The 72,089-nt window shown below is 34.1% G+C and overlaps 2 protein-coding genes across 2 annotated transcripts; one reads left to right on the top strand and one right to left on the bottom strand.

The window, feature by feature from the left end:
* Window positions 1-21,122: 21,122 nt before the first annotated feature.
* Window positions 21,123-26,261, bottom strand: LOC145130188 (protein FAR1-RELATED SEQUENCE 9-like). The gene is made up of 8 exons (XM_079065029.1): window positions 26,195-26,261; window positions 24,671-24,705; window positions 24,146-24,248; window positions 23,389-23,817; window positions 23,013-23,202; window positions 22,635-22,830; window positions 21,824-22,393; window positions 21,123-21,671 (listed from the first exon to the last, which is right to left on the bottom strand). Exons 1-8 carry the CDS (start codon window positions 26,259-26,261, stop codon window positions 21,123-21,125), a joined length of 2,139 nt encoding a protein of 712 aa, XP_078921155.1.
* A 1,329-nt stretch (window positions 26,262-27,590) lies between these two features.
* On the top strand, window positions 27,591-29,532 carry LOC145134898 (glycerol-3-phosphate acyltransferase 5-like). Its single transcript, XM_079069705.1, has 2 exons — window positions 27,591-28,317; window positions 28,443-29,532. Exons 1-2 carry the CDS (start codon window positions 27,763-27,765, stop codon window positions 29,388-29,390), a joined length of 1,503 nt encoding a protein of 500 aa, XP_078925831.1. The 5' UTR covers window positions 27,591-27,762; the 3' UTR covers window positions 29,391-29,532.
* Window positions 29,533-72,089: the final 42,557 nt, after the last annotated feature.

The following is a 72,089-nucleotide window of genomic DNA, read 5'->3' as shown; positions in this document are numbered from 1 at the left end:
TGTCCTTGAAAAATAACTAAATAAAATCGACGAAGAGAAGGCCACTCCTAAAGAATTAGCCTCCTACAAGAAAAATTAGGACGATGAGACAAAAGTTGCTTGCATCATGGTCGCTACTATGACCCCTGAGTTGCAGATATTTTATGAAGACTATTAGACGTATGAGATGAATAAGGACTTGTGGAAAAGTTCCACAAGCGAGCTCGTCAAGAAAAGTACGAGGTGGTCAAATACCTCATGGCTTGCAAGATTAAGGAGGGACACTCTGATTGTGCCCACGCACAGAGAATGCAATGATACGTGGAGCGCCTTGTTAGGCTAAATGTGCACTTTGATGAGGAGTTGGCTATTGCATAGTCCTAAACTCCTTACCAAGTTGTTATGATCAGTTCATCCTGACCTATCATTTGAACAACACTGAGACCACCTTCGCTCAATGCACAACCTTCTACAGACAGCTGAGGCAGGGATGAAGGGAAAAGGTTTAGCCTCCACTCCTACTAGTTCTCCCATTCTGGCTATTGGATAGGGAAAAGGGAAGAAGAGGAAAGGTCCTCCAAAACAGAACTAGAAAGGAAAATCTCATGTTGGGTCGTCAAGCAATGGACCCAAAGGAAATCCCAATTCTAGCATTCCTCATACTTCTGATCCCAAAGAAGCCACTTGCTTTTACTGCAATGATAAGGGGCATTAGAAACAAAGTTTCCCAAAGTATCTGCAAGACATCAAGGATGACAAAGTGAAGCCATCTTCTACAGGTATACATACTATTTCATCTAACAGCTCATCATCTTCTCATTCTTGGGTCCTTGATACAGGATGTGGTTTTCACATTTGTTATGATTTGCAGGGTCTAAGAGAAAGTGAGGAGGTGGAGTGAAAGAACCTCTTTCTAAACTTTCGTATTCATGAAAGACCGAAACTTTCATACTTCACAATGTTGTTACTCCAAAACATGCTACATGCATATTTATAAATATGTTTTTACATTGATAGTGTGATTACAAAAGACTGGATACAAACCGACTAAGTTTTAGTATATTACAAAGTGTTATATTTATTACATAACTACCCAGCATATTATAGTTTTATACATACGTGAACCCAATACAAAAGTAATAGTATAAACTATTCTAAATCTTCCAACAGTATATGACTATACTGGATTCTCATTACCTGCAATTGTTAAACAATGAGAGGGGTAAGCGGTGACGCTTAGTGAGTTCAATAATAGATACAATATAACGTTATGCCATATATATATATACCTATATGACTGAAACAAAGGGAACAAGGAACAATAAAGGCATATGTGAATCATGCGACAGGATTTCCATAACAATCAATGAGACATAACAATTTCAATACTTGATATACATCAATAACGCTTCGGCCCAAATGGCACAGATGACATACAATTTCTGATTAAACATTTTGGTAGATTTCAGGCTTTCAGCCCTATCTAACCTTCTGCCAATGTCATAGTGGTAGAAGTCACTCTCTTACTAGACATGCTCTATACGGCCAGAGGCTACATACCAATACCACTGTGAATCTAAGTCCTTTCACTGATCACATGGCCAAAGGTACAGCTTTGCTATCAAAATAGCAGAAATAATAACATAAGATGATAACACGGAAAAGCACAAAGCACATATAACACATAACATACAATTATTCCTATATATTGAACTCACCGTGAAATAACCGGGGATTAAAGTATTAATTTGGGCAGCACTTCGACTTTAAATATGACTTTCTGTGACGAAACCGGGGATTTTAATTGAAAACCGGGCTTTGCGCGGGCAGAGTTTCAACTTGAAAATATTATTTCTTGGGTCTTCGGGGCGTCGGGACTTGCTTCGGGTGTCGGGAATGATACCGGGTCTTCGGAGGGTGTTAGCAGAGTTTGAAAGAGAGTAAAAGGGTGAGAGAGAGTGAAATTGTAAACCAAATTCGGAAGCCTTCGGTTTCTATTTATAGTGGCTGAAAACCCTCCGTACGCTGGGCGTAATTCCAATACGCGGCGCGTACGCAATGCGGCTCTGTACGCTGGGCGTACACTGAGTACGTTGGGCGTACCCTGATGCGTGGCATCATACGTGTCGAACCTGCATGATACGTGTCGTATGCGATAGTTTGGGCGACGTGGCCAATCTTGGACCGTGAACACGAGTACGCTGGGCGTACTCCGAATTTCGAAACTTCAAAAATTCGTATCTTTTGAATACGAGCTCCGTTTTTGACATTCTTTATATCCACGCATAGGTGAGATGATACTCTACAACTTTCATTTAGACTCCGTCGGCTAATTTTGAGTTTATTTTTAAAGTTATATTTTTAACGGGCCGAGACAGGAAAAGTCCGTTAAAAATTCATAACTTCTTCATCCGATGTCTGTTTTCGTCTGTCTTTTTACCGTTGTACTACTATTGACGTGACCTTCGATTTTCGTTTAGGTTGCGTCGGCTAAAAATCACTCGATCTTTATTTCGAGTTTTTAGCTGTCTACTGCTATACCGAAATTTTGAAAAATCATAATTTCCTCATACGAAGTCAGATTTGGACGTTCTTTTTATGAAAACTCTCGGTTTAACGAATACTACGACTTTCGTTTAGATCATAAAGGCTAAAAAGTAGTTTATCGAAAACTCACTTTTTACGTCATAAGGCGTTATGCCGGTTGTGTCGCGAAACTTTAAGAAGTCATAACTTCTTCGTTATAACTCGGATTTCGATGAGGTTTTCGCCTAAATGTTTCTAACGATATTATCTACAACTTTCAATAATAAAATTTTACTTTTTTCAAATTTTATATTTTCGTTAATTTCAATATTTAACATTAGATTGGAATCTCATAAGACTTCCAATATTTTCCGAGTGATTCTAAACATAGTTTTACTTCATTTCTAGTAGAAACTATCTGTTAGAACTCAACACTCAAATTCATATAATATTTCATTATATTATTCACTTTTAAAATTACATAACACGATAACTGAACGTGTATGTTACATGGAGCATGGAAGAATGAACATGATCATGGGAAATATGCGATCTTCTCCTGTTACCAAGATTGGAGCTTATAGTCTAGTACTTAGTAATGGTGTTTGTTTAGATTTAATAAATTGTTGCTACTCGTTAGAGATGACACGTAACATTATTTCTTTTCTTGCTTTATTCAGACAAGGTTTTAGATATTCATTTAATGATTCGAATGGTTCTATTTCTGCTTATAAAAATGGTGTTTTTATATTTGAAGCTTTACATTGTGATGATGTGTATGAAATTGTGACGTGTGTTGATAATTTAGGAAATAATGTTTTTCATATTGATTCGCATAATGGTATAGACAAAGCGTGCTTGTGGCATTGTCGTCTTGGACACATTAATAAGAAACGCATTGCCCAACTCTAAAAGGATGGAGTGTTGGAATCATTTGACCTAAGTTCAGATGATACATGCGAATCTTGTCTTTTGGGAAAGATAACAAAATCACCCTTCACTGGGTCTTGTGAAAGAGGTGAAGGTTTGTTGGATATCATACATACAAATGTGTGTGCACCCTTCAGGTCATCCATAAGGGATGCTAATCGATTCTATGTGACTTTTACAGATAGTTATAGCAGATATGGTTATATCTAATTAATCAAGCATAAGTTAGAAACATTTGAAAAGTTCAAAGAGTTTAAACATGAAGTCGAGAATCAGTTGGGCGGGAAGATAAAGATGCTTAGATACGACAGAGGCGAAGAGTATCTTATTATCGAGTTCAACGAATATCTAAAGGAATGTGGAATAGTTACACAGTTGACTCCTCCTATGACACCACAATTGAATGGTGTGGCTAAGAGGCGTAATCGGACCTTGTTAGACATGGTTCGTTCCATGATGAGTCGTGCTTCTCTTCCTATTCACTTCTGGGGGTATGCCTTAGAGACAGTCGCCCACATCCTCAATCGTGTCCCTACAAAGAAGGTTGCCAAAATAGCTCACGAGATGTGGACATGGAAAGTTCCCTCGTTAGCACATATCAAAGTATAGGGTTGTGAAGCTTTCGTGAGACGAAAGACTCATGACAATCTAGCAGGTAGAATAGAGAAGTGTATTTTCATTGGTTACCCAAAGCAGTCATTTGGATATTTGTTCTACAGACCTAGTGAAAACGTGGTCTTTTTAGCACGAAGAGGAGTATTGCGAGAGAGAGAGAGAGAGAGAGAGAGAGAGAGAGAGAGATTATATTCAAAGAGTACAGTGAGAGTACCATTAACCTTGAAGAAATTCAAGAGTCAACCAATGAAGGAACCTTAGAATATAATAGCACTCAACCATAGGAAGAAGTTCCTGTTGAACCGATAGACCAGACATTACCTCTTAGGCGTTCCAGTAGAGTTAGCATGCCACCTGAGTTCTATGGCTTCCATATTACTACAGATGGTGACACATTTGTCAGTGATAGGAAACTAATAAATTTGGATGATCTGGCTAGCTACAAGGAAGTAATGGCAGGCCCTGAGGCTGCTAAATGGAAATAGGCAATGGACAACGAGATCAAGTCCATGCATGACAACCAAGTTTGGAATTTGGTTGATAATGTACCAGGTCTAAAGTGTTGGATTTGGTGTCTAAGCCCATAACTATTACTGGGATGTACTTGACCCGATTATAGCATGGTCCTTTTGGGTTGCCTTCACCAGTGCAATTTGATAGGATGAAATTTTGAGAATAAGGTTATTTATGGTTTATTAATATATTACAAGTATAATATATTAATATGAAATTATTTAATTAGTATTGATCAAGAATTAATTTGGAATTAATTTGGAATTAATTTTGTGGTCAAAAGAGATTAATTAAATATATGGGGATTGATTATGTAAATCAATGATTCTTGTAGTGTGGGCCAATGATCCATGATTATTTAGATGGGCTAATCCAATGAGATAATCCATGGATAGTCCATGGAGGTTAAATCCATGGAGCATGAGAATGTGGAAAGTCATGGGTCATTAGGGTTTACAAAGTGTAAACCTAACATGTGCAACACTATAAATAGAACCCTCATGAACCAAAATCGGTTACACATTCTTTTTAAGCTAAGTAACTTATTCTATTAAGTCTCCTTTTTCATATTGGTGTTTGTGAACCATTAGAGGCATCACACTTGGGGTGCTTAAGCTTTCAAAGGTCAAGAACTACTAGTCCTTCTAAAAGGTATGTCATCTAACTAGATGTATTATTCATTTGACAATTTATATGCTAGTTAGTACAATGCTTTGGAAAAATTGAAAATATGCATGTATAATTAGAGAAAACATAGATCCAAAGCATTTAGGGTTGCATGTGCACCATAGGAGAAAACATAGATCCAAAGCATTTGGATGCAAATGGATCTTCAAGAAGAAGACCGACATGGATGGAAAGGTACACACTTTCAAGGCTCTACTAGTTGCGAAGACTATGATGAGACCTTCTCACCAGTAGCCAAGATAAAATCTATTAAGATAATGCTTACCATAGCTACCTTTCATGACTATGCAATATCGCAGATGGATCTCAAAACTGCTTTCCTTAACGGGAAGTTGGCTGAAGATGTTTACATGAGTCAGCCAGAGGGTTTTGTAGATGCAAAATTTCCAAATAGACTGTGCAAGCTTGAGAAATCCATCTATGGATTAAAAAAAGCATCTTGCAGCTTGAATCTTTGCTTCCATGAGAAAGTCAAAGAGTTTGGTTTCTCTAGGAGTGAATATGAGTCCTGTGTGTATATGAAGGCTAGTGGGAGTATAGTGACTTTTCTGGTGTTGTATGTCGATGACATACTACTCATGGGAAACAACATTCCAACCTTAAAAAGAAGTTAAGTCGTGGCTTGGAAATTGTTTTCCATGAAAGACCTTGGAGAAGCGGCCTATATTCTCGGGATAAGAATCTTGAGAGATAGAAAGAGGAGACTAATTGGACTTAGTGAAAGTACATACTTGGATAAAGTACTAAAGAGGTTTAGTATGGAAAATTCCAAGAAAGGATAGCTACCTATCCAAAGAAATACCAAATTGAGTAAGACTCAAAGCCCTAGTACAAATGAAGAGATAGGTGACATGAGTCGGGTACCTTACGCTTCGGCTGTAGGTTCGATCATGTATGCTATCATATGTACTCACCCTGATGTGTCTTTTACCTTGAGTCTGGTCAGTCGCTATCAGGGAAATCCCGGTAAAGCTCATTGAATAGCGGTTAAGAACATTCTCAAGTATTTGCGGAGGACGAAGGACATGCTTCTAGTCCTTGGTGTCAGTGATACATTGAGAGTGAGTGGGTACAGTGATGCCAGTTTTCAGACAGATAGAGACAACTTCCGTTCTCAGTCAGGCTATGTGTTCACTCTAAATGGAGGAACAGTAACTTGGAAGAGCTCTAAACAGGATACGGTGGCTGATTTGACCCGCGAATCAAAGTACATAGTTGCAAGTGAAGAATTTAAGGACGCAGCTTGGTTGAAGAACTTCATCGGTGATATTGGAGTTGTCCCAACCATTCAGGAGCCAATGGAACTTTTCTGCGATAATGAAGGAGTGGTTTCCTTGACTAAGGAACCAAGAGATCATGTAAAGTCTAGACATATCGACAGAGAGTATCATTACATCAGACATAGGGTAGAATAAGGTCATCTCATCGTGAAGAGGATATCATCATAAGAGAATCCTGCAGATCCTTTGACGAAGGCTCTGAGTAGGGTCAAGCACTGTCAGCATACCAGGAGCATTGGTCTGAAATATGATATTAGTTTTAGTAGTTAGATAGTTAGTTTGAAACTTGTAACAAAATAAATGTAATTGATTTTTGGTGATTAAATAATGGGGGATTATTTATGAGTTTGTTTATTGCCTTTTGTCAATTGTTTATTCTTATGTTTCGTTTGCATGTTTTACTTCCTGGATAATATGATTATTCAAATTCCATAGTTGTTCTCACTTTTGGAAGTAAGTAGGGAATTAAGATTGTCATGAATTGGATTGTAGATTATCTAAGGGAGTTAGACATAGCAATAGTATTGCTGCAATATTCATGAGTACTTAGAAATAGAGATTTAAGTATTGGATAAACCCACTCTCAGAGAATTACTTCATGGATTCTATCATGAGTAATTCTGAGACGATAATATCTTATAATTTTAAAATGGAGATATATGAGTTGTAATTTACAAGTCGGTTGTGTATTGGTAATACGTAAACACATCAGTAACTTGATGTTATAAAACGTATTGTCATGCATGATTTGATGAGTAAAAGATGCAAGCATATGAGTCAAAATTTATTCGTTCCTTTTTCCCTAACGGGAAAAGCGATATCTTTGGTCTCTTCGGTGATTTGGTGTTGACTAATAGTGTCGGGCCCGGCCAGGACTAAATTGATGTGTTCAATTAGAAGTTCTATGTCATCACAAATCAGAAATCGGGAAACAAAGTCTTGGACAATGAGATTGATTCTATTCCATGTCTCATGTCTGAATGATATCTAGCAGAACGGAGGATTATATGAACACTTATCTTAGGACACATAACTGACTGGGTCAAAGTTCGGTAGCAGCTTTTGGAAGCTACAATTTGCTAATCAATTCAGAAGTTATGCTAGCAGTTATCGTTACAGACTTATCCAAGTGGGAGACTGTTGGATTAGGTGATTAAGCCCATAACTATACTTGGTACATACTTGAATTGATGGTAGCACAGTCCTTTTGGGTTGCCCTCAGACCTAACAATTGGACATGATGGTTTTTAAAGAGAGAGGTTTTATTATTATTTGATTAATAAATTGAAATAAAAAGTTTATTAATATATTATGAAAATAATATATTAATTAGAAAAGTTAGTATTTAATTAATTATTAATCAGAAATTAATTGTTTAATTTTGGGATTAATTGGATTAATTAAAAATATAGTGACTGTTTGGTTATTTATTGGATTAATTGGGATTAATTGGATTAATTAATTATGAAAAGAACCTCAGGGGATGAGGTGGACGAAAATCCTCTAGGGCAAGCCTAGAAGATTTCGTCTAAGGTTCCTTGGATAAGGAGATTGGGCTGCTTGGTCACCAAGTAAGTCAATCTAGGGTTTATCCCTTAAACCTTAGCTTTGGCCCTAAGATTCCTCAACTATATAAAGCCATCACTAGCCTTATATTTCGTCCACTCCTCTCTTCCCAAAGGCTTGGACGAAAATTGTTCTCTTCCCTCTCCCCTCTCTTAAGTCATCCTCTTGTTAGCTTGGGTATGAACCATTAGAGGCACGACACTTGTGGTGCTTGCTTCCAAGAAATCTATAAAAAAGAATCATTGTTATTTACTACAATAACAATTAAGGTATGTAATCCTAAACCCTAATTTGTGTTTTTCGAAAAATACCTAGGGTTCTTAGGGTTTCTTATTTGATGTTCTTAGTTATAGGTTCAATAGAGAAAACATAGATCCTATTTAGGTTGCATGCAAACTTAAGGGTTTTAAGTTTTTTTACCTAAATCCTATCACTAGTAGCAACAGACGAGATTTCCAAAAAACCATGGCCAGGGCGATTCGCGCCCCTCTATAGGCGTGTCGCGCCTTCTTTAAAAATCCCTGAATTGCACGTTTAATGAAGTACGTTGCTATTTCAGACACATATCTAAAAAACACGATCATGATTTTTGAGAAACACGATCGTGCTTTTTGGAGAAACACGATGGTGTAAGTGCTTCGAGGTCCCGAAAATCAATTTTTGGCTTGGAAAAGTTACGAACATGAAACACGATCAAAAACACGATCGCAGACTAAAAACACGATTGTGTAAATTTGTAAACGCGCGTTTCGAACCTGAATTCTTCAGTTTCAACAAATTTCCCAGATTCCAACTTCCTCAGGCATTTTAGCTCTATTAAGATTCAAGTATGCATCCAAGCTGCTTCCAAATTACTGCTCCACTCGAAATACCTGAAAACGACATAAAAACATGAGCAGTACGAGAATTCAGATGAAAACATGAGTTGAACATTATTTAAACTAATGCGTATGAAAAAACATAAAATATGATGTAAAACAATAATAATAACTAATATAAAAGATGTACAAAATGACGTCTAACAGGTTCAAATTTTTTATGCCAAGGGTCTCTATTTATAACCGGTGGATCTCAAAGATAAACCCTAATTTGAATAATTAAATATTAATATTTAATCTATTCAAAGCAGTTATCCTTATCAGTTACTAGGAGTGTTCCAAAACCCTTCTGGAACCCTAGAACCGTCCACCCCTTAGAGATGTTCTAGAAGTGTCTTCCTTGCTTAATTATGAACAATTAACCCCTATAACTTTAATTAATTCTAATTAATCCAAAATTAATTTATAATTATTACTAAATATTTGTAATAAATTATTAATCATATTATAAATTAACAAATTATTTCCTCTCTCTCCTAAAATCATTTCTAGCTATTTACAATTATTAAGACAACCTAAAAAGGGTTTTGCTTTTATTTCATAAAGTTATACCAATTTAGTTATGACATTTGACCCCTAATCCAACACTATGAACATAAAGCAATGAACTTGAATGCTCATAGAGATCCAAAGCAAGAAGAAGAAGATTGTTAGCTATTGGAGAGTACTGAAACAACACCTTCAAGCTACACCAAAGGAAAGAAAATCACATCAGAAAACGGATGTTACATCAACGCTCTATGTTTATCATTATAGGTGGAATGACAGTCGAGCTTGTAAACAGTTTTCGACCAATTCTTTGGTGGAGAAGAAGAATGCGATATTTTTGTCAATAAATAAAAGTTTATGTTTTCATTGGAGTTAGAAAGTTTGATATGAAATTGTCATGAGTTTACATTCTTTATATATAAGTTTGATGTTGTAGTAGGTGAGTATTAGATGAATAATTAATAATTAAATATCATTGTAAATAGATATATTTAAATCAATTGTGTTTTATAAAAAAACTAACAACTCAGAAAATAAATAAAACAAGCAACTCTCATATATATATATATATATATATATATATATATATATATATATATATATATATATATATATATATATATATATATATATATCGACCATAATTCACATAAAAAATAGCAGTCAACACTTACATATGAGTTGTTAGCAAACTCAAAAATACATATATATTCCAATATTCATACACTAATGGCATTTTAACTAAAAAATCAAATACATATCCTCAATCTTTTTATCCCTATTTATCAATGTTCTAAATAACGTGAGACGTGGGCTTGACGACAAGGTCAAAGTTAAGTCATGGCGAACCTTGGCGAGTCACGTTGTTTTTCAAGACGTGACTATTTTATATACATTAAAAAGATAAATCATATAATTATTGAATTTTATCAAATATATCAAGTTTTTAGAAATGTTATATTAATATTTAATATAAAAAAGTTAAGAAAAACACAAGTATTTTAGGCCCGATCAGAAAAAAAAAACAAAAAAAACATACGCCTTGTAAAAAACTCACGCCATAACGCGATAATGTGCGCATTGACACGTTACTTGGGTGTCACGCTTAACAAACCTGTCTTCGACGTTTTCGTAACGGCTACACCACGCTTCGCGCTATGGCACGCCTTGAGGCGCGCCATGACGTACTTTTTAGAACCATGTTATTTATCCATTCTCAGGCCATCAATTATAAAGGTTGAAATGATATGTTTACTTCTTATTTGTTGGGGAGGGTTCTAATAACACATTTTTCGCGTATAAATTTGGAACTACCATAGATTTCTTATCCATCCTCACTTAAACCACCCATGTGTTTGTTGGGACTTATAGAAGCAATTTTTTCCATTGGTTAACAACACATATGTCTTAAAAACCTAAAAAAAAAAACAATAATTTATTGGCAAATTAGTAGATATCAATTCTCATTTTTTTCTTCTGAAAAATGACATTTTTATATATATATTCTACGAAAATGACATTTCTCTCAACAAAAAATTATATAAGAAATGTCATTTTCACAAATGATACATATGAAAATGACATTTTTAGCCATTTTTTTCTTATAAAAAGAAAACTCCCCATTCAAAAAAATCAACAATAACATATATCTTAAGGATGTACAAAGAATGAATATCCTTAATATAAACTTCTAAGAACCTTAAAATGTGATATTTGAAATAAGATTAGTGTTTAGGAGTAACATAGTTATGTTTTAAAGTTTTTTTTGAAAGATTAATTTGTTTTTCATTGTTTTGATAAAGGATAAAAATTAAGGTTTTTATAATCTGATATGTGGGATCCTTCATTTTGCATATAACATTTGCTGATGAATGGGTCTATATGCAAAATTATGGGGGGCTTGTCCATTTCGAAAACCTCATATTAGAAAATTATATGTAAAAATTGTGATTGTCTCGGTGATTCAAATATATATATATATATATATATATATATATATATATATATATATATATATATATATATATATATATATATATATATATATTGGAAAGGGAACTATTTTAACGAGGATTTCGGGCCAACTTTTACGCACCGACTTATCTCTTCCACTGCAAACATGAGGCTATGTCTCATTCCCTGGAGTCATGGCAGACGAACCTCCATGGCTATAAAGGTTGAGAAGTGTCAAGATTTAAACATGTGTTAATAGGTTATCCACCAAATCTTTCACATGTCTTACCAAATCACCATAACCCAAGTGATTTATTTGTTATTTTTTTAGTATTTAAAAAAAAGTGATTATTTTTATAAGACATATTTGTTTTTTTTTTCTAAAAATAAAACTTTATTGATATTTTTTTGAGGAAATTGAAAACTTTGTTACCAAGTAGACACTATATAATGTAGTGATACTAGATGAACAAATATGTAAATTTAAGCGTAGTTTTTTCGATTTGACATATAATATTATTTAATATATTTTTTAATGTTAAATGTAACAAAACTCACTAAGTTTATATAATCATTTAATTTTGACACTATGTTATTTTTTGTTTCAAATTAGATACTGTGTTTTTCAATTTGTTAAAATTTTGACCATTTGACCGGTCAACCCGGTTTTCTGCTGATGTCGTATGATGACATGTCAGTTTTGATGATGTGGCATGCTAACGTTTCAGAATTGAAAAAAATTTGCATAAAAGACACTAGGTTTTCACTTATTTTTTTCAAATTTGACACTAAGTTTTATTTTATTTTTATTTTTTAATTTTGACACTCCAATTTTTTTCCAAATCGAACATTTTTTCAAAAAATTTCAATGGTGACTATTTTTCATTTGAAACCGTATAAATAATTATTATTTTTTACATTTGAAACTATATAAATACATTTTTTTATATATTTGAAACCATATAAATACATTTTAAATTTATCAACTTAAGTATCATTAGTTTTAATACTGGCAAATTGATCTAAAAATCATAAAAATAATATAAAAATATCAATTAAGCGTTGTTTGATTCATACATATTATACATAAACAATAAGGCTTACTTTCTTTTTAAGTTTTTTACATTTAGAAATTTTACTTTTAGAAAAATTGGTTGAGTAAAAGATGTTCAAGATTTAACTTGCATAACATTGTCATAAATAATTGTACAAATAATCAATCAATACTCAGACAAAAATTAATATCATATTGAATCATTAGTCAAAGAAATATGCACATAAAGATCATAAAAGATCATAAGATGGAAAAAAATACATCAAATTCATTCGTATCATTTAATGAAAAATACGATTATAATATAATTAATATATATTTATGAATAAAATTATGGTTTGAATATAAAAATACCTTGTATTTATATAAAATTGTGGTTTTTAAATAAAAAAAAATATTTACACGGTTTCAAATATATATATATATATATATATATATATATATATATATATATAAGTAGGTTCATTCGAAAACATAAATATCTTGCGAAAACAAGAAAACAAATTTTATCTTATAAAAATCAAATACATGTACTATAAAAAAATAAATTTATTAGCAATAAATTAAAGATAGTAAGTTTACTTTGGATGGTGTTATGGTAATATAGATTTAAAGACAGTTTTAATAATTTTTTTTCAAGTGCCTAATCATTTTTAAATTCATGTTTTCATAATAAAAATGAATTATATATATATATATATATATATATATATATATATATATATATATATATATAGAGAGAGAGAGAGAGAGAGAGAGGAGGGTTCAATTTAAAAAAACGTGCGGTGGCAAACTTGTAAATAATCCAAATACATTATTGAGCGGTGGCAAATTTGTAAATAACCCAAAAACATTAAACCGTTAGGGCACTTGAGTAATTTTAATCACACTTCAAATTTCGAAAGAAAACCATCATTTCCCTCTTCGATACCCCATAACACAAAAACCATTTGCAGAAACATTCAGTAACATAAAGGATTCTCAACATCGATAAGAGTAAAAACGAAGAAAAATGTCTTCCGATGAAAACATGAACGAAACCATTTCCTCACTCTTGACTATGAAAGGTAACCATCGGCGTTTTTTTCTTCAATTTTTAACGATTTCTAATCATTTCTAAAATTATCACTTGATTACTTGAAATTTTCCGTAATCTTCGTTCATTATTACTTGATTTAGAACTAAAAATTTTGTTTTCACACTATTCATTCTTCAAACTACGTTGTTTACTTCAAATTTTGTGATAATCGTTCATTCTCGTAACCCTCCTTCGTTATTACTTGATTTACTTGAAATTTTTGTAAGAATCATCCATTATTAGTTGATATATAAATGATTTTACATCTTCTCTTCATTTTTCATACTTATTCACAACTTTTCTGTCAAAATATAAACGTTACTTCACATTTCCCTTATATTTTCCTAATATTAACTACTTACCATTACAGAAACAATACCAACAGTGAAGCATACATATAAACGAAAAACAAAAACAAATCAAAAAGGTAAATAAAATAGTTATTCCATTTAGATCTGATTAACTTAGATATGTTTTGTTTACTTCTGAACACAAGCAAAACTAATATTCAAATATGAATACAATAAAAATGACTTATATATGTTCTATTCACATATGAATAAAACATACAAAATCATATGTGAATAAAAAATATGAATATATATATATATATATATATATATATATATATATATATATATATATATATATATATGTTTTATTCAAATATTCATTTGTGAATATGTATGTTATATTCATATATGAATAGAACATAATTTGCTGTCATCTATACAATATTCAAATATGAATACAACAAACTTATATATGTTCTATTCACATATGAATATAACATACATATTCATATGTGAATAAAAAACATGAATATATATGTTTTATTCAAATATTCATTTGTGAATATGTATGTTATATTAACATATGAATATAACATAATTTGCTGTCATATATACATTATTCACATATGAATAAAAAAATGACTTATATATGTTCTATTCACATATGAATATATATGTTTTATTCAAATATTCATTTGTGAATATCAAACTCATTTATCTTCTACTCACTATTGAATGAAGGTAAGAAAACTAACATTTCCGATAAAGATTCACCAACAATGAGAGAAACACGATCAATGCAGAAAAATCAAAAAGTTATAAAATACATATCATATCTTTTATATCCCTACTATAATTTATAAATAACTTGTATATCCCACCGATAATTTTCTTCTATTAACATACGAATAATTCAATCTGTATATGTTTTATATTAAAAAAAACTATTGAATTCTTGTATTCATATATGAATAAATATATGGCTTAGCTTTGTTTGTATTCAAAAGCTAATCATATGTGAATGGAAACAAGTATTCATACCTTTATGTTGTTTTGTTTTGGAACAACATAAATATGTATACATCTGTTATATTCATTTACGAATAACTTATATATCCCAACTATAATTTTCTTCTATTAACATATGAATAATTCAATCACAATCTAGATATGTTTTACAATAAAAAAACTATTGAATTCCTGTATTCATATGATAATAAATGTATATGGCTTAGCTTTGTTTGTATTCAAAAGCTAATCTTTATTGAAACAATTATTCATACATTTATATTCATATGTGAATATATAAATATATAACTGTTATCTTCATTTATTCATTTATGAATATAAAATATTTTCTTTGTAAAATGTATTCCAAAATTATTTATATTCTACCCACTAATTCATGAAGGTAAGAAGATTTGTATTTCTTATAAAGACCCCACAACAATGATAGAAACAGATTTGAAGAGGAAAAATGCGAAAGGTACAAAATTCCTATCATATCTAATATATTCATATATGAATAAAATTGTATATACTAGTTATATTTTTGTAATAAATAAATATTAATAAATCAACGAGCATATATCATACTCATATATCAATAACTTATTCAAATATTATTTGTTTTCATTTACCAGATAAAAAAAACAAAAACACCAAAGAAAAGAAAGCATCAAAGCAGAAAAAGTCCATCAAAAAGGAAAACTCCTGAAAAACGACAACTACATGATTCAGAATCAGATTTTGAAAGTAGTCGTCCATCAAAGAAGGCAAAAAAAAAGGAGTCACCAATCAAGAAAGAGAAAAAAAACTAGTGGTAAAGGAATTTTACTCGATGAAAAACAGATGTTCACCAGAGGCATTACTATCTATAATCCTTGGCTTGAGCAAAAAACAAAAAGAGTGTGTAAGATCTATGGGTTTCGGAAGTTTGCTAAAAATGAAAATCACAGATATACCACTGAAGCTGGGATTTTATATTCTTCAAAAATTTGATTATGAGAGAATGCTGATAGATGTTGAAGGAAAGGAACTGAAAGTAACATCACAGTCTGTTCATGACATGTTGGGCATTCCAATAGGTGGAACCATACTTACACAACTGGATCAATGGCCTAAAGATGATACTAGTTATGATGAATGGAAGCAACAGTTTCAAGAAGGATCAATCATCCGATTGAATGCGATCAAAAAAGTTATCGTTAGTACCACAGAAGCTGATTTCAATTTCAAATTGAACTTCTTAGTTCTTTTTGTCAACACATTTTGTGAGTCAACATCAATGGGAAGATGCAACCTGTTTCCTTTGAGTTATATTTCAAGAGAAACATATATCAGCAACATAGATTGGTGCAGCTATGTTTTGGACTGTCTTGTCAGAACAAAGAACTCATACATACCATACTCAGATAACAGCTACTTTGTTGGACCTTCAGCTTTCTTAGTAGTAAGTTATTATAATGTTTATACTCAATTTTTAATAATATTAATTATTCATAACTGAATATCACATATTCATATATGAATAAGAAAAATATACTTGTTCACATGTAATTCTTTACATTACTTATTCATATATGAATAATTAAAAAATAATATTACTTGTTCATATATGAATATATATATATATATATATATATATATATATATATTCATGTATGAATAAGTAATGGTTTGAATTACTTATTCATATATGAATATCAATTAGTTATCATTTATGTGCAGTTGTTCTATGCTGATAACATCCACTCAGAAACTTTAACAGTAACACGTAAACGTCCAACAACTTGTTATTGGAGTTCAGAGAAGATTAGATATCGAGAGACATTTGAACAAGAAGAATGTAGATTTGGACTTGGAGAATTAAATGAAGAATTTGTTAATGAACAAGATGAAGGAGATACACATCTTGAAGACAGTGATTCTGATAAAGATGAATATCATTATGTTGAGGTAATTAGTTTGAACATGTTAATAATATATGATTACATTAAATTCTTATATTAATCTCTAATCATACTTCTTTTTATTACATAGGCATATGAATCAAAAATATCTAAAATGTTTAATAGTTTTGAGAGGATGAAGGAAAAGCTGAATTCAAATCTCAATGATGCGATAACAAAGTTCCTTGAAAAGGAAAGTTTTAGGATTTTCAAAGAAAAGATGACAAATATAATTGTTGGAGAAAAAACTGAAAGCACAACACTTTTTGAATTTCCAAGTAATGAAACTGGAGTTGAAGGTATCAATTTGACACCAATAATGGGTCAAAAAACAAATGATCAAAAAGAAAATGAAGATGAAGAAGGAAATCGTGAAGAAGAAAATGATAATGATGGAAGTCAACCGGAAGTGGATTACTTGCTTGATTCAAATGAAGCAGAGAATGAAGCAATAAAGAATGATGGAGATAAGAATAAAAAAGAAGGTGAAACTGAAGTAAAAGAGAAAGATGGAAAGAACAATGAAAATGACAATGATGAAGAGAAAAAAGATGATGATGCTGAAGAAACAAATAATCATGAAGAGACTATTCAACAAACTGAAAATGAAAATTTGTTGAATAAAGTTGTTGACAACATTGTGGATAATGTCCTTGGAACTGGATTTTCAAGTTTAAATAGTCAATAAGATGAAATCTGGAATGACCCTGAAATGAAAACTATTTTGGATAATATTGATATAGGTAAATTTTGTCTTACTTTTATTTTAAAAAAATATATAAAAATTTTAATACACAATAACAATTTTGTTTATTAAATTTTGACCAGGGTCGCCAAAGACTAGAAGTAAACTAATACTCTGATCAGTCAAGTTATTCAAGGTATGCTACTATCAACCTATTATTTATTCACTAATTCATTAATTAATTATATTTAATAAATAACATTAAATGGATCTTGCAGAAAAGGAAAAATCAGAAGGTGTACATAAACAAGGAAAAGAAGTTGAAAAAAGAAAGGGAGATGATACAGGTAAATGAATGATTTAAAATATATTACAATATTTATATTGATTTTTTTAATAATATTTTTTATTCATAAGTGAATAATACACTATATAAATGAGTAAAAAATATAAAATATTAATATATGATGTATATGATTCAGGCAAGGAAAACTTTGAACATGGAAATAAAGGAGGAGCAGAAGCTAAGAACACGAAAGATGCAGGTGAAGATAAACAAACAGAAATTAAGAAAGGAAATGCAGAAGATAGAGGTAAATAGTTGATTCACTAATAAATGAATATAATAAGTTTTATTATTCACAAATAAATAACACAATATACGAATAAATACAAAATATAGTATTACTTATTCATAAATAATGGTATGCATTACTTATTCATAAATGAATACATTACTTATTCACAAATGAATTACTTAATCAAATTTCTTTATCTTCCAGGAAAGAAAAAGTCAGAAAATGAAAACAAAAGATGACAAAAAGCTGACAAGACAAAAGGAAATGAAGGAGGTAACAATTTTGAAAAACATTTCAAAATATAAAAAAAATATTATAATTAACTTACAACTATTTATATGATAAATCTCCTGGCATGCAGATACTCATTCAAGTTTTAGTCTAGGTCTCAGTCAAGATTCAGATCAAACTTCAAGTAAAAAATCTAATGAATCTTCACCAAAAAAAACCACTTACAAAGAAACAAATCAAAGACGACCATCGCAAGGTTGTTATCAGATTAGCAAAAAAAAGTGTTCTTAATCCAAAACCAATCTCTGTAGCAATTCCTACTGACATAGGACCATCAAATCATGATCTGGATGAACCAAGAGAGAAGAAGCTTGTCGATGCTTTCAAATCACCTTTCAAATGCAGAATAATAGACACAAAACCTAAACTGACACATCAGGAGAGTATTGTCTGTGAGTGGTTGTTCAACTTGCAAGGGAATACATCGTAAGTAACTTTATTTTATAGACATTCATATATGATTATTATATAAATAATAATGTATGACATTTTGATTATATATTTGCAGAGATGTGGTTGTCCAGACAAAATATGGTCAGATAATAGAAAGAGCAATTATGGAAAGTCTATATGCAAGCACAGAGATTTTTGGAGAAGCTTTAGACACTTGGGCTGATTTACTTAACCACCAAGAACTGGAAAGGGATTTTGGAAATTCACCATACAGACTCTTCTTGAAAGTTGCAGTTTCTGTAAGTTTATGTTCTAACCTTAATTTCTTCTTTATTGATAAATGAATACACCAATATGATGTATTCATTTATGAATATTATATTTTTTTACAACTGAAATTCACATATGATTATACCAATATGATGTATTCTTTAATATAATTATGTATATTCAACTGAAATTCACATATGATTATGTATTCATCTTTGAATAAAAAAATCAAAAATAAATATCTTTAGTATATACTTATGATTATTATACCAACATGATATATTCATTTATGATTAACCATTTACTAATCCTTTAAAATTATATTGGTTGCAGACTGCTTATCTAACTTCAACAATGTCTGATGAAAGAAAGTATGAAAAATTCAAGGAGCACTTTCATGACAGTACCGATGGGTACAAAAAAATCTTGAACATAAAAGATATTGACATGGTATGTTAATTAAACTTGTTTTTTTTATATATATTTTATCAACAAAATACTTACCATTATATAAATAAAAATAGGTATTATTTCCAGTTGTTAGAAGTGCTCACATTTTTGTGATTGTCTTCAACTTAAAGAAACCATCAATTGAAATTCTGGACAACAATGCAGTTGAGGGGGATTATGAAGGGAAATACGGAGTGCTATTGAAACCTTTGGTATGTACCCAATTCACAACAACATAAAAGAACAATTTATTACATATCTAACTTTTATTTTATTTAATTATCAGAAAAATTTGTTTGTGAGATACTTTAAAGAAATAAACCATCCAAGAGCAAATGCAATCTCAAAAGAAAGTATCACACCCCAACGACTTGAAATGCCATGGAGAACAGTTAAAAACAAAGTTGATTGTGGGGTTTTTGCAATGAGACATATAGAGACCTATATGGGACAACCACTCTCAAAGTGGAAACCAGGTCTTCATAAAGAAAGTGCAATTCAACAAACTACTTTAGAGAAGATCAGGCAAAGGTATGCACACCGAATGCTAACTTCTGAAATTAACATGATGAAGGCTAAGGTGTTGGATCTTGCTGAAAAATATCAAAAAGTTGAATTCAAAGTGCGTACTGATCATGCATACAAGGCTATGAACAGGTTTTATTATCTTGTGTTGAAGATGAATGAATTTGAAGTACATGTAAGATGATTCTACGAAACAAGTTTTAGATGGTTTGTTAAATGTTATTGAACATCGTTTAAACAAGTTTTAGATGATTCTTGTGTTGAATGATTATGTAATAGAAACAAGTTTGCTTATTTCTGTCATTTTTTTATATTCAAATATTTTTAAAGTTTATTTCTGTTTATTCATAAATGAATACGAATATGATATATTCATTTATGATTAAGTTAGGAGTAATATGTCAGTATAACAAAGTTCATATATGAATATAACAAATTTCAGATATGAATATAACTTATTTATTAGTAGAAACAAGTTAGCTTATTTCTGTCATTTTTTTATATTCAAATATTTTCAAAGTTTATTTCTCATTATTCATAAATGAATACGAATATGATATACTCATTTATGATTAAGTTAGGAGTAATATGTTAGTATAACAAAGTTCAGATATGAACATAAAAAATTTCAGATATGAATATAACTTATTTATTAGTATAACAAAGTTCACATATTTGTATTCATTTATACTAGTTTTCAATTTTATATAAGTTTATTCATAATTGAATACCAACATTGTATATTCATTCACCTGTAATATGTAAATAATAACATCTTCAATGATAAATGAATCCACATATTATGTATTCATTTATGAATAATTTACAAATAATATGTGTATTTCACATATAAATTTACCATATTAATATAACTTATTTAATATAACTTATTTAAAAAACAAATATGATATATTCATTTTAAAAGAACATATATTTCAAATCTCAATTTACCATATCAATATAAATGTGTATTATTCATACATGAATATTATTGTTTATGGTTATTATATGCATATATTCATAAATGAATAAAACCATAAAACATTTAAAAAAAAAAATTCTAAATGTCGTTTGTTGATTGAGCAGCTGCAATTCTTACTGGATATGTACGTAAATTGTGAGGAACTCGTTTTCCACATCATGAACACATTCTATGTTCTTTTTTAGAATTTTCATATACTACTTCACCTGCACTTGGAATTCTTTTCTTGATTCCAGAACCTTTATTGCTTTGAACTTGAGGAACATTAATATTAATCTCTTTTGGAATAGGAATAGAAACACCCATAAGCTTGCATACGACTTCACCATCCGTCTTGCTTTTCAATCCAGCAGATGTATAATCACTCTCACTCTCAAATTCCTTCAACAACATCTGTTGTTTCTCAGCAAACAAAGCCAATTTCTTTTTGTCATCTCTTACAATATCCAAACATGATTCAAAATTATAATATGAATCATTGACTAGCTTCACATTCTCACAATCCCCTGAATCAGATTGAAGAGAACTAAAACGATAATTTCTTGATATCACATCCTTTCTCCATCTTTTCAAAATGTACCTTTCAGGAATTTCTTTCACACCACATCTCATCATTATTGTAAAAGCATGTATGCATAAAACACCCATACGCTTGAAATGTTCACAACTGCAATTTATTTCTTTCTCTTCAGCTTTTATTCCAACCTGATAAAAAAACATAATAAAAAAATGAAAAAACAATTTAAACAAAAATTAAACATTTACATTCATATACTCATATATGAACAATCATATATAAGTATTCATATATGAATATATATAAACATTACATTTTTCATAAAAAACTATTAAATTACCTTAAATTCATTTTTAAATTCGCTTTTAGTGTTGTTGTGTTGTACAATATAAACTTCCCACCCATCTTCAATACCAACATACGAGTATGTACAGAAAAAACTTGCTTTATATATTTCCTTTTGCACCTCAAAAAATAATGTACTTGTATAAACCTTTGATGCTTGTAGTTCTATTTCTCGAGGTGTTTGCATTTTATATGATGCTTTCTTTGATGCCTTATCAAGCTCTCGTTGAGTATTCCTTTGCTTTTGAATGGTAGTGTCGTAATTCATCATGAAATTCAAAAGTAAATTACCACTTTCTGAGTAGGTATTAAAGAATGAATTCATACTCTCTGACCTCGACGTAGTCTTCATCAAACCACACATTGCAATATCATTAAAATATCCAGGTATCCATGAATCACGTTTTGTAAACATGTCGTTAAACCATCTCGTGTCTTCCAGATTGAATTCCTTCATAAGCAAACCCCATTTCACCTCAAATACATCAGGTTTCATATTAATGTCCCAAACAAGCTTCGAGAATCTTTTTCTAAAGTATGTGTTCGTAAATAAATAATATGATATCTGTATTAAAACAAAAATAATATAAACTTCTATATTTATTCATAAATGAATAAATATGAATAAGTAAAATATCAATAAATATTCATAAATGAATAAGCTAATATTTGAAAAAATTAGTATATTCATCTATGAATAACTAAATACTATGTAACATATTTGAAATATATTAAAATAATACGTTGTTTTTCAACTTCTTCATTATATGTCACATGCATAATCGGTGCTTTGAATTAGGAAACACATTCTCAATAGCTTGTTTTATTGTTGCATCTTGATCGGTTAAAACAAGTGTTGGTTCTTTCCCATGAGTTTTAAGAAACGCTTTAAGCAACCAAGAGTAGGACTCAATGCTTTCATTGCTTAGCAAACCCGCTCCAACAGTAACTGATTTTTTATGATGGTCAATAGCAGTAAATGGAACAAAAACCATTCGATACCTAACACAAAAAAAAGTGTTCATTTTTTGATGTATTCATAAGTAAAAATAAAAATATTCATCTATCAATACAATTACAGTATATTATTAGAATAATTTCAACAATAAAAACTGAACATGAAACGTAAAAGTTAAAATATTCATATATGAATAAGCAATCAAAAAGTAGATAGAATAACTTACTTTTTTGTTCGAAAAGTCGAATCAAACGAGATAACATCACCAAATTCAGCATAATATGCCTTCTCCATTTCATCAGCCCAAAACATACAGTCCAAAACATCATCTTGACAGTTAAACTCAAATGAGTAATTTGGATAGTGAGCTCGACGGTCATTCATTGTGTTTACTATCATTTGGGCATCTTTATAACCTATAACCCTTTTGATATATCTCCTTAAATTTTTATAGTTAACTACTTTGGGCTTTACAAACTCATACCCACATCTCAGACTTTCCCTCAACTTATGAGCCATAGTTGGGCCTATTTTTGATGTGGAAGCACGCACTATAAACTCTTTTTCTGAATATGACATTTTTCTTGCTTTTTTTAAATCACTTCTCTTCTCAAGTGGATGGTTGTGAAATTCATCAAACTGAAAAACTTTATTATCTGGAGTTCCATACACAGATTCAAATATAATCTTTGCTTGACAACCAATAACTCTTGAATTTGAATTTTGTTTCCTCCTAACACCACTTGTACCCAATGTATCACAAGATTTCTTTTTCTGTTTGCCACCACGATTACATATAACATGTTTCTTCTTTATAATCTTGTTATCAGACCTTGACTGCGTGCTCAGTCTCACATCAAAACCACCAATTTCAGCATACTCAGAATCCATTTTCATGGCCAACTTTAATGATTTGAAGATTAAACCTTTAAATGGAATAAGTTGAACAGGTACATCTGGCTTATAGACATGTTCTCCAATTATATCACCACAATATTGTGCATCATCTACTGAACTCGAAGATTCACCACCTAAAAAATATTAAATCTAAATCAATATAATAATGCATGAATAAAACAATCATATATGAATACATGAAATTCATATGAATAAAACAAAAAACAATGTTTATTAATGGATTAATAAAACATTCATATATGAATACATAAAATTCATGAAGATTCAAAATATATAAAATAAACATTACTTATTCATATATGAATAAAACGAAAATACAATTATCATACGTTTATCGATATATGAATAAGACAGCAATTTATTCATATTAACATATTCATATGTCAATAAATGATAATCAACAAAATTAAAAAAAAATCAAAATAATTCAATAACTGATACCTTCAAAAAATGAGTTCTCAACATCTTCTTCTTCACTCTCACACATAGAAGAATACAAATCACCATCAATAACACTAGAATTCGACATAATAAACCAAATGATCTGTATAAATAAACAAAAAAAATCTTAATATCGAATATATCTCACAAAAAAAGTCGTAAATATGAAAACCTGGTTAATTTCGAACATATCTCACCTCAACGTACAAAATATCTGAAAGAAACTTAAATCAGCTTGATCAGATGATGTAATTAAGCAATCTCTCTCAGTTCAGAGCGTAAAAACTACAACGATATATCTGATTGAAAATTAAATCAACTCCGATTTGAAATAAATATCTCAAACTACATAACAAAAATCCGATGAAACAACTCAAATACATATTTGAAACTTGATAATCTTGATAATGAACTCCGATGAAACAACTCCAAAACGAAAATAATACGCGTAATTCAAAACAAATTATATAAAGCAATAATATTGCTAATGAACTCCGATATATCCGATTCAAACGATATACATACCTGATCAAATCGGAAACTGAATACGAAGAAGAAAACTGAAACACAGATGTGAAACTTCACGATTAATGGAAAAAATACGTATAATTGCTAACGAGTTATATAAAGAAACAAATCTTGATGATGAATTCATCATATCCGATTCAAACGAGCTAAAAATATCATTAAATTGGAAACTGATAACAACGAACAGGTAAGTTCTATATAAAGACGTTGCTAATTTACAAAGATACCCTTAATGAAAAATGGACACGGGTATTTTTTTTAAGGTGAAGATTTAGATAAATGATTGGCTGGGAATGATTCCCCCATTCTCAACCTTTTTTATTTTCTCAATGCAACTAACCTCTATATATATATATATATATATATATATATATATATATATATATATATATATATATATATATATATATATACATACTAGATGTGTGCCCGCGCAAAGCAGCGACGATAAATAGTTTTTTTGGTGAATAGTTTTCTTACGAGAAAATAATTATTAGATTTTGTTATTAGTTATTATGTAATAAGAAAAAATTACCATTTTTAATTAAAATATTTATGTTTAGAACTTATATTTATATTGTATTTTTATACATTTGATGTAAATTAATTATTATTTGTATCTAGTTTAAGAAATGTAAATTAACTTATATTGATGAATTTAATATTTTAAAATTGTTATTTTGGTCCAAATTAATTTTTTAATTACCTTCCTTAATTCAAGTCTTCAAAATTTTGGTAATTATTAATGGTTTTGTTATGCATAATTGATTTGTACAAAAAGTTTTGTATCTTGTACCTCTTAAAATTCAAGATATGACTAATATGCTTTATATATAGTATAAGATATATATATATATAGTTTCAAATGGATAATTTACAACATCGAGTAAATTGGAAAAAAAATGATGTTCGATTTGGAACAAAAAAATGGAGTGTCAATATTGAAAAAAAAAATTAAAACTTAATGTCAAAATTGAAAACTTAATGTCTTTTGTGTAATTTTTTTTTAATTTAGACACGTCAAACATGCCATGTCAATATGTCGCGTCATCAAAACTGACATGTGATCATGTCATGTCAGCAGTCGACAGAGTTAATCGGTGAAGTTGTCAGAATTGTAACAAACTTGAAAATATAATGTCCAATATGAGATAAAAAATAATATAGTGTCAAAATCGATTTTTCGTGTAAACTTTGTGACATTTGTGGCAATTACCCAACTTTTTAAGTGTAAATAATATTTGAAATAAATTTGGACAAACTTACATCGAAAAAAGAGTAAATACAAGAATGGTCCCTATTTGAGGTAATTTGTGCGTTTGGTCCCTAATTCTTTTTTTTTTTAACTCGGAAGGTCCCTAAAAATTTATTTTGTTGCGTATTTGATCCCTACTACACATGAAAAGACAATTTTACACTTATAATTTTATTTTCAGCTTTATTTATTATTTACTTGTTTTTAAAAGACTAATTTAATAAAAAAATCTATGTGGTCCCCACCACCCAAACCCATTCCCTTACTTCTTTCTCTCACACTTTTTAATTTGACTTTTCCTCTATCTTCATCGTCCTCATCATTCCCCTCCATTTTCACCATCGAGATTCATCTCTTCCTCTTCATTTCCAATGCACCCCTGCTTCATCAATAATAGAACCCCGACCACAGAATTGTCCCTTTGTGCCCTAAATATCGTTTCGAGAGTGTGACCCACGACTACGACCCGGTTAAGTTGACCGACGCTTGACATATCGCCGGAAATAGCTTCCTTTGCTAAAACCTACCTTTGTTCCTCTTCGGCTCCATCATGTAACAAATCTGCGTACCAGAAGTCGGAGTGTAAGAAAAGCACCTCCCATTTCCTTGCCTCCACATTCAATCGATTCCACCCATTCCTTTGGGGTTTTGAGTCGATTCCAGTAGGCTTTTTTTCTAGATTTCCTTTATTTTTTTTTTTGGATGTTAATTGATTTAGTCTATAATAGATAATGAAGGGAGTATAATGGTGGGTGAGAGATCTGCAACCTTTACCGACGATTCCAATGTAAGCATACATGATATGGTTGGGAAAGGGATAATGGGAGTGGAGTGGTTGTGGGACAGGCAACGACGACGGAAAAGATGACCAGACTAGAAGGGGTCGGCAGAGAGCTTTTCGGAAAAAAAGCAACCAAATTAAACACATTTTCCGACAATTGTGGTTGTAATGTGGGGGGTTTTAGGGCAAGAAATGGGAGAATAGTGCAGGTTTCCGACGAATAGAAGGGAGGGGAGGGAAGAGGAAGAATGAGTGTGTGGTGGCGGTGACAGATGAAGTCTTCGATATATTTTGAGACTAGAGATGGGTATGGTGAAGGTAAGTGTGAAGTGGGACCCATGTTATTTAATAAATATTTTTTTAAGTGAATAAATAACAATCGACCAATCAGCAAATTAAAAAAATAAATAAAGAAGGGTAATCAAGTCTTTTTACGTCTGTCAGGGACCAAATACGCAATAAAATACAGTTTTAGGGATCTTCCGAGTTAAAAAAAAGTTAGAGACCAAAAATGCAAATTACCCCAAACCACAAGGACCATTCGTGTAATTTACTTTTAAACAAATTTATGAGTATGTAGCTGATTTTCCAATAGTTATAATAATAAGAAATAAATAATTATAATGCAATGAAATGTTTGGAAATTAATTTATTTTTAAATATTATGATCAGAAAGGAGGATGAAATATTTGATCGACTCAACTGAAGTTGTTGGGTTAAGTAACCCATATATTCACATAGTATTCCTTAGTTTCTTTTATTTATAAAAATAGATCAACGATATTTCACACATTAGTATAAAATAATATTAATCAAAGATTAAGAGAGGAAAATTCAAATATAAATTAGATCCCATTTGCCCCAATGAAGGTAGGTATAAACTGATAAACGGCCTCATTCTTACATTACACAATAGTCAATCTACCTTCAACCTCCATCCATAAAGCCAACACACAAACTGTTCTATCCATCTTCATCTTCATCTTCACTCAAACATTAACATTGATCCAAAATTAACTCAAAAGAAACAAACACAACACAAAGAAAACGTCCATGGAGTCTGTGATCTCAGAGCTAGAAGGAACCCTTTTGAAGAACCATGATCCTTTCTCTTACTTCATGCTAGTAGCTTTCGAAGCCTCTGGCTTAATCCGGTTTGCATCCTTGTTACTATTCTGGCCGATCATCAAGTTACTAGACGCATGCGGGAAGCCTGACGTTGGCCTGAAGTTGGCCATCTTTCTTGCCACCGCCGGAGTTCCCATGTCAGAAATTGAATCGGTGGCGAGGGCAGTTCTACCCAAGTTTTACTTCGATGATCTTGATTTGGATGCTTGGAGGATGCTTAACATGAGTGATCGAAGGGTGGTTGTAACCAAAATGCCTAGGGTGATGGTTGAGCGATTCGTGAAGGAGCATTTACGTGCTGATGAGGTTATTGGGACTGAGCTTGTGGTGAGCCGGTTTGGGTTCGCCACCGGTTTGGTTCAGGATTGTGGGTTCGGTTCATCTGTTTATGATCGTGTTTCAGCCATATTTGAAGGTCAGCAACCAAGCTTAGGGATCGGAATATGTCATTCTGGTTCTTCATTCTTGAACCTATGCAAGGTATGGCATATATAATGCAAAATTTACGTATAGTTTAAGCAACATCGATCAATTGTGTATTGATGAATATGGATGAAACATATTACGTAGTAACATGCAAATGATGAGATTATGTTTTGTTGTAGGAACAAGTAAGTGCACCGTATATTATCAAAGACTACCAGAAGCACAGAACCCACCAAGAACTCCGCCCGGTGCCGGTGATCTTTCACGATGGCCGCCTGGTCAAAAGGCCGACGCCTTCCACCGCCCTGCTCATCCTCCTCTGGATTCCACTAGGTATCGTCCTCGCAATCATCCGTATCATGGTCGGCGTTGTGTTGCCAATGTGGGCTATTCCTTATGTGGCATGCATCTTCGGTTCCAAAGTCATAGTGAAAGGAGTCCCTCCACCACCACCGTCTGCTTCCAACGGCGGTGTTCTCTTTGTTTGCACCCATCGGAGTTTAATGGATCCTGTGGTTTTATCCACCGTCCTCCAACGGAGTATCCCAGCCGTCACCTACTCCATATCAAGATTATCCGAGATCCTATCACCCATCCCCACCGTCCGTTTGACCCGCGTCCGCCACGTCGACGCCGACAGAATCAAAAAGGAACTATCCAGAGGTGATCTTGTAGTTTGCCCAGAAGGTACAACTTGCAGAGAACCCTTTTTGCTCCGGTTCAGTGCACTTTTCGCCGAACTAACAGACCGGATAGTTCCGGTGGCCATGAACTACCGGGTGGGGTTTTTCCATGCAACGACGGCAAAGGGTTGGAAAGGGTTAGACCCGATATTCTTTTTCATGAACCCTAGGCCGGTTTATGAGGTTACATTCTTGAACCAGTTGCCGGCGGAGGCTACTTGCTCGTCGGGAAAAAGCCCACACGACGTCGCAAATTACGTTCAAAGAATCTTGGCGGCGACGCTAGGGTTTGAGTGCACAAACTTTACAAGGAAAGACAAGTACAGAGTTCTTGCCGGGAATGATGGAACGGTGTCGTACACGACGGTGTTGGGCCGGGTCCAGAAGTTGGGAAAAACCGTGAGGAAGGTGGTGGGTACATTTAAACCGTTTATTTTTAATTAGTTGATGGTAATTAATAATATGATCATAATCGTGTGTTTTTTTACATGTAATAATCTTCCCCTTTTTTACTATTGTTCCTAAAGATTTTTTTGTATCTTATTTTTACATAGCAAATTTAATAATATTTGTGGATTGATGATTCTTTCTTGCTTTATTATTTATGTATAAGTTAAATATTTAGATTAATGAGTTATTCTTTATTATTGATTAATATATATTTGAATTTTATTATCTGAACTTTTCTGATGCTTATTTGTATTTCCATTATGTATGTTGATGTTTCAAACGAAATCAAAATGTTGACATGTCTACATTATATCCATTTCATATATTTTGTAATTAGTCAGTAGTAAAAACTAAAAAGCCTTAAATCAAAATTGAATGTCTTCTATATTCAAGACCAACTCTTAGAAAATATGGTCTTTAGAGTTTAGGGCCCGATTTGCATAGCCCGGTCCACTCTAAACAATTTCTATCCTTCAAATATGGACCTTGAGCGATGTTTTAAAAACCGGTTTGTACTGGCCGGTCGAACCGACTGAACCGGAAATCGAGGTAGGAAGTGGTTCAATATCACCGGTTTTATGACTATTTCTGAACCGAAATGAACCGGCAAGTTTTTATAAAAATCTGGTTGAATCGGTTAAATTAAATCGGTTGAACCGGTTAAATTGAATAAAAACACATGAAATTGAAACATTTTCCATAATAAAATTTGGTGGTTTTTGCAGATCTATTAAGATTTTTCTGAATAAAAGCACATGATAAATGTTATGAATTTTTTTGATGTGTTTATATTCATCCAGGACTTTATTTTCTTTTTAATGCACGTAGATTGATATAAAACTTATGGTTATGCGTTACTTTAATGTATTTAATGTCACACCCTCGGCCGAGGCGGTGGAATATGTTGGGTTGTGCGACTTAGTTCATGGATAACGTGTAAACTGAATATATAGCACAAGTAGAACAACAAACAAAACAACATTTATATTCCATCTTGATGTTTTAATACATGGTTCTTACAGATAACAGTTTAGTACATGGATTGCCTTAAATAGGTAGGCAGACATAACAAAAACTAGTAAACTAGGTTACCGAAAATCCATGACGATTCTGTCGTCTGAAATGCTTGATTACTGATTCCGTGAGAATACATGTAGTTTTGAAGGTCAACACAGGGTCAGTGAGAGTTATAGGTTTTCTGCTAACTGCAGTGATACTTTTACAAAGTCTAAAAAATATTTTCTTTGTAAGTAAAACCATACTTAAATTGTGTTTATAAAGAGACTTTGAATAAACATTGAAAACCAGAAGATGTCTTTGCATAAGTAAATCCATACTTGTTGGTGATTTTAGTGTCACCATGTCATTTTATGTAATTGGAACTAACATGTGAGCTAAGGGGATTCATAATTTGTACTCTAATATATGTATGGTTTTGTGCAGAGTGCACGCATGTATAAGATCGAATTAGAAGTCGGTTCGACAACAAGTCGGGGGTCCGGGGGCAGCGCCCCTAGCGGGGTCCAAGGGGTAGAGCCCCTGGCTGGGGTCCCACTGCCAGGTTAGCGGGCGGGGTCGAGGGTGATTATGGTAACAATGACAAAATTCGTCAGTTTTAGAAACCCTAAATCCTCATTAAAATTCGGATTTCCTTGACTTTCTTCTAAAGCAACTCATGACGGTCAACCTTAATGAAACCCTAATCACGTTTATAATATAAACGGCTCTTCTCTTTGAGAAGAGACACATGAAAATCATTAGCTCTCTTTTTATTCCAACGAACATAGAATCCTTCTAGCAATTTGGCTTACGATTTCTGTGCCTAGATTCGTAAGTGTCATCTTGGATTATCCTAGGCTGAATTTCTTGCACCCAGGCATAATGTAGAAATACCAGTTCGGAAAGTGTTCACACGATCCGAGGGATATCAAGATCTCCAGCATAAGCCCTTATTCCTCCCACAATACTTAAAATTGTTTTGAGAGAAACCAAATTTATGGTTTGTAATAAGAGAGAGAGAGAGAGAGAGAGAGAGATTATAGTTAATGTTTATAAAGAGTGTTGTAATCGAGCTATGCGACTGAATGTACCCCCTAAAATGCTTCATTGTATGTCATAGTAACGATTGTAGATACTTATCACCCGCTTCGATAGATCGGTCGAGGTTGTAGCTAGCAACCGCATGTGGGGATGTCAATCCCGTATAGATCTATACATATGTATCTGGCTCTGAAGATTAACAATTATAGTAGTGTGGATATGCTAAGTGTTTAGACTTAGCTAATGAATATTATCTCATTGTAAAGCCCTTAATTATGGTACGTGAATAGTTCTCAGTATGACTGTTTGCTATTTGGATAAAACCGAATTGTCCAATTGGACAATTTGGATTAGACTATTTGGTTCGGATAATCTGATCTTTGGATTGGTTTTCAACAAAACCGAATTATTATTTTGGATTGGTTTTGGTTTATAAAATAAGAACCGAATAGTCCAAAAAAACCGAATAAACATTTATTATTTATTTATTTATAATATATATATATATATATATATATATATATATAGTTATTTATTAATTTTGTAATTAATTTTTTCAAATATGTTCAAAACGTTTCACCTGATAAAAAATAACATTAATATGCATTTTCTTTTAAAAGTTTTCTTTTGTAAAATATTTAACTATAATATATCTTCTTATTGGTTGTTTATAAATTTCAAATCACAGCTAAATAATTTGTTTTCGCTTCTTGTGTAAAGTTGAGTAATATTCTAATTGTATGTCGTTTTAAAATGTTTCGGTTTTTGAAAACAGAATTATAAAAACCGATCCAACCGAATTGTAATTGGATCGGATCGGATTTGATTTTAGTTTGGACTATTCGGATCCATGTTTTGAAAACCAAAACCAATTTGGATTCACTTGATTGGATCGGATCAAACCGATCCAACCAAACGAACACGCCTAGTTCTCAACCCTAACTTATATGTGGATAAGTTACTCATGATGAATTGCATAAAGTTTATAAAAGTCGAGTATGTTTGGTATAAACAAAAAAGTGTAATGTATTTACTTTTATAAAGAGGAACGTTTCAAAGTAGTGATCATAAGTATGTAATGTCCCAAAATTTCGTAATAAAATTTTCATTTTTAAAACATTAAATCATACAAAAGAGTTGTTCCAAAACCGATTAAAGTGAGTATATTATTTAAACATCAGAGTAAAGATCATAATTTTCCAATGCGGAAAATTCTGGGGGATGTTGTATAGTCATGTCGGGCCCTTCTCTTTCGTACCGGAAGTACCTGAAACCATAAACATAAAACCGTAAGCACAAATTTTAGTGAGTTCCCTAAAATACCACATACCTTACATACAATAGAGATTGCTATGTGCCAACCATAGTCTTGCCATTATGCCATGAGCCTTATCATGGTCTTTCCTTGCCAGGCCGGGGGCCAAAACCCTGGGTCTTACAGACAAGAGCCAAGAGCCACCTCCTGGTCTTCCATGCAAGTATCACAGAGACAATGAGCATACTACATATATCTTCCAGGGTCCAATCCCTGTTCTTACATATAATTTGTCGGGAACCACCTCCGGGTCTTTTATACAAATGCCAAGGGCCACCCCCTGGTCTTCTTATATAACATAAGCCAATAGGTCGGCATGGGTGCCTTCAACCCCCGAGTACAGTGAGGAGACTCACCTGAATCACAAAGCCGACTAACACTCAGCACACAATCGCCGACCACAACTAACTACTCTCTTGCCAAATGATGGGTGCTCAACACCTCCTACCAATCCACACAAGGTAAACCCTAAGTATACCTTCCAAAAATAGAATTTGACCAAAATTCAACCCAAGCCAAAAGTCAACGGTCGAAGTCAAAGTCAACAACCCATAATGTCAACTATCCATCCTCACGTCGTGACCAGCCCTTGATCACGTCGTGAGAGCTCACTCAGTCTGATTCCAAATCATCACGACTCAACCTAGCCAACTCAGTCAAGGAATGACACATGAGTTGACCTCACGACGTGGGCAGCCTTTCCTCACCCCAAGAAGCTCATCAGAAACGGGATCAACCATTCCTCACGTCGTGAGACCTTATGTCTCACATCGTGAGAACAGTCTAAGGCCAAAAATCCAACTTTTAAGTCCTCAATCCATTAAGCCTTGAACTCTAACTTTCTAGAAGGTCTTATAACTCCTTAATACACTTAAAAGTCGATGCTTTTAAGACATATATGTCCAATACATGTCTAGATCTCATTTGGGTCAAAAGTTGAAGAAAAAGACATCCAATTTTCATGCAAGGTTCCAAAACCCAACCATTCATTAGATCTAAACTCCATAACACTCTTATGGCCCTTATAACCCATAAAGTTGCCAACTTTATGGTTTCCATCCATTCAAACTTGCTCAACCATGGAGAAAGTGGGACAAAACTTAGATCTATCCTCAAATAAAAATAAAGGAGGAATCTTTGATAATTACAAGGGTCTAGAAACAATGTAAGGTGATGGTGATGATGATTCCTTGCAAGCCTCTTCAAAAGATCACCTTCTTCTTCTTCTTCTTCTTCTTCTTCTTCAAACCAAGAACTGATCTAAAATGGCCAAGAATCATGCAAGAGATGAAGGCTAGGGTTTTCTGAGGTGAAAGAGGGTTTGGAGGCTGATGATGAACCCCACAATGGGTTTAGAGGTGCTTAAATACGAAGAAAACCCTAAAAAACTCATGGGCTTGGGCTGCATCAGCCCTCACGTCGTGAGCCTCTATGTCTCATGTCGTGAGACCCTTTTTCTTCCAAAAACCAACTTTTGACTCCTTGAAACCCAAATTCGATTCATCCTGGAAAATGGGTGTTACAAAGTACATGTATAAGTTTTAAGTTATAATCTTTATAACTTATATATATATATATATATATATATATATATATATATATATATATGCATTTAAACATACATACATGCATGCATGAAATAAGTTTGCTCTTTGAAATACTACAAAGGTGGCAATGTCAGATATCATATATATATATATATATATATATATATATATATATATATATATGTGTGTGTGTGTGTGTGTGTAAGTGTGTGTGTGTGTGTATTTGAAAGACAAAACTGGAAAATTAATCTAGAATGTCGATTTTCTCCCTGTATTAGAGAAATTTTAGAAAAATCGTCGGGAGTCAGAATTAGAATCTGTAAACTCTAATGGTTTTGAAATTGAGTCTACTTTATCTCTAATTTTTTTCCCTAACCTGATATGAACTCTAACTAATGTAGAAATGATCGTTTTTACATAGTGGTCCGAAAAGGGACTACAATGATATGCAGTTTTACAAAAAACATAATAAATTGTATAAAGATCGTATGAACATGTGCAAGTAGTCCATAAAAAGGTATCAATTTGAAATACTTGCATACAAAACAGTTTTGCAATCCATAAGGTTTAATATGGGCAAAACAGGTCTTGAACAAACCATAATTTTTCACATAAATTGATAACGTTTTGTAGTATGTTTTCAAGAGTGTTTTTGCGTAGAAGAAATATGTGAGCACATATATTACCCTCCAAGATATGTAAAAACATTAAAAAGGGGTTTTAAACACTCAGCTTTTGAAGCGTGGACTCGGTTTAGATAAGAATATGGTTTTTTTTCCGGGAGGTAGCGCGAGGAAAGATTTGCAAAAAACAAGAACTTGAAATAAACTCCAAAAAACAACAAGAACTCTAGCCTGGCTCATGGAAACACCACGAAAAGATTTGCAAAAAAATGTGGTATAAGGTGGTGGTGGCCGAGAGGTGGCTAGGGGTAGTGGTTTCCAGTGGTGGTCTTCGGTGGTGTTTCTAAACTCAAAGAGGGGGGAATGGAGAGGGGAGAGTAAGAGATGAAGTGGATGATGAATTGTGTATGAAATGAAGACCCCAAGCCTTCCGTTTATATCCCAAGTGAGCTCTCACATTTCCATGCATGCCATACCCATTAGGAAAGTCAAACAATTCAAAGGGTCATTCTTTGTACTTTGGATGAAGTGTATACTCAAGAAGTTAAGGTGATGGAAGGGGTAAGGGGGTAGGGGATGAGGGTAAAGGGGGGGGGGGTAGGAGGGTTCATGGCTGATTTTGATCATTTCTAGCAAAGATGGTGGGCCATGGTGATGTCCACATACCAAAAAGTCCTTAAAATGCTCTTAGTTTTGCATGCAAAAATCCCGACACGTAATATTTTTTTAGAAAATGAAGAATGATAGAGTAGAGTTCAACGACTCCAAAAACTTGAACGGATAAATTTTTCGAGTTGTAGAACTCTGGGAAATAGCATTTAAAGTTTCGCATCTAATTGACCCGAAACTTGAGATTTTTCAACTTTTTCAAATATTTTTACTAAAAATATTTCGAGTATGGAATTAAATATTAGACCATAGTCTGGGTCTAAAACGCTCTCGAAATCTCCATCTAAGGTGTGCAAGTGCCTTAGCGGATAGATATAGTTTTAGCAGTCCAAAACGCTCTCGGAATCTCCATAATCTGGGTCTAAAAGGATGTCGTATCTTCTGCATATGAACTCTGTTTTGGAAGTTCTTTATATTTTACGAAACAGGGGAACATGTACTACGATACTATAATGTTTTCTTTGCTCACAACTGCTTATTACGAATTTTCAGTTTTTCAGACGTATTATTAACTAGGGTTGCAGTTTGTGTTGTGTGATTCGTTTGAGATGTTCCATAATTGGAAGTAAGATATCATTTCATATCTTATTATCATTGTAATGACACTATTTATTTTTCAAAATATTCGTTAAAGCTCAATAGGTTAGGTTATAATGATGTTCGTGGTGAATTGACTGTCTCAGTTTTAGAACTAAATTCTGGGATATCACATTTAAATTGATCTACAACTTGTTTTCATGTGTATTTTTACTGTTTGAACGTGTGGACATCAAATTCTTGATTTATGTATCTATGTATGTGTAGGAAAATACGAAAAAAAGATGAAAATTAAAAAAAAAAAAAAACGGTTTACTCGACGGTCAAACCGGTTGAACCGAAAACCGGTCACCATACCGGTTCAACTAAAAAATCGGTTTTTAAAATATTGGCCTTGAGCGAACTTAAGTGGCCTTCATTTTGGATTTATCTTTTTTTTTATGTTCTTTTCTACTTTTCCAAAGATGTTATTATACACCTTTCATCCTAGTAACTAGTGTAATATTTGTTTGTTAGTCGGTGTTTTTTTATACTGATCAACATACTTGGTACCAATTCTATAAAAATGGGGATAATACCTTATAAGGGTAATATAGTTTTGTTTTTGTACACATTTAGCCACTTATTCTTTTTTTGTAAACATATGACCATTAAATTTGTTTGGATTGTTCATAAAATACATTAGATCGATTGATTTATGTTTTCCGACTAACGATGTTTTGCTTTTGTACACATTTAGTCACCCATGTTTTGTTTTGTACACATATAGTCATGTATGTTTTGCTTTTGTATAAATTTAGTCATCCATCATGTGTTTGATTTTTTCTAAAGTTCATGAATCGAGTTCATGTGTTCAGCTAATAATAAAACTCATAGTTCATGTGTTCATCTAAAAAACTCGAGTTACTAAGTCCATATAGAGAATCAGGTTTAAGATATGATTAAGTTTTTGTAATTAGGGTTTATTTTTATTGTTCAAATGTTGTCTAGGAGTTATTAATAGAGTTATCATTTTTGAAAGATCCTATATCTGAGAGCATGCTTGTATATATTAATAGCTTAATTATATATGTTCCAACGGATGAAAGAGGCACATGAAGTTGTCTAACTTTTTTGATTTTAGATTAAAGTTAACTGGTTAATTCATAGTCTCTAAGCTAGAGGCCCTACCTAATAGCACTCCTAATGAATTTGATTCTTTTGAATATATGTTGAAGGTTGGTCTCGATCCTGTTAGCATTTGTATCCTTAAAGTTAACACATTTGGCTTAGAATATGTAGATATTGTATGTTCATCATGTGTTTTACTTTTTCTAGAAGTTCAAGAATTGAGTTTATGTGTTCAGCTAATAATGAAACTCATAGTTCATGTGTTCATCTAAAAAACTCGAGTTACTAAGTCCATATCGAGAATCAGGTTTAAGATATGATAAAATTTGTAATTACGGTTTGTTTTTATTGTTCAAATGTTCTCTATGAGTTGTTAATAGAATTATCATTTTTGAAAGATCCTATATATGAGAGCATGCATGTACATATTAATAGCTTAATTATATATGTTTCAAGAGATGAAAGAGGCACATGAAGTTGTCTAACTTTTTTGATTTTAGACTAAAGTAAAGTGGTCAATTCTTTGTCTCTAAGTTAGAGGCTCTACATGATAGCAGTCCTGATGAATTTGATTCTTTTGAAGATGTGTTGAAGGCTGGTCCCGATCCTCTTAGCATCCATATACTCCAAGTAAACCCATTTGGCTTAGAATATGTATACATTCATTTATATGACTAATAGCTATCATTTGTTTGATTGATAGTTGATGCGTATCCGGATTCCGGTTCTCGATGGTTCCTTAACGTCGGCGATACATGAGGTATGAATCCTGAGATAACAACACACAAGTGAGTCGTTCACCGGGAATGCTCCCAAGAGAACACTCTGGTGACAAATTCAGGTCAAGAACGATGGAACAGTGTTTAGAGTAAATATAAGTTTTGGATTAATGTCTAAGTCCATAACTATAATTGGTAAGACTTGACCCGAACCGGCATGGTTCATTTGGGTTGCACGACATCGAGACAATTGGATAGACAAGATGAGGAAAAAGGATACTAGTGATTTATATTAATATATTATAAGTTCTAATATATTAATATATAATCATATTATTTAATTAGTATTGATCAAGAATTAATTTATAATTAATTAAGTGATCAAAAGGAACTAATTAAATATGGACTCTAAGATATATGTGTGTGATGGGCCAAGTTCATTTAGGTTGGGCTAAGCTTTCATGGATAGTTCATGGAGTGTTTAACCCATGGATCATATGAAATGAAAGGTCATGGGTATTAGGGTTTAACCCTAATCTCCACACTATATAAAGATGTCCTTGGTTGGTGAAATGGGCACTAGTGTGTGTACACAAAAAAAGGGCAAGGCCGATTTCACTAGAGAGAACCAAAGTATCCTTATTCTCAAGGTTATTCCAAGTGTTCATGGTGTTGTGTGAACCATTTGAGGTATCACACTTGGGGCACTAGGCACTCAAACTTCATGAAGACAAGTTACATCAAAAAAAGGTATCTATTCTATCTATTTTATTACCCAAGTATATGATATGTGTATGCTAGTATAGGGTAATATCTTGGAAACTTCATATTTGCATGTATAATAGAGAAAACATAGATCCAAGGTATTTAGGGTTGTATGTGCACCATAGGATGTTGTAGTATACTAAAACCCAACAATAAGTTCGAGTGTTTCTTGCATACCTGAACCGACCTACCGAGGCTCTCTATTTATGTCGGCTTACATTGGGAATAGGCGACCCAAAATGTACTGTGCAGATGGAGGTCTAATCCTCATAAATGCTCTCGTTGCCGAACGTACTAGAATGGTACTATATAGGAGTCACCCTTCATGTCAGTTTGTTATTCAGAGAACTGTTAGTGCCCTTGAGTACTGTGCGGCATGACTCATGTCATTATATATTAGTTGTATACTCGTTGCTTGTACATAACACTTGTTCTCTCGACCTTACTTCCTTTTCCTGGTTCGGTAGGCTCAGAGAATCGTGTATCGGTCCTTAGAAACATGGCTCAGTGACGCATGCCTCGGCAAATCATACCTCGGTAAATCGTGCCCGGAGGTAGTTTGGAGGTACATACGTAAGTAACCAGGTATATACTTCATTAAGTCCCCTTACTTAGAATTGGTGAGTGGCAATTCGAACTAAGCGTTGTATGACTAAGACTTTCTCGAGAAATGGATAAGTCCTAAATAGGTTGTAGGTATTTGATTAGATAGTTGCCCATTTTTCGCTCATCATTCCCCTGTAACACCGCAACTGTCACCTCAAATCTCCCATTATTTCTTATAAAAATGGGGATAAGATAATCGCTTCCCTTTCACCTGCTCATTTTTCTATGTTCCTCCTTTCTTCTTCACTTGTTATTGTAGAGATATTTAAGCCCTAATTTCTTCATCATGGCTAAGGATGGCTTACGAATTCATTATTCCTTATCATTTCTTACTCAGAATCAGTTGAATGAGTTGGTAAAATCCTTTCGCATAGATCCTCGATTTCGTCCTCAACTTCATTCTCTAAATCAAACCATTACTAACCCCCACTAGGTTGCGTTGTTACACCAGTCAAAATAGGTCAACATAATCACATTTGATTATGTCAAACAAGTAATATAATAAACTTACTTTGTAGTTTATGGAAAATTCTAGAACAAATATGAACTTTCATACATACTTTATGGTATAAATCAAAGTATACGTTCATACGATTCCAAAAATATATAGAACGTCTAAATCTGACTTCGCATGAAGAAGTTATGATAAAATCTAACACTATAGATCTCTATAATAAACAGAATTTAAAATAGACTTAGAATTAGCTATTGGAGTCTAAAAGAAAGTTGTAGTACTTGGAAATACCTACTCGTGGATATAAAGAACGTCAAAAACGGAGCTCGTATGCAAAAGTTATGACATTCCAAAGATATAGTTGTCTGATAGCATGACACGTGGCAGAAACCCTAATCTATTAGGGCTCACGACGTGAGCATGTTTTCTCACGACGTGAGGAGTGTAACGGACACCTATCAATACTAGTGAGAGTACAAGAGATCTGATGCGCAGGGACAATGTTTGAAAACTCAAACCTTGAGTTAATGCTTAAGATCAATGTGTGCTTACTAAGGAATGTTCCAGTCAAGTATGGCAAGACCAGTCAAGTCTGAGTTAATGCATTCAACAAAGTGTTCAAGATATTAATGAAGAGTGAAGATAATGATCAAGTTGAAGACAATAAATTAAGAACAAGAAGAATGTTTAAAAGAATGACTTGGAAGGTGAAGTGAACTAGAATATTGCTATTTTTGTTTGAACTATCCGTCACTTGATTTAAAATAGAAAGCTCCTTTAAATAGGAGAACAAATTACATCGTACTAACCAAATACAAACATAGGACCGGATAATAGAGTTGTTTCTAACACTCTGATTATCTAGGATTGACAAAAGAGACTAAGGACGCGTTTGGTAAGGGGCAATGAGGGCAGGAAAGGAATGAACCATTATAGGGAATGGATAAACGGGTGTTTGGTTGGAGTAAGAAAGGATATCCTTTTTCAAAGGGGAATCCCATTCCCACTGAACGCGGCATTTTCATTCATGGGGGTACCCATGATTATTTTTCATTCCATTCACGCCCTATTGCCAATATTACAATTTTGACCTTCCTCATATTATCACGATTTGCAGAAAATTCAGGTAGCACAAAATCGTTTTCCCTCCGTATGCAATTGATTGCTTATGATAAAGAATTAATATTTCTAATTTTCGTTTAATGGATATTCCTAGCATATGGAACCGACCAATCATCAGATTACACAATATATATGGAATGAAACTTCTTCAAATGTTATTTGTTTATCATATATAGTGTGACTTTCCTTTATATATATATATATATATATATATATATATATATATATATATATATATATATGAATTAATATTTCTAATTTTCATTTAATGGATATTCCTAGCATATGGAACCGACCAATCATCAGATTACACAATATATATGGAATGAAACTTCTTCAAATGTTATTTGTTTATCATATATAGTGTGACTTTCCTTTATATATATATATATATATATATATATATATATATATATATATATATATATATATATATATATATATATATATATATAAAGGAAAGTCACACTATATATGATAAACAAATAATATTTGAAGAAGTTTCATTGCTTTTAGTGAAAGCTCGTTACCATCTTTTTTTCGTCATTAAAAAAATTCAATTACTATCTGTTAGTTATAATAGAAAAGTATAACTTTTGACTAGATAATGTTCAAATTATTGGGTTTTAAGAGTTTTGTGTTGTATGGGTATTTTCGTCATTGTCAAATATTTTCATTTCATTCCTTTATCTTTTTATGCATACCAAACAACATGGATGAATGACTCATTTCATTCCATCAATGTAGCCAAACGTGACAATTGAATGGTAATGAACGATTCCATTACCTTGTCCATTCCATTCCCTTGTCATTCCACTACGTCCAACCAAACATACCCTAAGTCCTATGACATGTTAAATCAAGCTAAATGACGAATACAATTAATTCAGACGAACAAAAGACTGATTTTACATATTATCATTCCGGACATTACTTCCATTCCAGAATGCCTTTACAATGTTTGGAATGTCTACTTCTCCGGACGCAAGCTTCTCTTCAAACTATACACTGATTCCACACCAACTTCTATTTCGGAATCTGAGGCTGACTTCGGAACTGTCAAAAGGTTAGAGATTGCTAGAGGTTCACTTTCAGGTTCCAACAATCCCCCCTAAGTGAACTTAGCAATCAGGTCGTCTCAGTTCGCTTCTTCCTTGATAAAAGTGCATGCTCTGAATAACCAATCTCTGACTTCATTGTACCATTGTAGCTGACTCACAAACTTTGCCTTGATGTGTTCAGGAGCTACGGACTGGGATGTGCGACTAATGAATTTCTGAAGGATTTTTGTAGGAACTAGGTGTTTTTCAAGGACTCAAAAGAAGACCTTTTTGTTTGACTTTCGTTGCTTGTAAACATACCCTAGAACCGGATCATCAATGGGTCCATCAGCTAGCAAATCAGCTTCTGGCAGAACAAAGTCGATTTTGGCTAAGTAATTTTCGGTTCCGAACAAGTGAGCCAATTCATAGTCGCATCTGCAAAATTCAGCAACATAATCCTTAAGGAAGCTTAAGGCAGCATGATAGGCTCCCATGCTTAGATCATTATCTTGACGGCTTCGAAAATAAGCAGCAATGGTTAAGATGTCGTTCGGATTAATTGCGGGAAAATCAACATCAGTGATAGAATATGGAGTTGGTTTATTCCGGAGGATATGGTAGCGAAACTGTTCAGATAAAACTTTGTTAGAACCTTCCTTGCACACCCTGAGATTTTGGTGATTCTTTTTCTCGACCACACTTCCTTTTGGGGAAGAGCATTCTTTGCGTAGAAGGTCTTCAGTCTTTCACGCTCAGTCCGGATGATCAATTGGGGATCATCATTTGGATGCAAGGGAGCGAACTTGGTGTAGTACTTGCTGTAAGGAGACAGTGGCAGATCAAGTTGGTCTGAATCGTTGGTAGAGATGTCATAGTACATGAAGGGTACTATGTCCAAATCATGGATTATTCCTTCACGGCATAGTGGAGAAAGTCCCAGCATCGGATTGGTATTATCTTTGAGCGCCTGAATCCGAATGCTTTCCCCTAGAGCTTGATTGAGTTCATCCTGAGACCATCCTGATTTTGGCTTTGGTAGAGGTCTGGAGTAATGAGCTTGATAGCTTTCTGTGATGGGCTTCTTACCTTTGTCTTTGCTGAGTACCGAGATGATATGTTGCATGTTCTCGTCAATGGTAAATTCCGGAGGAGAGGTTTGAAGAGGTTCTTCCGGAATATCGTCTAGAATTCGGAGTGGAGAACCTTCATCACTCGGAGCAATTTTTGGAGCAGGAATCGGTGGCAGCATGGATGAAGTGGCCCGGAAAGTGTCAACCGTTAATCTAGTTTTAGCCTTAGCCACTTGAATACTTCTTTTGAGAACATCCGGCAGTGTAGATGGCCATAAAAATTTGGACCAAATTCTTTGTTCTTCCTCCGTCAATACCTTAGTAGGTAGCTTCCTTGGAGCCTGAAGACCTACTATGGCATTTGTGACATACTTCACTTCTTCCTCACTTTCATCATCATCACTATTTCCTAGAAGTCCGGAAAGAACTTGGACTTCATCATCAGAATTTTCATCTCGAAGCTGATATTCCGAGGCAGATCTCCATGGTTGATGTCTATGACTTGGTCCTTCTCCCCCTCTTGCATCGGTGAACATTGGAGCCAATGCAAGCACAAGAGACTCCTTCAAATCGTAAAATTTCTCAAACACCTTCTGAAAGTTGGTTTTAAGTTGAAGGGTTAGGGTTTTATATGCTTCAGCAGTGGGGGCCTGAGCTTTGAGATGGTTAAACAACTCCTGAAGAATTAACAACATTTCATCAAATTGGTTGTTCGGAACATCCACGATGTTCCAACAGGCTCTGAGAAGCTTGAGGAGAACTTGCTGCATTATAAGGTTCATCTCATCTTTCTTTTGGATCTCTTTCTCTAGACGTTGAATAGCTTCTCATGACGAACATGAGTTTTCTTGATGAGGTCATTGGTGGCAGCAACTAGGTCATCATGGACCTTCAGCATCTGGGTGATTGTATCCAAGTAGTGATCGACAGAAGTATCATACTTGTGTTCAACTTCTTCGATGGTATGTTTGAGGCGAAGAGAAATAAGCTGGTCACGTTGGGCTTCACGTTCAGCGGTGGTAGGTCAGGACTTGTTGGATTCAGACAAGGATTGGAGAATGGCATCAAGCTTAGAATCCAGTCCGTAAACTTTGTCGTCAATTTTGGTGTTGAGTCCGGCTACTATGCTTCAAGTGTATTAACCTTCTTCATTGTATCAAAGACATTGGTTTGGATGTCAAGAAGGGAAAACGGATCAATATAGTTTCCAGCAGAGGATCCGGTGTCCAAAGTGGAATCATGGGGCTTGGCTTTGTTGAGTTCCGGAATGACAGGAGGTTCGGATGGACCTGGCTTGGTTGCAGCACCATCTTGAGGTTTGTGAGTAGAGTCAGTTGCAGCACCAGTGTTAAGCTGATCATGATCCTTGATCGGAATTTCTTCATTCACTGGTTCAGAAGAAGATGATGATAGTCTGAAATCAAATCTTGGTTTTGATGAAGATGGATTGAATTGAAAGCGAATAGACGGTAGTGCACGAGTATCAGCAACAGAAGCACCGTCATCATCAAAAAGCATTTCTTCAGAGAGTTCTTCGTTGGGATCGGAGTGCATGGAATCATGATGAGCCTTGGGAGTTTCTCCGGAACTGAAGTTCAAATCGGTGACATCGTCAAAAGGAGCAACAAACGGTAAGTTGCTTTGTATAGCCCTGTTGCGCATTGAAATGAGAGTCGCTTCAACCTGTGACCTTGTGAGTTCCTAATGCCTCGAATGCGCCCTGTCAACATAGTCTTCCCAAATTAGATCATTAGCACCTGGTCGTCATGTACTCTTACTGGGTATCAGACCAGTTAAGGCACCAGAGGTTGGAGGGACCGCTCCCGCCTCGGAATGCTTAGGGTCCGAAGCAGTGGTTCCGGGCTGTGCTTGTGTAGAAGAATGGGGGATAGCAAATGAGACATGTGGGTTTGTTCCAGGGGGCAATGAACTATCATCAACACCAGCATCACCTTTTGGGGAAGGTGAGGTGTGGATCATGAGCAGACTCCCCGTGAGTGTGTGCTTGTAATTTTGAAACATCGAGGGGTACCTCGGATGAGTGGGCAGGAGGGGTAGACGGACGGCCAGAGTCAACCGTAATGTCATGGGCTCCTTCCTTTTGAGAGGAGGAACTGACTTTGGTTCTCTTTTTAGCTTTTGGCTTTGAGGGAGAAATCTTCCTCTAACAGACTTCTTTTTATTTCCTCCGGATGAAGTAGGTTTGGCCACTTCCGGAATGGACTCAATGGAGACCTGGGCAGGTTGTGGTGGGTCATACACAATCAAAGTCTCCAAGTGGTGTTTCAAATTAATGGGTCTGGAAGGTATTATGGCCAACATATGTTCCGGTAAGCGTCTAGTTTATCCAAAAGAGGATTGGTCCGGAATGCGATAATGCTTAACAGTTTTGAAAGAGACAGTTACCTCTTTCGGAATTGTGGCAATTGGAATAGGTTCGGACCTTTCTCTGTAGAGCTCTTGGATCGTCAGGGCCCAAAACCTAGGGCTTGAAATCTCATTCTCTTTGCGCTTGATGGTGAACTTCCGGAAGTCTTTCCAGAGCACCTCAGGAAGATCAACTGCATTTTCTTTTCCGAAGAAGATGTTGTAAACGACATACAGCCAGTCCTTGCTCAGTGTTTCTGAACCTCCATGCTTTCCAGACAGCCCACGGATGATAAAGTGCATTAGAATGGTCCAAAGACCGGAAACGGCAGATTTTTTGAAATCCTTTGCCTTGTACTCTTGGTCATACCCTATGTGGTTTAAGACCTGTTGAAACTTGTCAGTGGTTGGTTCTTGAAACTTGAAACCTTTGGGGTTTTCCTTCACTCTGATTGCTTTGAGAAACGTCGTCTTGTGGATTAGCACAATGCGATTACCAGTGAGTTTTGTTTCAAGAACATCGTTATGGATTTTAACCCTTGTGAATGTTGTGTGAAGAAGGAAAAGTAGAAGAGGTGGTTCTGGGATTTTTGTGAGAGGGATGGAGATGGGATGATGAGCAATGAACTCGATCATCACCCTGATAGGTTCATCGAAATCCATTGGGTTAAGTGAAAAGAGCTGTGTGGTATCCCTGAGGAAGGGTTCAGGCGACGTTGACGATGAGGATCCCGTAGATGATTTCTTCTTAGCAATGGATTTGGTGACTTTGGGAGCAATTTGATCAGTTTTGGAGGGTGAGGAAGATGTCATTGATGAAGATGGGATGAGAGCTTGAAGAACACAAGAACACAAAAGAAGATGAGAGGGTTTCGCTGAATTTGTGCGCGTAAAGAGATAAATGAGGGTTTAAAGAGGCTTATATAGGTGATGGAAACGGGTCGGGTTAGAAACTGTAGTGATGAAATCCGAATTGGAAATGGGTAGCATTTAATGATTTGCCTTTTTTTTGGGGGTTGAGTTGACCTGAGATGACGAAGGGTTTCTATGGATGGAAGTTGGAAATAGAAACGATAAACGACGATGGGATGTTTGCTTTATGAATCGTGCAAACGTGGCGTAGATTTCAAGGAGAACACGATAAGGATCTCGAGAAGTTACCGTTAGATAACGTTTCACCTAAAAAACCTTTGGACATCACAATGTTTGATTCCGGAACAATGATGTTTTGAAAGTTTTGAAAATGGTTTGCATAAAATGGGAAGTCCGGGATGAAAGTATGTGATTTGTTCCAAAATTAAGCATATGAGCTAAAAGTGGTCCAGAGTTATTTTGAAAATTCTGGTGACAAAAGTTTTGAGGTGATTCCGGAGCAAAATATTTAAAAGATTCCGGAGAGAAAATTTTGAGATGATTCCGGAGCAAAATGTCGAAAAGATTGCGAAAAGAAAAATTTCATTAGATTCCAGAATAAAGTTTGAGAAAGATGTCCGGAATGAAATTTTGAAAAAGATTTCCGGAGCAAAGCTTTGGGATTTTCCGGAGAAAAATATAGAAAGAGTTTTACTACCGTTCCAGGTTTGAATTCCGGGAAGACGTTATGAAGTAAGTTCCGAGACAAGGTTGTTACCAATGTGACTATATTGGTCTTTGAATGTCAAAAGATTTAGTAGTTGTTCAACTTACACTGAGATTGAAGGTTAGATAAAAAGACACATAAAATGATCCTGATTATTCCGAGAGATAATAGTTTCGATATGTAAAATGATTTTGCTTCGGAACCAACTTTACTTCCTGATGTTTCCATCAGAGAGTACATACCTCTTGAAAGAATTGAGGATCAGGAATCATCATAACCATTTTGTTCAGAAAACCGTTGAACTTGGTTCTTCTAATGCCTTAGTAAATACATCAGCAATTTCATCGTCAGATGGAACAAAAATGAGTTTAATGTTGCCATTTAAGACATGATCTTTTATGAAATGGTACCGTATGTCAATGTGCTTCATCATGGAGTGCTGAATTGGGTTGTGCGAGATTGCACTTTGAGAATCACAATAGATCGGAATGCGTTGAAAGCGGTAGCCATAATCCAGAAGTTGAGATTTCATCCAAAGGACTTGTGAGGTACAGCTAGCAGCAGCAATGTATTTCGCTTCGACTGTTGAGATAACAATGCAGTTTTGCTTCTTGCATGACCAACTAACCAATCGACCTCCTAAAAATCACGTCAACTCCCAAACACTCTTCATCTCCCAATATACAGTGACTTCATCTTCAGCAAATCACTCTCATCCAAGACACGAAATTGGGGTTTACGGTTTACGCATCAGTAAAGGACAATGGTTCTCTCAATATGGTGTTTACGTGAAAAAAAATGCGTGCTTGAAGGACTTGCAATCGAGATACGGTAAGATTTTTTCAAAAAAAAAATCAGTTTTTGTTTTCCTTGAATGTATTTATGAAGATAAACCATCTTCTTTACCCGGTCTATTTTTGTGTTTGCAAAGGGATATGACAACTATTTCACGTTGAAGATACACTATAGTGGTGTCTTCACCAAGTCACCTGGAAGGAAATACGTCGATGGTACTGTATCATACGTTGATGACGTTGACACTGATTTATTTTCAGTCCATGAACTCGATGACATGGTTCGAGAATTAGGGTACAAAGGTGAACATACCCTTTACTACCATTTTTGTATCCCTGAATTTCCCTTAGACTACAGGTTATTGCCTTTAGGTAATGACCAAGACGTACTCAGATTCGGACGTTCTTCATATGTACGCTCTCGGTTTTACGACTACTAGGAATTTAGTTTAGATTGATCAGGCTATTAAGACACTTATCTAAAACTCACTTTTTACGATACATTGATATGTGTCAGTTTAATCGCGAAACTTCGAAGAAGCATAACTTCTTCATACGAAGTCGGATTCGGGCGTTCTATATATCTACAGAAATCGTATTGACGTTTTCTACATACATACGATGATCATTTTGGCTCAAAAGGGATATATTTAAACTTCGTATTTTTATAATAATCGCTTAATATTACAATCTACAAAAATGATAAAATGGGGTGTTACATATAGCCTGCAAAATTACAAGATGTACAATATAAAAACACAATTTGAATAAAAGTTAGCCTGCAAAACTATAAGATGTACAATATAGACAAACAATATGAATAAAAGTTAGACTTCAAATAAAGTTTCTATTACAACAAAACATATGATTTTTTTTAATCAGAATCTCCATCATATACTTCAATGTCTTCTTCACCAGTACCATAATCAGAATCGACATCATGATAATCAGTCTCTTACTCATAAACGTTATCGATTCTACCTTTTGGCGGAGGTACTTTATTCTCGTACTTTAGCATATATTTTTTTATTTATAGTATCATATTTTATCGTATTATAGCATTGTACTTTACAATATTTTTGTTATTTATGGCATTTGATTTTGTTTTTTCATTATAGCATCCTACTTTTTTTTTTCATTTTTTCCATTATAGCATTAAACTTTCCAAATAAGCCCTTAAAAGTTAAATGATGTTCCAATCAATACATACATACATATAGATACAAATACACATATTGCATATACATACAAATACACTTTCCATTATAGCATCCTACTTTTTTTTTTCATTTTTTCCATTATAGCATTGTACTTTCCAAATACACTTAAACATACAAATGCACATATTGCATATACAAAAATAATACACTTTCTATTATAGCATCCTACTTTGTTTTTTTCATTTTTTTTCCATCTATAGCATTATAGCATCCAAATTGCATACAAACACACAAACTACATACATAATTTTCTATACATACAAATACACATATACAAAAATAATACACATCCCATTATAGCATCCTACTTTGTTTTTTTCAATTTTTTTCATTATAGCATTGTAGTTTCCATACACATACAAATATTAAAAAAATCAACATATTACACATATACATGCATCATACACATACAAATACATATATACAAAAAAATATACATACCATACACATAAAAATACACATCATACATACACAAAATCAACAAATTATATATATATATATATATATATATATATATATATATATATATATATATATATATATATATATATATAAAGCAGAAAAAAAAAACCTTTTCTGTGGTGGCTGTGATGGCAATTTTCGGCGACAAAGTGGTGGTGGCGGTGGGGGTCTTTAAATTCCGGAAATATACTCCAAGATGTCAAAATTCCTTCAACCAACATGTACATTCAGTGGGGAAGAGGAGAAATCGAAAAGCAAAAGAGAAAAAAACGAAAAAAACTCACATCTAGTTGTCGCCGGAAATGGAGGGGAACGCCACTGATTGACGTCGTCGGTGATAAGGTGAGACGCCGGTGATGAGGTTTGGGTCACTGGTGTCTTGGACGCCGATAGAAGCTTCAGAATTTGGTTAGTGGTCGTCGCAGTCGCATCAATTTTCGACAAAAAGGAAAATGGGAACACAGACTGGACTGGCAAAGAAGAAAGGGTATTATCTGCGACACGTATTAGCGACGATGGGTATTATCGGCTACGTCTACCAATTGCGGCGACGAAAGGCATAATAGCGGTGATAGCATTGGAGGGAATCTTTGGTGGTATTTTTTTTAGTATTAGCGACGACGTTGTCGCTGGTAAAGGCGTCGTCGCTAAAGGTTTGAGACGATGTGGATTTCCTGGCGTTGGATTAGGACTAAATAGACGACTATTGAAAGACCCACACTTCTGATGGGTTTTAGGTACAACAAATAAACTAGAAAACAATTCCTAAGTTCATATGCAACCTACTTTGGATCTATGTTTTAACTATTGAACATACAACTTTGAATTGCAAAACAAGAACCCTAGAGGAGAGAGGCTAATTTCGAAATTAACAAACTAGGGTTTAGGAGTTACATACCTTTCAATTGTTATAGCAAACAATTGATAATCCTCTTGATCTTGATCTTGATCTTCTTGGAAGCTTAGCACCACAAATGTAATGCGTCTAATGGAATCACATCCAAGAACTAGCAAGAAGGAAACTTGGAGGAGAGAGGATGGAGAGAGTATGAAATTTCGGCCTTAGGGTTTCTTCCAAAGAAATCAGTACCCAAAATGTGAGCCAGGAGGCTCCTTAAATAGTTGAGGGAACTAGGGTTTAGGGAAAACCCTAGTTATCCTTTGCTTAGGGCCTAAGCAAGACCCAAGGCCTTATCTTGGACCCCTTGGACGAATTCTCTAGGGTTTCCCCTAGGGTTTTCATCCACCCCCTTCCAAGGGAGTTCTGGATCCTTCCATTCAACTGTCAGTTAATTGCAAACTAGTCCCTGCACTTTATAATTAATTCTTTTAACCCCAAAATCAATTCTGATTAATTTATGGCTAACAATTAATTAAACATAATGATTTCTAATTAATATATTAATCCATTAACATATTAATAAATCAATTATATATATATTAATTTATTAATCTTATAATTTAATATCTCTCCTTTCATAATTTCCTTGTCCAGTTGCAAGGTTGAGGGCAACCCAAAAGGACTGTGCTGCTATCAATTCAAGTACATACCAATTATAGTTATGGGCTTAGACACCTAATCCAACAGTCTCCCACTTGGATAAGTCTGTAACTATAATTGCTAGTATGCCTTCTAAATTTGACCAGCAAATTGTATCTTCCAAAAAGCTGCTGCCGAACTCTGACCCAGTCAGTTACGTGTCCTAAGATAAGTGATCATATAACCCTTCGTTCTGCTTGATATCCCCAGACTAAAGACATGGAATGTAATCAATCTGTTTGTCCAGAATCTATGTTTCCCGATTCCTGATTTGTGATGATGTAGGACTTCTAATCGAACACATCAATTTAGTCCTGGCTGGGCCCAGCACATAAGTCAACACCAAATCATCGAGGGGCCCACAGATATCGCTTTTCCGGTTAGGGCAAAAGGAACGAATAAACATTGACTCATATGCTTGTATCTTTTACTCATCAAATTATGCATGACAATACGTTTTATAACACCAAGTTACTGATGCGTTTTCTTATCACCAATGCATGACCGACTTGTAAATTACAACTCATATATCTTCGTTTCAAGATTATAAGATATTATCGTCTCAGTATTACTCGTGATGAATTCCATGAAGTAATACTCTGAGCGAGGGTATATCCAATACTCAAATCTCAATTTCTGAGTACTCATGAACGTTGTAGCAATTCTATTGCCATGTCTATCCTTAGACAATCTGCAATCCAATTCATGACAGTCTTAATTCACTACTTACTTCCAAGAGTACGAGCGACTGTGGAGTTTGAATAATCTCATTATTCAGGAAGTAAAACATGCAAAAATGAAACACAATAATAAAAAATTGACAAAAGGTAGTAGCCAAACTTATAAATAATACTTTATTATTTAATCACCAAAAGTCAATTACATTTACTTTGTTACAAGTTTCAAAAACTAATCTAACTACTAAAACTAATATCATCTTTCAGTCCTATGCTCCGAGCATGCTGAATATGCTTAGCCCTACTCAGACCCTTTGTGAGAGGATCTGCTGGGTTATCTTCAGATGACACCCTCTTTACTATAAGATGGCCTTCTTCTACTCTATGTCTGATGAAATGGTACTTTCTGTCGATATGTCTGGTCTTACCATGATCTCTCGGTTCCTTTGTCAAGGCAACCGCTCCTTCATTATCGCAGAACAGTTCCATAGGCTCCTGGATGGTTGGAACAACTCCGAGATCTCCGATGAAGTTCCTCAACCAAGCTGCTTCTTTCGACGCTTCACTCGCTGCTATGTACTCTGATTCACAAGTAGAATCAGCCACCGTATCTTGCTTGGAACTTTTCCAAGTAACTGCTCCTCCATTCAGTAAAAATACCCAGCCTGATTGAGAACGGAAGTTATCTCTATCCGTCTGAAAGCTGGCATCACTGTAACCATCTACTCTCAAAGTATCACTGCCACCAAGCACAAGAACCCAGTCCTTTGTCCTTCGCAAATACTTGAGTATATTCTTAACTGCTATCCAATGAGCTCTACCTAGGTTTCCCTGATAGCGACTGACCATGCTCAAAGCAAATGCCACATCAGGGCGAGTACATGTCATAGCGTACATGATCGATCCGACAGCGGAAGCATAAGGTACACGACTCATGTCATCTATTTCAACATCTGTACTCGGGCATTGAGTCTTACTCAATTTGGTATTGCTCTGGATAGGTAGCTCTCCCTTCTTGGAATTTTCCATACTAAACCTCTTTAGTACCTTATCCAAGTATGTGCTCTGACTAAGTCCAATTAGTCTCTTCTTTCTATCTCTCAATATTCTAATCCCAAGAATATAGGCAGCTTCTCCAAGGTCTTTTCATGGCAAAACACTTTCCAAGCCAAGACTTAACTTCTTTCAAGGTTGGAATGTCGTTACCAATGAGTAATATGTCATCGACATATAACACCAGAAAAGTTACTATACTCCCACTAGCCTTGATATACACAAAAAACTCATCTTCACTTCTAGAGAAACCAAACTCTTTGACTTTCTCATGGAAGCAAAGATTCCAACTGCGAGATGCTTGTTTCAATCCATAAATGGATTTCTCAAGCTAGCACACTCTATTGGGGAACTTTGCATCAACAAAACCCTCTGGCTGACTCATGTAAACATCTTCAGCCAACTTCCCATTAAGGAAAGCAGTTTTGACATCCATCTGCCAGATTTCATAATCATGAAAGGCAGCTATGGCGAGCAATATCCTAATAGATTTAATCTTAGCTACTGGTGAGAAGGTCTCATCATAGTCAACCCCTGGGGTTTGAGTGAAACCTTTTGCAACCAGTCGAGCTTTGAATGTGTGCACATTCCCATCCATGTCTGTCTTCTTCTTGAAGATCCATTTGCACCCAACTGTCTTGCGACCTGGTGCACTATCAACCAAATTCCAAACTTGGTTGTCATACATGGACTTAATCTCGCTGTCCATTGCCTCTTTCCACTTGGAAGCCTCTGGGCCTGCCATTGCTTCCTTATAAGTGACTGGTTCATCTAAGTTTACCAGTGTTCTGTCACTTATGAATGCGTCACCATCTGAAGTAATATGAAAACCATACAACTCAGGTGGCACACTCACCCTAGTGGATCTTCTAAGAGGTAATGAGTTATTAATTGGTTCAACAGGAACTGTTTCCTCTGGTTGAGTGCTAGTGTCATCTAAGGTTCCTTCATTGGCTGACTCTTGAATTTCTTCAAGGTCAATAGTGCTCCCACTGTCCTCTTTGAATATGAGCTCTCTTTCAAGAAATACTCCTCTTCATGCTACAAAGACCACGTTCTCACTAGGCCTGTAGAACAAATATCCAAAAGACTGCTTTGGGTAACCAATGAAAACACATTTCTCACTTTTAGTTGCTAGCTTGTCGTGAGTCTCTCGTCTTACGAAAGCTTCACAACCCCAGACTTTAATATGTGCTAACGAGGGAACTTTCCCTGTCCACATTTCGTGAGGTGTTTTGACAACCTTCTTTGTAGGGACAAGATTGAGGATGTGGGCGGCTGTCTCTAAGGCATACCCCCAGAAGTGAATAGGAAGCGAAGCCCGACTCATCATAGAACGAACCATGTCTAACAAGGTTCGATTGCGCCTCTCAGCTACACCATTTAACTGTGGTGTCCTAGGAGGAATCAATTGTGAGACTATCCCACATTCTTTCAGATAGTCGTTAAACTCGATACTAAGATACTCCCCGCCTCTATCGGATCTAAGTATCTTTATCTTTCTGCCCAATTGATTTTCGACTTCATGCTTAAACTCTTTGAACTTTTCAAAAGTTTCTGACTTATGCTTGATCAAGTAGATATATCCATATCTGCTATAATCGTCAGTGAAAGTCACATAGAATCGATTAGCATCTCTTGTAGTTGATCTGAAGGGCCCACACATATCTGTGTGTATGAGATCCAACAGACCTTCACCTCTTTCACAAGACCCTGTGAATGGTGATTTTGTCATCTTTCCCAAAAGACAAGATTCACACATATCATCTGACTTTAGGTCAAATGATTCCAACACTCCATCCTTTTGGAGTTGGGCTATGCGTTTCTTGTTAATGTGTCCAAGACGACAATGCCACAAGCATGCCTTGTCTACACTATTAGACAAGTCAATATTAAGTACACTATTTCCTAGGTTATCAACACAAGTCACTGTTTCATACACACCATTACAAGGCAAAGCTTCAAACATAAAAACACCATTCTTATAAACAGAAATTGAACCATTCAAATCATTAAAAGAATATGTAAAACCTTGTCTGAACAATGCATGAAATGAAATAATGTTTCTCGTCATCTCAGACGAATAGCAACAATTTATTAAATCTAATCTAACATCATTACTAAGCAGAAGCTGATAAACTCCGATCTTGGTTACTGGTGAAGACTTTCTGTTTCCCATGATCAGGTTTATCCTTCCTCGCTCTATCTCCTCACTTTCCTTTAGACCCTGCAAATCAGAACAGATATGAAAACCACATCCTGTATCAAGGACCCATGAACGAGAAGATAATTAGTTATTAGCAGAAATAGTGTAAATACCTGCCGAAGATGGCTTCACTTTGCCATCCATGATATCTTGCAGATATTGTGGGCAAGATCTCTTCCAATGCCCCTTTTGGTTGCAGTAAAAGCAAACTGCCTCTTTTGGATCAGAAACATGGGGAGTGGAACCATTGGGCTTAGCCTTTGGGCCATTACTAGATGACCCAGCTTGAGCCTTGCTCTTCCAGTTTTGCTTGGGAGGACCTTTCCTCTTTTTCCCCTTTCCCTATCCAATAGCCAAAACAGGGGCATTCGTAGGTGTAGAGGGTATACTTTTACCCTTCATCCCTGCCTCAGCTGTCTGCAACAAGTTGTGCAATTGGGCCAAGTTCTGCTCAGTATTGTTCAAATGGTAAGTTAGGATAAACTGACCATAACATTCAGGAAGTGAGTTCAAGACCATGTCAATGGCCAATTCCTCATCAAAGTGAATATTGAGCTTGACCAAACGCTCTATGTAGCGTTGCATTCTTTGCACATGTGACACAACCGACTCCCCATCTTTCATCTTGCAAGCCATGAGTGACTTGACTACTTTGAACTTTTCTTGACGAGCTCGCTTATGGTACTTTTCCATAAGGTCATTGTTCATCTCGAAAGGCCAGTAGTCCTCATAGTACCTCTGCAGTTCTGGGGACATAGTTGCCACCATGATGCATGCCACTTTGATAGCATCATCGTAATGTTTCTTGTAGGCAGCAAGATCTTCAGGTGTAGCTTCATTCTCATCAAGCTCTTTGAGCTCCTTTTCAAGAACATATTCTTTGTTCTCGAAACGAAGAGCCATTTTGATGTTGCGCATCCAATCGTTATAGTTTGAGCCATCCATAACGACTTTGGAGCATATATTGAGCAAAGAGAAGTTTTGGTTGGAGGAGGACGAAGCAGAAGTGTTTCCAGGAGTAGACATCTGAAAAGAAAGAAAGTTTTAGTTAGATTTCAAGATACCTTAATAGAATAACCCAAAGATATAATATCAAGGTTAGGATCCAACTATGAAGATTCACAACTTAGAAATGGGATGCCGAGATCCAAGTGCAAATTTCATAAAGGTAGGTGAATGACGATTCACCAATTCCACCATTAGACGAAACAAACGAAGTGAAATTCCTAATTCTTTTGAGATACATTGAAACTATTCAATGGCATGTTTTAATCTCAGATTATGCTCTTCTATTTGTGACTGGGATGCCGAGGATCACAAACAAGATGTGAATAACCATGCAAATGTGCTTGGTAACCTCATTGTCTTTATCATTAACTATTGATGTGCTGGTAAACCACACACGCTCCATCAAAATGACAATTATGAGATACCCATTACTACTCTTTATTAGTGCCTTTTAGTGTGCTGGTTAACCACACACGCTCCACTAACGACCAATAAAGCATAATGTGCAATTTCATAGATTAGCATACTTTTCACATTTTTCCTAAAGTAACTAGAGTTGGGATTTTGAAAATAATGTTCTAGTACTTTCTTTAATATCATTATACTTTTAATGAGAAGTAGTTGTCCTATCAAATCCGTTCTGCTAACGACCCTCCACTAATCAAGGAAGCGGTGGGTGAGAGTGGACACCCATTCAACTACCATTTTATAGGCAGTTTCCTTATACCCCCCTTATAGATTAGCTTCGTGAATGAGGCATACTAGCGATTTGACTGACCATGTTCTTATACATATATAATATTAAACTTTTAATTATAATATATATATAAGGTGTGTTTTAAAACATTTTAAAACTTCAAGGGTTTATAAATTTCAAAATTTAAGCTATTAAATTTAAATTTAAATAAACCAATTAACTAGATTTAATATTTATCTTTTAATTAACTATTAATCAAATTATTAAATCTTGTAAGGATTATCTAATTAAATTAATCCATTAATTTAATCCTAATCCTTATCCCTCTAAATTTCGAAAAATAGGGTAAGGATAATTATCCAATTAATCTAATTAAGTAACAATTATCCAAAACAAGAAACCCTAAAACTTCTAAGCAACTTTCGAAATTTACAAGGGAGGAGGCTAGGGTTTTCAAAACCCTAACCCTAATTTCGATTAGGGTTCTTTGGAGGCTAGGGTTTTCGAAAAAAAAAACCCTTTGATCCAAAACCCTAGAAATCGAAAATTTTGCCTTTAGGGTTTAATAGCTATAAACCCTAATTTGCAATTCAACAATTGTAGCAATTCAATTTAAAACAACAATGGCTCTGATACCACTGATGGGTTTTAGGTACAACAAATAAACTAGAAAACAATTCCTAAGTTCACATGCAACCTACTTTGTATCTATGTTTTAACTATTGAACATACAACTTTGAATTGCAAAACAAGAACCCTAGAGGAGAGAGGCTAATTTCGAAATTAACAAACTAGGGTTTAGGAGTTACATACCTTTCAATTGTTATAGCAAACAATTGATAATCCTCTTGATCTTGATCTTGATCTTCTTGGAAGCTTAGCACCACAAATGTAATGCCTCTAATGGAATCACACCCAAGAACTAGCAAGAAGGAAACTCGGAGGAGAGAGGATGGAGAGAGTATGCAATTTCGGCCTTAGGGTTTCTTCCAAAGAAATCAGTACCCAAAATGTGAGCCAGGAGGCTCCTTAAATAGTTGAGGGAACTAGGGTTTAGGGAAAACCCTAGTTATCCTTTGCTTAGGGCCTAAGCAAGACCCAAGGCCTTATCTTGGACCCCTTGGACGAATTCTCTAGGGTTTCCCCTAGGGTTTTCGTCCACCCCCTTCCAAGGGAGTTCTGGATCCTTCCATTCAACTATCAGTTAATTGCAAACTAGTCCCTGCACTTTATAATTAATTCTTTTAACCCCAAAATCAATTCTGATTAATTTCTGGCTAACAATTAATTAAACATAATGATTTCTAATTAATATATTAATCCACTAACATATTAATAAATCAATTATATATATATTAATTTATTAATCTTATAAATTAATATCTCTCCTTTCATAATTTCCTTGTCCAGTTGCAAGGTTGAGGGCAACCCAAAAGGACTGTGCTGCTATCAATTCAAGTACATACCAATTATAGTTATGGGCTTAGACACCTAATCCAACAACTTCCATATTTTTGAAAGACCCAAACTTTCATACTTGACAATTGTTACTCCAAAACATGCTACATGCATATTCATAAAAACAATATTTTACATTGATAAAGTGATTACAAACTACTGGATACAAACCGACTATTACAAAGTGTTATATATTACACAACTACCCAGGATACTATACTTTTATACATACATGATCCCTAAATACAAAGGTAATATTATAACTATTCTAAACCTTCCAACAGTATACGACTATACTGGTTACTTATCTCCTGCAATTGTTAAACATTGAGAGGGGTAAGCGGTGACGCTTAGTGAGTTCAATAATAGATACAATATAACGTTATGTCATATATATACTTTAATATGGCAGAAGAAAAGGGGTACAAGGAACAATAAAGGCATATATGAATCATGCGATAAGCTTTCCATATCAATCAATAAGACATAACAATTTCTATACTTGATATACATCAATAACGCTTCGGCCCAAATGGCACAGAAGACATACAATTTCTGATTAAACATTTTGGTAGATTTCAGGCTTTCAGCCCTGTCTAACCTTCTACTAATTCCATAGAATAGAAGTCATTCTCTTACGAGACATGCTCTACATGGTCAGATGTTACATACCAATACCATTGTGAATCTAAGCCCTTTCACTGATCACATGGCCAAAGGTATAGCTTTGCTATCAAAATAGCAGAAATAATAACACAAGATGATAACACGGAAAAGCACATAGCACATATCACACATAACATATAATTGTTCCTATATATTGAACTCACCGTGAAATAACTGGGGATTTTAGTTGAAAACCGGCCTTACACGGGCAGAGTTTCGACTTGAGAATATAATTTTCTCGGGACCTTCAGAGCGTCGGGACTTGCTTCGGGTGTCGGGGATGATACCGGGACTTCGGAGGGTGTTAGAGGGGCGTGAGAGAGGCTAGAGAGTGAATGAGAGTGAGAATTTGTAACATAAACCCGGAGGGCTCGATTTCTATTTATAGGCTGAAAAATCGACTCTCACGTCGTGAACCATGTATGTTCACGTCGTGACTTTGATCCTGGTCATACCCTAGGCTTGTCGTGTGTCTTCTAGGCTCGAAACACGTCGTTCACTGAGTTCACATCGTGAGCACTGTGTTCACGTCGTGAATGCAGTCAAATTCTTGAAGTTTGTGCTCCGAACTTCAAAAATCCATATCTTTTGCATGCGAGCTCCGTTTTTGACGTTCTTTATATTCACGCGTAGGTGAGATTATGCTCTACATCTTTCATTTTGACTCCGTCGGCTAATTTTGACTTTATTTTTAATATTATATTAATATTATATTTTTAACGGACCGAGACAGGAAAAGTCCGTTAAAATTTCATAACTTCTTCAACCGACGCCCGTTTTCGTCTGTCTTTTTACCGTTGTACTACTATTAACGAGACCTTCGATTCTCGTTTAGGTTGTGTCGGCTAAAAATCACTCGATCTTTATTTCGAGTTTTTAGTTGTCTACTGCTATACCGAAACTTAGAAAAATCATAACTTCCTCATACGAAGTTAGATTTAGACGTTCTTTTTATGAAAGTTCTCGGTTTAACGAATACTACGACTTTAATTTAGATTACTAAGGCTAAAAAGTAGTTTATCGAAAACTCACTTTTTACGCTATATGGCGTAGTGTCGGTTCTGTCGCGAAACTTCGATTGGTCATAACTTCTTCGTTATATCTCAAATTTCGATGAGGTTTTCGCCTAAATGTTTCTAACGAAATTATCTACAACTTTCAATAATAAAATTTCACTTATTTTAAATTTTATATTTTCGTTAAATTTCAATATTTGACTTTTGATTGGAATCTCATAAGACTTCCAATACCTTCTGAGTGATTCTAAACATAGTTTTACTTCAACTCTAGTAAAAACTATCTTGTTACAACTCAATAATAAATATCACATAATATTTCATAATATTATTCACTTTTAAAATTAACAAAACACGATTTCAAAACGTGTATGTTACAACTGTGATTTCACCTCAGCTGTTGACGCGAATAGATGACGTGTGAGTATTAGCGGCGAAAAATAACGCAAAACTTATTTGTCGTTGCTAAAAGTATGTGTCGCCGCTAATGCTCGTGTTTCTTGTAGTGTTACCCCTTCGTAAAGTCAGAATGTATATCATTTTAATTCTTAATATCATCATGTGAGGAGTTTTCCAAAAATCATGTTTTGGTGGTTTTTCCTTATCATTATTAATTGGAGGTATCCAACCTTTCATATACCAAACCATCAAGGTAAATACATGTTCATCAACATGAATTACTACTAACACGTGGTCAATAAATATTATCTTCTTGATCTTCTTCGACAAGCTACTCTCTCTTTTAGGTCATATGGAATGGTGAAGGAAAGTCACGTGTTAGCTGACTTGGCACCCAAAGTCACGCATATTGTCACACCCCCAAAACCAGATGGCGGAAACGTCCGGGGGTGGAGGACTTCATTTGTAGTATCACAACACATGCATTATAGTAATCAGAGTACAAACAACCATTGTATTTAAAAAGTATAAATACTTACATGTGTTTCAACATTTTATTCTGAAACTAAATAGTTGTACAAAAGAAGAAGACAAGACATAAATAGCTTCATCTTCTCAAAAGCTCGGGGTGTACCTTAGAGCTGGCAAAAATCGACCCAACCCACCAACCCAACCCGAACCCAACCCAAAATTAGCAGGTTGGGTTGAGATTTTCAACCCATTTAACTTAAATGGGTCAACACGTCTAACCCATTTAATTAAATAGGCTGGGTTGGGTAAAAATTATCAACCCGTTTTCAACCCGTCAACCCATATAACTTTAATATATATATTTAATTTAATAATTATTTGAATATTATCATGTATTAATCAAAGTATTAATTTTTAAATTATAATGTTGCATTATTATTATCTATGTTGAATGAAATTCGATCCTAATTTACATCTTTTTTTTGCGCCGATAATATTGGTCACTCTCCAAAATCACTTTGAAACAAAACATTTTTAATATTATTTGAACAATTTATTTGTATTTATGAATTAGGATTGTGCTTTTGTCATAATTATGAAGTTTTATTTACATATGGAACTAATTTAAGTGGTATAATATTTAATTATATGATTTATTTAATTGATTTTAAATGGGTTAACCCAAATTTAACCCATTTATTTCATAGGTTGGGTCGGGAACTACATAAACAGGTCAACCCGGTGACAACCCATTTATCTAAAATGTTGGGTTGGGTTGGAAATATTAACCTATTTAAATAAACAGGTTGGGTTGGGTTGAAATTTTCAACCCAATTATTAAATGGGTTGAACCCGAACCCAATCCAGGTCGACCCATTGCCACCTCTAGTGTACCTGTCTACTGGTTCCATGAGAATACAAGTAATTTGAAAAGAGAGTATCAACATAAAGTTGAGTGAGTGCATAAGTATTTATGTTTTGAAAGAATGTTTTCTATTTCATGAATATGTAAACTGTTTCCAGAAAATCCTATATTTTCTGTTGTATATGAAAAGTAGTTTTAGTTGCATAAAACTGTTCTAATTGTAAACCAATGTTCTGTATTTGTAATCCTTTAGTAAACTTGTATCTGAAAGTATATCTGGTTTCACCAACTGTTATTGTAATGTATTACTGTAAACTGTATCTTGTAAACTAGTACTTTGAAAAAGTACATAAGTTTAGTTAATTATACACTAACGTATTGTTAATATCTTTTAATGAGTTATTATAACCATACTGACTAGATGGCCTGACCCAACGCTATGAGTGCGCTGAAAACATGTTGATAACAATTTGTCACTCACAGGCATGTATGCCTGACTGTAGCTAGCAGTCCGAGTGCGGGGTTGTCAATCCCAATATAGATCTATACACATATTGTTTCGATCCCCGGGTGGAGATTTTGGTTATAATGTCAGGACTTTACTATATTGTTTAAATAAATTAAACAACATGTACTACTTGACTCATAAAAGCATATAAACGTTACATGTATAATAGTTATGAAAAATCCAATTATTCTGAAATAAATGACTGATAGTATGTTCTTGAATTAGTATTCTTAACATGTATTTGAAAGAATGTATACACTTGACTAGTTTTGAATCAAACCTTTGTTCTTGTAAAACAATGTATTCTAGTATACTTGAATCGTGAATTAATGTTCTGTGAATCATAAATTATACCTATTATAATTTATAAGTACTTTCTGTATTGATACTTAGTATGAATGCAACCCCTTGCTCAACTTGTTACAAGGGTAATTGAAACTAAATGAACAAACTTTTATACTTGTATACATATACAAATATATATAAGTAAAATTTAAATAACACTCGGACAAATAACTGATACTTGTAATCCCACATCCAAACAAGGAAAAGGAACCAAAGTGGGTTATCAGTCCTAAATCTTTTAAATCTTATTTATATAAATATATGTATACTAGTATGATTTTTGGGGAAAAATATAAATTTATAAAAACATTTAAAAGAAGTTTGATATTTTGAAATCCATTTTGGTGACTTAATGTCATTTTGAAACAATCATTTAAAACCATTTGATTTAATGATAACTGAAATCCATTTTGATAAGATATTTCAAAATCACATGTTTATAACACAAAAACTTTGTGTTAGACTTGTATTCCCCCCCCCCTTAAAACAGTAAAAACTATGAAAATACGGGGGTATGAACTCACCTGTTGTAAGTTATTCAAATGTAAGATCGGTGTAGGATGCTAAGTGTCAAGTGTAGTCTTGAACACAACGGATCCTATTAAGCATATAATGATACATATATGGATATAATTAGTGTTTGTAACAACTAATTATGATAGAAAACCACTTTAGGGACTAGGAAACACTTGAATTTAAGTGTTACAATCACATGTAATTGTTCTAAAGGGGTTTACGGCCATACAATGTGTTCACGGCCATGGAGTTTACGGCCAATGATGTTTACGGCCTAAGAAGATCTTGAGTTTACGGCCAAGGGAGATGCTCATGGCCGTAAACTCTTATGTTCTAGGGAAATGGTTGTTTTCAAGGGTGTATGTTATGAGCTTCTATAGAATAACTAGTATATGGATGAATACTTACGTTTTGAAGCTTGAATTGGGTGTTCCCGGCCTAAAGAACTAGTGTGTGTTCTTGGTGTTCTTGAAGATCTAAGCAAAAGAGATGATTTCATGGATGAAATCATAGGGTTTCACTAGATTAAGCAAGGTATCAACTAATAAAATAGGAGAAACACTTACTTATTTGAAGATCAATGTGTAAATATTGATGATAGTTGGGAGAAAATCAAGTTTCTTGGGTTGTAAATGTGAGAAATTGTGAAAAAATGAAGGAAATATATATATATATATATATATATATATATATATATATATATATATGTGTGTGTGTGTGTGTGTGTGTGTGTGCGAGGGTTCACGGTCCGAGGGTTTACGGCCTTGAACCTCGTTTACAGTCCGAAGTCGGTTTGACGTTTACGGCCGAAGCCTCGTTTACGGCTGCGAGGGGTTTACGGTCCGAAGAGTGTACGGCCGTAAACTCTTTGCGGCCCGAAGTGTTTGCGGTCCGAGGCGAATGAATTGTATGCGAAGTTTCTCGGTTTTTAAGCCTTTTCCTTCCAAATTCAATTGTAGATATTTTAAGGATTTTAGCAAATAAATGTTATTTTCATAACCTAAATCAAAACCCAAACAATAAAAAGGACTTTAGTTGACCTTTGTTTGACTATAGTTGACTTTACATATAGAAAAATAACAGGATGTTACACGTATGAATCCTTCCAACACCACCCTCATCTTGCTTAATTGTGAGCTCTCGTAGCCAAGTCACGCCCCTCCACAATCTCTTTCCTTCCTCCCTCTTTCTCTATCTTTTTTTTCCTTTCCTCACTTCTTCCCTACCATTTCCTAAGCTTGTAAGAAACTAGTAGAGGTGATAAATGGATGATGTGGACATCTTCAATGCATAAAAATCTCCTACCCACTCAATATATCCTTACCATGAAGTTTTGGTTCCATAATATCGTGTTGACAATTATTCCCGAACACTATTACAATCTTGGAACTTTAGACAAGTGCTAGCTGATCCAAATTTTAACAAGACTTAGGGCGTGTTCGGCACGCAGCATTTGAGAGCTTCTGACTTCTAGCTTTTAAGAAAACGCTAGTAAAAAAAGAAAAAGTCTCGTTCGGCGACAGGAGCGTTTATCTTTTAACTTAAACAAAACGCTCCAAAATCAAACGCTACCCGCTACCCGCTACCAGCTACCCGCTAACCGCTACCAGCTAGTTTTGCCGAACACGCCCTTACAATATGTCCATGTACTTGATAATCACATCCTTGAATCTACATTCCTAATTTATGTATGTAAATTAGATAATGATTCAAACACTTTATATATTATTTCGCTTACAAAAAGAATTATGGTATATGTTACATGGAGCATCTTATGTAGATTTAAAAAACAAGAGTAAATTACATGTATGGTCCCTATGGTTACGGGTTACTTGTACGCTTGGTCCTTAAAAAGTTTTTTTTAACTCGGACCGTCCCCAAAATTTAAATTTGTTATCCGCCCGGTCCCTAAATTAACTTGTCGTTTATTTTGTTGTTAAACCATGATGAAAAGACATATCTACCCTTACTTTTGTATTTAATATATAATTATTCTTGAAAAGATAAAAACCAAATAAAACCTATCCCACCTAAAATATACCATCACACTCCATAACCTACAATCGAAACTCCCTCGGAGGAACCATCACTACCATGTCTTCAATTTGGCTCACCGCCCTGTCTTCACTTTGGCTCCTCTCATATCTCCAACCAATCTCATCCCCTCCCTCTGTAATTTGCTTCACCTTCGGCTTCCCTATGATTGGAAACTAACCCTTTTCCAAAGCCATTCAACAACAACGATTAGGTGGCAACTTTTGTCAGTTTCAAAATTCAACCTCCTTCCACGGCTGCTCTTTAACCATTATCTTCGATCACGAACCACCTTCACACCCTCCTGAAATCATGTCACTTAACCTTGAGTTCATCGTTTTTCATCTGGGTTTTAGGCATACAACTCATCAAACATGAGAAATTCGAATTATTCCATTTTATATTGGGTTGTGTTGAATCTGTAGCTCGATCACCAGAAGTGATGACAACTTGTTCCTTTTTTGCACCATTTGGGAAATTCATGTTTTGATCTGACGATGGAGCGATTTCCATCGATGACATTAGTGATATTGTTAAAATGTTTCGCTTGACTTTTGTTTCTGGATCTCCAGTTTTTGTATCGATGATCATCTCGAGTATGAAAGTTATGTCAGAAAGATTACTTTAAAGTTCTTGAATCGAAGTGAAGAAGAGCTTTGTGAATCTAACACCTATGAAACATGGGTTACATTAGCGTCAAAATCAATATTTCCAGGTCATGTAAGGCTCTTTTCTTTTAATATTTAAAAACTAAATTACATGGATAGTCCCTATGGTTCGTGGTAATTTGCACGTTTGGTCCCTAACTTTTTTTTCTAACTCGGATAATCCTTATGGTATGTTTTAGTTGTGTCTATGGCCCCTATCAGATATAAAATGACTATTTTGCCCTTAATAATTATTTTTTATTTTGTATATGTTAATTTATTAAACTAACTAAAATAATAAATAAAAAAAGAATATAATATGGACCCACTATTTCTTTCCTAACCTACCCACGTTTTGCTCTATACAACCTCCACACACCCCTTTCTTCCACCTCCATCGTTTCTCTTCACCGGAGGCTGCATCACCCATCCCCTTTCTTGCCGGAACAAATGTTTAACTTGCTTCTTTCATCAAAAAGCTCTCTGTCATTGGCTTCTGGTCTGATCATCTTCTTTGCCATCGTTTCCTGTTCTTGTGCCCTGTTCTTATGCCAACTCCTCCTGTTTTTGCGCCATCATCGCCTGTTCTTATGCTACCACCTGCATCGCCCCTCATCTTTCTATTCTTTGTTTAGGAGTGAGATTTACATGTTTATTTGATTCCATTTGGCTTGGTTCTTAAGAGATTTCGCTTCTGATTTCCATGAATAAAGGAGTCTAGTGCTACAAAGAGAGAGAGGGGTACGATTTAGGTATTCGTGAGTTTGTAGGATACGAAATCGAGTCTCAATGTTCAAATCTGGTCTTTGGTGTCGATTCACCTGAATTTGGGTTTGCTTTTATTAATCGATTTGCATTTGGGACTATATTTGGGATTTTTGATTCTGTGAGTATATCAGAGTTTTTTGCACAAGTTTTGGTTTTTTATTTTTGTTTGAATTGCAACTTCGATGTTGGATTTGGATTTGAATCGTATGTTCCATTTTGGTTTTTAGATTTGATTTTCAGGTTTTATTTTGCTTTTTGGATTAGAGTTAAAACTTTTGTTGTAGATGTATTTTCTGATTTGTTGTTGAAGGTCAGGTAGTTTGTGTTATGTTTATGGTGATTTCCATGGATCTATAGCGGAGAGACGATGACCGGAGCCGGAGATGGAACCGGAGATGATGATAGGAGGCGGTGTCGGGAAATGGAAGAGTATTAAGGTGGGGTGGGTCCCTTTAATAATAATATTTAATACGTTTAGTTTATTTAATAATAATTGAAAAAAAGAGCAATTACTAATCTAGCCAAATTAAGGAAGTCATTAGCAATTTATAGCAAAAAATTAGTAAATGTCCAATTATAGCCCACGAAACCGTAGGTTTCGATATTCGTCTACTGTTTCGTGTTTTGTATAAAAAAAAAATCATTTTTAGGATACAAAACCGTAGGTTTTTTAAAACCTACGGTTTCCTCTCGAAACCTACGGTTTCCCAAACCGAAGCTACGGTTTTGGGTGAAAAAATACGTTTTTTGTTTTTTTTTTAAATCTACTGTTTTGGGGGTTTTAACTACTGTTTTGAGGAAACCGTAGGTTTTCGAGAGGAAACCGTAGGTTTTAAAAAACCTACGGTTTTGTATCCTAAAAATGAAAAAAAAAATTATACAAAAACAAAACAGTAGACGATTTGGCGAAACAGTAGTCAACCTACAGTTGACTACTCTTTTGTGGGTTATTTTTGGCTAAGTGGTTTTTTTTGGCTAATTTTTGTTAAGTAATTAAGGATTTTGGCTAGATTTGTATTTTCCCTTTGAAAAAAATAACAAAATAACAATAATAATTAAGGGCAATATAGTCATTTTATGTATGGCAGGGACCATAGACGCAATAAAAACATACCATGAGGACTGTCCGAGTTAGAAAAAAAATTTAGGGACCAAGCACGAAAATTACCCCAAACCATAGGGACCATTTGTGTAATTTACTCTAAAAACTTAAAAGAAAAATAAAGTTTAGCAAATTTGTAAAAGTTAATAAGAGGGTGTTTGAGATTACTTTTCAAAGTGACTTTTTGGACTTTTGGCCTTTTCAAAAAGCTAAAAGTCTAAAAAAATGTTTGACAATTCCAAAAGTTCTTTTATAATGACTTTTTGCCAAGAAGAAAAATGAGTTGTTTTAAAAGCCAAGAATTTGTGACTTTTGGTGACTTTTGGTTTTTTGGCTTTTGCCTCCTTCAAAAGTCATCCAAACACATTTTAAAAACTTATTTTGGAAAAAGCTATAAGTAAAAAAATCCTTTTGTCAAAAGGACTTTTTAGGTTAAAAAGCAATCCCAAACACCCCTAAGTTGTTTCTTTTCTGCATAAAGAAATACCAAGAGCTTCACGCTCGGTTGATTAAATTGAAAGACCCACTTTATCTTCAATCCTATACTCTCCATCCAAGTATTTTGCAGAGAACTCTTTGCGTATATGAACAAATTGAAACACCCACTTTATCTATTTGGAACATGGTGATCTGTCGCACAGAGTGATCTTGAAAATAAGAACATGAAAGAGAAACAAAAAATGAGAACAAGAGAGAGAAACGAGAGGGGGGAGGAGGAGATTAGGGTGTTTCTAGAACTGAGAAGGAAGAAGGTATATTTTAGGGTGAGATAAGTTTCCTTTTCATTAATAATTGTATATTAAATATAAAGTAAGGGTAGATAGGTCTTTTCACCATGGTTTAACAACAAAATAGACGACATGTTAATTTAGGGACTGAACGGGTAACAAGTTTAAGTTTTGGGGACGGTCCAAGTTTAAAAAACTTTTTAGGGGCAAACGTACAAGTAACCCCTAACCACAGGGACCATCCGTATAATTTACTCTAAAAAAACTACACATTCGTCAACTGTAACCCAACTACAAACCAAGGAACATAAAGTTACACTAAAAATTGGCATTGTCACGTCTGTCCAACTTTCCAGAAAGCCAACAGGAATTTTTTCAAAATAAAGTCATGGGAAAATGACTTAAGAGGGTAATGAATTATCGTTTTTGTTCACGTTTAGACAGTTTCCTTTTTTTTTTTGTACTCCATTTACCATTGAGCTTGTTGTAGGTGTTCAAAAAATACCCTTATTACCGGTTATTGAAGGGTTCCGACAACTTGGTCATCTTTGGCGACTCTCCGGTCATCTTCTCCGGCGAGTCACCGGCGAACATTACTTTTCCGACGATTTTAAATCTTTTCCTAAATCATTTAAACCAAAAAACACATATCATAAATCAACTAACACATCATGAACATGTTTCTTCCATGGATAACCTTCAAACCATTTCAAAAATAAAAACTCTGCCATGCCATGGATGAAAGCCCAGATTTAGAAACCCATAAACGAAATCAAAATCTTGGAGATTATCAGATTTGTGTCCAGAAATCGATTTCAGATGTGTGTTCATCAGATTCGTTCCAAAAATAGTTGGTTTCAGATGTGTTCATCAGATTTCTGGAACGATTTCAGATGTGTGTTCATGGTTCGTTCTATGTGTTCTTGGTTCGTTTTTGTTCTTGGAACAGTTTTTGAAACCCCAGGAATCTTAAACCAAAGCTGATGAACAACATGGAATGATTTGGTACGATTTTCGACACACACAAACATACACCTGCTTGTTTTCTCATTTTCTCAGATCCGACACTTCATGGATGAAATCGATTTGAAGGTCTAGATCTAGAAAATAGGTTTGAAGCTACATCCATGGCAAAAACCGAATCTGGAAATCTATGTGTTCTAGGTTCGTGTTCTTGTTCTTGGAACGATTAATACCCTAGAAATCGAAAACTACAGCTGATTAACAACCTCCTGATGAACGATTTCTGGAACCCTTCATCTTCATTCGAGTTTAAACCCACAAATCTGGAACCATTCGAGTTTAAACCCACGAATCTGAAACTCTTTAAACCCACAAATTTGGAAACCCTTCGAACTTGTTGGTTTCTGGAGATGACAAAGTCGCCGGAAAATTCATGTTTGATAGGAGACTCGCCGAAGAAGATGACTAGAGAGTCGTTGGAGATGACAAAGTCGTCGGAAACCTTCAATAGCAGGTTGCAATGATTTTTGTAAGCACCTACAACAAATTAAATGGTGTATTGTATAAAAAAAATGACCAAATGTGAACAAATTCAACAATTTGTTACCCTCCTAAATCATTTTCCCTTTTAAATTTGAAGTATTCAATTATCATTGATTTTACGGTTTGAACTTTGAACATGTAACCATATAATTATTAAGTTATACACTTAAAGAAGTGGTTTAAATGATTTGCCTTTGTATAAAATTACAAGATGGTGTCTTTTTATAGACACTACAATTGAAATACGACAACGTTGTTGGTATTAGTGATGTCGCCCCTACCATACAAATGTTTGGTCGGCAAATTTTATTATCCATCAAGCCTCCGTTCCATTATTCTAATTAAATTATTACTTTGCTAGGTCTAAAAGTATACGAAGCTTAAAATGTTTAATTAATAAAGTAAAATGACAAAACTTATATTATAGTAAAAATCATTATTTTCAAAGAAATATTAATATATAAAGTAATATTAAAAACTAAAAAAATCTAAAAAAAAATTAGAAAATTTTGTATTCCCAATAACAAAATATTAATTAAACACATGATTTCTAGTTTAAAATAATATGAAAACCTTGATCTAAGTTTCTTGGCATGACATTTAAAAAAACTCATATTTTTAAAAATAATATTAAAATGTTATATTAAACGTATTATTCTTGCCAAAACAATATAAAAACATTGCTTTAAATATAACAATTTCTTGTTATAATGCTGGACAAATTAATTTAAAAGTTAGAATAATATAAAAATATTATTTAAATATATTTTTCTTTACAAGAATATTGGACAAATTAGACAAAACTGTAATACATATATATATATATATATATATATATATATATATATATATATATATATATATCATGTGGTTTGTATTTTTTTTGGGTTTTAGTCTTTAAAGTTTTAAAATCAAAAATATAGTCGTTGTTGTTAGAAGGTTTCTAAGTGGTTTTAGGGGGTTGTTTATTTTTTTGTAAAAAACCTCTTTTGACAACTTATTGCTACGCGACACAGCACACACACAACACTTTCCATCCCGCAACAATTTGTTTTTTAAAAGTCTTCAGGCTTAAAACCTCTGCGCGTGTTCTGTTTGGGGCATCAATTGCATTGCCTCTTCACGCCTAAACCTAAAAAAAATCGGTAGTTCTTCTCTTAAGAAAAAAAGCGTCGTACCCCTCTTCCCTTCGACGACTGCATCTTCGATTGACTCCTTCATCTTCGATCGCAGCCTCCTTCGCCGGCGTAGCTTCCTTCCCCGACACAGCCTCTCTCCTCTCCGTCGCCGTCGCCGTCACCGGTCAGTCAGCCTGCCTTCATCAGGTAAGTTTTTTTTGTTTATTGTTGCTGAAGCAACGATTCTTTCATGCTTCATTTTTTTTTCGTTTTTAGTTGAATCCTTGTTGATATCTTTGTTGTTGTTGAATCTTGAGTGATGATGTTGTCAAATCTTTGCTAATGTTGTTTTTTATCTTAAATAATGATAAGTTCTTGCTGAATTATCATAAATTTATGTTGAAATGTCATATATTCTGTTGAAATTGATTGTTTCTGAATCTGTTATACACCCACATATATGTCGATTACAAGATTTTGATTCATCTTTGCTGAAATCTGCAACATATACAAGTATATGCTGATTTTTCATACTGATTTGTTGAATATAGTGGTCAAATCTTGTCGTTTTTTTTTCTAATTCATGATGCATTCTTGCTGAAATGTCATCAATTGAAGTTCTTTTTAAGTTGAAATGTCAATAATCTTTGCTGAAAAATTCTTTAGTTTTATTAATTGAATTTATTGTTATGCTGAATTGGATGTCTAAAGAGTGGGCTGGATGTGTATATGTCTAGTGGTAATAATTTAAGAGGGAAACAAGTTGTGCACTACAGGTGCTCGATGAAATGCTTATGAGAATATTGAAGTTTAATTTAATTGCATTGTGTTTGGTCTTGCACATCTCTAGCAACAAATGCAAATGGTCAAATGGTCTATGCTTGTAATCAGAAGTATGCTAGTAAAAATGTGATGTATTATGCTCTTTGAAATTACACTTGTATTTGTGGAGCAAGTGAAGCAAAGGCAAAGAGGATCCAATATAATGTTGCTCCAAATGTTAGAATCAAGTTTTTGTGAAGGAACTCCAAATCAAGAGCAATTTGAAGCAATTCACAAGGACGTTATTTAGCTAAAACAATGTAAATTTAATGTTAATTCATTTAATTTGTAAATAGTATTTAACATTATTGAATGTTTTTATAAAAAAATGTAATGAATTTTATTTCAATGTTGAAAAACTATTTTAATTTTATAAAAGTAGTTTATTTACATTTCAGTTTACTGCAGCAGATTGCAGAGGTTAAAAAACAAACAAACTTCTTATTACAGACTGCAACTATTTGGTCCACATCTTCTGATGTAGAAGGTTACAGAGGTTGT

The sequence above is a fragment of the Lactuca virosa genome, chromosome 8, assembly GCF_052849685.1.
Source record: "Lactuca virosa cultivar CGN04683 chromosome 8, Lactuca_virosa_CGN04683_v6, whole genome shotgun sequence".
In the NCBI taxonomy this organism is placed as follows: Eukaryota; Viridiplantae; Streptophyta; class Magnoliopsida; order Asterales; family Asteraceae; genus Lactuca; species Lactuca virosa.
This window is presented reverse-complemented; position numbering and strand designations above follow the sequence as displayed.

What these genes read in the sequence shown, in the direction of transcription:
- LOC145130188 (XM_079065029.1), bottom strand. Translation starts at nt 26,261, where the DNA reads ATGGAGGGGAATGATGAGGACGATGAAGATAGAGGAAAAGTCAAATTA. An exon ending in AAAAAGTGTGAGAGAAAGAA is followed by an intron (nt 24,706 to 26,194) that starts GTAAGGGAATGG and finishes TCTGTGTTTCAG; the next exon opens with TTTTCTTCTTCGTATTCAGT. An exon ending in TCGACTTTTCGAACAAAAAA is followed by an intron (nt 22,831 to 23,012) that starts GTAAGTTATTCT and finishes TTTTTGTGTTAG; the next exon opens with GTATCGAATGGTTTTTGTTC.
- LOC145134898 (XM_079069705.1), top strand. Translation starts at nt 27,763, where the DNA reads ATGGAGTCTGTGATCTCAGAGCTAGAAGGAACCCTTTTGAAGAACCAT. An exon ending in CATTCTTGAACCTATGCAAG is followed by an intron (nt 28,318 to 28,442) that starts GTATGGCATATA and finishes GTTTTGTTGTAG; the next exon opens with GAACAAGTAAGTGCACCGTA.